Consider the following 60948-nt stretch of genomic DNA (forward strand, 5'->3'; position numbering starts at 1 on the left):
GACGGCGGCGGGTCCGCTCCGCAATGACTCGGATCGCGATGACTGGGATCGCGCCGAAAAGGCCGCACGGAGTTGCTCAGCGCACTTTCCCCCGCGGCTCTCTGAGCGAAGAGCGGCTCCTGGAAAGTAAATCAAGTTAAGGGGGGGGGGGGGGGGGGGGGGGGCGGGAATCCCGAGCTTCCACACTCTTGGGCTGGTTGGACAAGCGCGGTCCCGGAGGTCGGGGCCCTTGGCCGCCTGGTCCGGGGAGAGTGGATCTCCCACACGCGGAGAGGACGGTGACAATCCTTTCGAAGGGAAAGAGATAGGAAAAAAAAAAAAAAAAAAAAAAAAAAAAAAAAATATATATATATATATATATATGGCTCAGCTCCGACAAGGTGATATTTGTCATTAATAAAAAGAACAGCGGAACCAGCAGGAGAAGCAGAGTGGCGCAGCGGGAGCGTGCTGGGCCCATAACCCAGAGGTCGATGGATCGAAACCATCCTCTGCTACGATCCTTTTAGGCGTGCCTTCTCGTGCAGCCGTTTTACTAAATCAGGCAATGAGCCCAAAGAACAATGGGAAATACTCCTTCGGTTAAGGTGGTCTTATATATGCTCCGAGATTTCATGGAGAAGGTGACAAACTCCATATTTACTTCTGTCATATCTTCCAGCAAAGGGATTTCCAAATGTACTAATATCTACCGGTGATGTGTTGATTGCATTGCATAAATGCAAATATAACTCAAGCCAAAAGAATGAATTATGATACAGATGTGTGGTCCTATCAAACAGCAAAGTTGCAGATTGTGATATTTATACTTACATTTAGTGCAGGCTAGTGTAACAGCATGAGCAAAGGAGGGCTTTAAGTAAATATACATTATATACATAAAATCTGCATAATGTATACATTATAGACAAAAATCTTTTATATACATAAAATATACATAAATATACATAAAATCTGCATAAACTCATTCAAGGAGAAAGAGAATCGAATATAAAATTTCCCTTCATAGAAGGGCATGTTTTTCTATTTTTTAAAGGGATTTTGGCCGGTAGTCAATCACTATGGTTTTTAGACTCCATTTAATGTGATAAAGGAGTGTGATGCCAGACTTCAAAAAACAGTGAAAAGTTTATGATATGCCAGTCATTACAGTCTTCACGCATATCTGATGAAAAACGTTAGGTATTTGTTTAAAAAGTACATGAGGGCAAAAAATAGTTTGGAAGGTAAAATCATCCCCAAACTAGTGAAGTTCAGGGCACAAAGCAGGGTCACATTTGCCAGGACATTCCCTTCCCTGGATGCTTCATTTTTTTTTTTTTTTACATCAAGAAATATTTGCCAAAACGTAGTAATAATTCCAACCATTGCTCTCTACTGATTGCTTTCCCCTTCTCCTACTTTGTCATCAGTTTTGTTTTTTCTTGGTCATCCAGAGAAGACCAGTGACCATGATAAGTGTTACTAAATATATTCCAAAGACAATCAATTGGTTCCACTTTTGAGTCTCACCCTTACCAACTCTATGTCAATAAGTAAGGGTTGTTGTGTCGATGCTATCTACTTCCTTCTACGTAAACCGGAATGGTTTCTCAGACACGGTACAAACAACGTAGAACAGCTCACCGGTGACTACGACGTAGCACTCAGGATGCCTGAATACACTTCTGCTCCGTGAATTGGTCCCATGGACTTGAGCCCGTTTCTTCAACAGTCTTCCCTGAGTCCAAGAATGTATTTACAATACTCATCAATAGCAGCGATATTTGCGGAAACCATTTCTGTATATGAATAAAAGCTACTTCCTGGGGGCCTATGGGGCTTGGTTGGTAGAGCCAGAGACTTTTAATTCTAGAGTCAAAGGTCCAAACCCTCCTCCAAGTAAGAGAGTATTTTCTCCTTTGATGCACAAGGTTCCTTTCTTTGTACCTGAAGGAATATGTTCAAGGTACCGTACCCAAGGGACTTCATACCCATGGATTTGATTTAAAGGCTAAATTCTGGGACCTCTGGGGCCTCTCGGGACCTGGTGAGTGTGTTTTGCATAAGGGAGTGTCGTAGATCGCTGGCCAGAGGCCAGACTCTGGAGGCAGCCTCTAAGATGACCCCAATGATCTTTACCTCTTAATGTTCTTGCCCTTGTATAGCTCCTACACCATCGTTTCAGGGTTGGTCTTTTGTGGCCAAACATAGTGGTGGTTGTGGCTCTCGGGGAAGCCAGGTGCCATGTCCTGAGCAGCCCCAGGAAGAGGCCCATGTGGGGAGGAAGCGATTCCCCCAACCAGTACCTTTGGGAGAGCTTGGCACGGGACCCTCCTGCCAGAGTTACGCCGTAAGATGGCTGGAGCTCTAGCTGGCATCTTGCCGGCAACCTTAGGAGGGACCGTGAGCTGCAACCACCCAGAAAGGACACTCCTGAACTTCCGACCTACAGACCTCATGAGATAAGTGCTTGTTGATTGTTTAAACTACTAAATGTGGAATTGTTCCAGTAATAGATCAGTAATACAAACCTCAAACTCTGTTTGTGACTTGCGGCTCCCTGAACTACTCGGGAACTGCATCTAGGAGGCCTGTCCGCTCAGAAGCCGGCTTTGGGGCTTTGACTTCTTAGTAGGGAGGATGTTTTCCATCTCTTCCACTCCACAGCTCCCAGAGCGACAAGACCATTGTTCCTGCAGTTCACTGGGAGTGGGGGCTGAGTTTTGTTTCTAGGTCATCGTTAGATGAATGTGTACCAGGAGGGACATGTGATAACACAGAGTGATCCTCTATTTGCAACAGATCCCAATGACGTCGCCTTGCCTCAATTTAGAAGTGGCCAAAATAGAAGTGCAATTTTGCCTCCAGGAGTAAGAGCTCTAAAAGCAAAAGCAATGTGGCGCCCTGAGTGCTCTCCTGCTCTGTGTTTTTCCTTTTAGATTCCATTTTCACATGTCCCTTAGGTCTCTGCAATGTTTTATTATTTTCATTTTCTAAAATGAACTCTCAAAGAACTGATTTGTAACATATGTATTGATTCATAACAGTCCTTAAGCTTTTAAAGAATTGGCTTATAATATTTTAAATCACACAATTCATATGGATGGCGGTAAATAAATTTTCACACAGAAAACCCGCGAGGAACCGCCATCTAGATCAAGAAACATTTTTTTTTAAGCAGGTTCCATGTCCAACGTGGGGCTCAAACTCACGACCCTGAGGTCAAGCGTCACACACTCCACCAGCGGAGTCAGCCAGGCGCCTCTAGATCAAGAAATACAATATTACCAGCACCTCAGAGACGACCGCGAGGCCACCTGTCAGGCACTTTCCTCCGAAAAGTAATCACCGCTCTACCTTCTAACACCAAAGTTTAGTTTCCACTGTCCTTAAAATATATGTCAGTCCAGTCCTCTTGTCTATGCTCCTTTGTGTCTGGCTTTTTTAATTCAATTACGCCTGTAAAGTAATCTATGCTATTGAATGTAGCAATAGCGTCTTCATTTTCATGGCAGGAAAGTATTCCATTGTACGTATATTACACAACTTATCTATTTGGGACGACTACAAGTAAAAAACCAAAAAAAGGAACATTTTTGTATATGTCGGGGTCTGAGTCTATATACAGAGGCGGAATGTTGGATCAATGAGATTCGTTGACAGGTCCAACACTATAAAATGTTGCCCAACAGACTTCCAAAGTTGTAACAATTTACACTCTTTAATTTTGCCATTCTGCTAGGTGTATGGCTGCAACTCAAACATCTTAATTTGCATTGCCTTGATTAATAATGAAGCCAAGCATATTTTAATACGTTTATGGGCTTTCTGCGTACTTTTATTTTGCTAAAAAGCCTTTTCAAATTTTTGTGCTTTTTCTACCGGGCTGTCTGTACGTTTATTATTGATTTGTGGGTGTTGTTTACGTATTGTGGATAAAAGACTTGTGTCAGTCAGATGTGCTGGAAATATCTTTTCCCACATTACAGTTTGGCTATCAACTCTCTTAACGACGTCTTTTGACGTAGAGAATTTCCTAATTTCAATTTAACCCAGAATATCAATATTTTCCTTTATGGGCATGCCACTCCGTTTTCTGTTTACGGAATCTTTGCCTACTCCATGCTCGTGAAGATATCCCTTCATGTTAGCTTCTAGAAGCTTCGTTTCACCCTTCATATTTAAGTCTAAGATTAATACGGTATTGATTTTTGTTTATGTGATATAAAGACAGGATTTATTTTTTCAGTATTGTTTATTGAAAAAACATTCATTCCCCCACTGCTATATAGTGCAATCTTTTTCATAAATTGTGTCTACAAATGTTTGGTTCTGTTTCTGGACACTGATTGCACTGATCTATTTTTAGCATACTGTCCTATCATGGCATTCGATAAGCCTTGATATCTGTCTGTGTACATCCTCTCATTTTGTTTTTTTTCAACAGAGTATTGGATTTTATATTTCCATTCCAAGTATAGAATGAGCTTGTCAATTCTCACAATACTGTCTTTTAATTTTAATTGCATTGAGTTTATAACCAATCATTTTAAGGAGAACTACAATTTTACAATACTGATTCTTTGATTCAATAAACACGGGATATTGTTAATCAGGTTTTCTTCACAGTCTCTTGACAATGTTTTATTGCTTTCTGAACAGAGGTCTTCCCACTTTGGTAAGATTTATGTCTCCAATGGCTTCAAGTCACATACGCACACATGCACACCCTATGTGTGTGTATGTAACTATATATATATATATGTATGTATATACACATATATATAATATAATACATATGGGGATGCGTGTATATGTAACTATGTACATAATGTATATGGGAGGTGCATGTGTATGTAACTATATATATAATATAATATATATGGGGGCGTGTGTATGTAACTATACATATAATATTATATGGGGGTGCGTGCGTGTGTAACTATATATATAATATACGTACATTCCTCTCACCCTGTTCTAATAATCCTTAGTGGGAGAGTTGATGAAAAGCTAGTCAGTTATGCCCAGAAATGATTTTCTTTCTTGGATGTTAGCTTTTTAGTTCCTACTAGCTTATAAAGTATTTTATAATTTTAGGAAAAATTTTAAATTTAATGTCATTTAGATTAGGAATATTCAGTGAGAGGATATACTACACGTGGAACTAGAAATCTGTTCCATGATTTCTTCTGGAAATCATAAATCTAACCAACTCTATAAATCTAATGCAAAATGTGTGCAAATAAATGATTTACAAGACAGTATGAAAATGAGAACTAATCTGCTTATTTAAAAATGTATTTATAGGACATCTTGGGCACATACAAATGTTAATAATAGATACATAACCCAATCTAGAAACAAAATATTACAAATGAAAATGTGGTTCCCAACTTTTTGCATCTTCTACCAAACCCCTTAAAGATAACACTCTCTTGGGGCACCAGGGTGGCTCAGTCAGTTGGGCATCTGACTTCAGCTCAGGTCATGGTCTCACAGCTCGTGAGTTCGAGCCTCGCCCCGCGTCGGGCTCTGTGCTGACAGCTCAGAGTCTGGAGCCTGCTTTGGATTCTGTGTCTCCCTCTCTCTGCCCCTCCCCTGCTCATGCTCTGTCTCTCTCTGTCTCAAAAATAAATAAAAACATCAAAAAAAATTTTTAAAAAAAGATAACACTCTCTCGATTTTGATTTTTACCATTAATTACATTTCTTTATTTTTACTGCATTGTAATTTTTTATCGATATAATTTTCCACGTTTTTAGAATTTATATGTACGTTATATTGTACGTATTCATCCACAATGTGCTCTTTTATTCTTGAAGAGATTTTCATAGATTGAATCGTATGGATTCATATTTCTCAAATTTTTTACCTAGATGTAATCAAGACTGCTGTCTAATACTCATAATAATTCTAGGGGCGCCTGGGTGGCTTGGTTAAGCGTTGGACTCTTGGTTTCAGCTCAGGTCATGGTCTCACTGTTTGTGGGATCGAGCCCTGTGGGATGGAGTCCTGAGTCGGGCTCCACACTGACAGTACAGAGCCTGCTTGGGACACTCTCTCTCTCCCTTTCTCTGTGCCCCTCCCCTGCTTGCTCTCTCTCTCACACTATAAATAAACTTTTTTATTAAAATAATTTTTAACGTTTACTTATTTTTGAGGCAATGCGAGAGGCACAGTGCAAGTGGCAGAGGGGCAGACAGAGGGTGACACAGAATCCAAAGCAGGCTCCAGGCTCTGTCAGCACAGAGCACGACACAGGGCTCAAACTCACGAACCATGAGATCATGGCCTGAACCGAAGTCAGACGCTTAACCCACTGAGCCACTCAGGCGCTCCTTGACATAGGCAAACTTTTAAAATCATACCAATTCTAACACCGTGTTCTCTTGCAATTAAAACAATTTTTATCAGTATTTTTTAGATGCAGTAGAAATCCCAGTTGTGAGCAAGGGAAAATGATCATATTTGAAAAGGCACAGGCATATCTGGAAACCCTATTACCATATTTAATCAACATCAAAGCACAGACCATTGGGTAACAAAATGAGAGAAAACTAGTGATGCTCTCCCTCTCCGGCATCAGGTTTTTCTCGTAGAAAGAGCCCATATAAATGGAAAGACACATGCTAGCCCCGTAAAAGAAAACAAAGCAGCTTACTAGCAAGAGGGCGACGCGGGTGGCTTTTGTTTCGGGGAAAAGATCGTGGCGAGAGGCTGGTACCGTGAATCCGCAGGGCTGTCTTGTGGTGCCTGAAAAGGACGGTCACCATGTAGAAACTGGTCCAAATCATGAGGAACAAAAAGAAGAAATCTTGCATAAACATGACAGTTCGCAACAACATTGCCTGATGGTACGCGAACCGCCTTGTTTTACAGAACTTCGGGGAATATATGGGTCCGACCCCAGCGGAGTTGCCTGTGACCACAGTGCTTATGATGACCCACGTGTTGATTGGCACCTTGCTGGCCCAGGAGTAAACCAACAGGGGCAGGATTTGTGCGTAGATCTTGGACTTGAGCCATGCCCACCTGGAGCCAGCAGGGCTGATCATAAGGGCCTGAAACGTGCTCAGGAGAGAAGCAGCACGTATACAAACACCCCGCGCCACTCTGTGAATGCACAGCACAGCTTTACAAATGTTTTGGACAGCCTCCAAAACATCCCTGACTCCGAAGGAGGACGTTATATATGGGACGCCCCTGAAGGTGGCTGTTGTCACATCAGCCAAAGTTAGATGCACGAGAATCGCATCTAAGGGCTTTTTCTGATGAGGTCGAATGAATGCGACGTGCAGATACACAACGAAGAGCAGGAAGTCCCCCAGGCGCCCAATGCCAGTTTGAAAGGTAATTAAAACCCCCCACATTACGCCAGTTGAAAAGAAAACTTGCATTATTGCTTGACGGAAGCAGCGTCACTTAAAGGGTCACATAAATCTATTTCCGGTATGACAGCAGTCGCGGGGGCCCTAGAACGAATGTTCAGGGATCCACAGCACATCTGTGCCGTCTCCAGAGGCTCGGTGTCGTGCCCCGTTCACACTCCTGGAGGAGCGTTTCCCTGTATGGACCAGTTCAGCTTCACGTGCACACCTTGATCCTTGTTCTAGGCCATTTTCCAGGAGGGGTCTGTTCTACTTTAAAGACAATTCTGCAAAAAGCAAAAAAGAAAGAAAGAAAGAAAGAAAAAATAAGGACAATGTAGAATATAACAAAAGGCAGTTTTTCTTCAAATTCCAACATTGTTTTTTTTTAATTCTAAGCTTTAATTTTAAATATTGTGTCCCTTTTATGGACAACAGTAGTACAGGTGGGGCATCTGGGTGGCTCAGTCGGTCGGACGTCTGACTCTGGATCTCAGCTCAGGTCGTGATCTCACGGTTGGTGGGTTCGAGCCCCGCGTCTGGCTCTGTGCTGACAGCTCGGGGCCTGGAGCCTGCTTTGGATTCTGTGTCTCCCTCTCTCTCTGCCCCTCCCCCACTCTCTCTCTCTCTCAAAAATAAACATTTTTTTAAAAACTTAAAAAAATGGTAGTACATGTATAGAATTCACTTTTCAGAATAATTACCGCACGCTGCTGCGTTACGAATCATAAAACATATTTAGACCTTACAGTTAAAACTCCTGAGTAGTTTCTGCGGTTAAAATGCTAATTTTGCTTGTTACGACAAATTTCCTTTGCTTAGAGAACACATTTCTCACGTTTACGGATGCCGTGAGGGTCCCACGGAGGTGACCAAAGGGATCAGCTGTATTCATTAAGGTACCAGACAAATTCGCTTTCCAGCCACCCAACAGAAACGACAAAGTCTCTGTCATGTAATTAACAAACAGCCCTTCTCCTGACACTGACCTAGAAATTGTAGACCTCTCCTTTTCTTCACAAGGTATATGTAAAGCTCTTGGCAGAAGACTGAACGGCTGGTCACCACCCACCGCTCCCACATCCTTGCTACTCCTCGTCTTCTGCTGTCCCATTTCTCATTCAGCTTCCTTTTCTGACCTTCCCCCCCCCCCCCCACCGCAGCCCTGTTTTCCGATCCCTGCACCTCCGCGTTTCTCGTGGGTTCTGCCCTCACTCCGTGCTCTTTCCTAGCAATCCCATTCACTCCCACAATTTCAACCTCAACTTAACCATCCTCAATGCCCAGCAGCGCCCCCCCTCCCCCCGCCCACGCGGGCTCAGTCGTGGAGTGTAGGACTCCATCTTGGGGTTGTGGGTTCAAGCCCCACGCAGGATGTAGAGATTCCTCGAAAATGAAATCTTCAAAAATATGTATCTTCAACATCTAAAGCAAAAGAAATTACACGCGGAGAGTCTTAAGGAGTTTGGACAATCCTGTAACATGTAGGAACTTGCAACGACTCATTGTTATCCCAGTGATGGTTTCTGGCCAAGACCTTCCTCCCGAATTCCAGAACTACTGACCGCATACACATTTGCCAAACGCTACTCACGATTTTACACTCCAAATTTGTTTCTCCTCTCTCAGGCAGGAGCATTAATTGAGTGTAGAGCTGAAAGTGGCATCATTTAAATCCTTTTTTACAACTCCCCCTTCATAGGGGGAAGAAATGTCATACTGATTCTATGTCCTACAAATAAGCACTATAGCCCTCCTTTCCTGGCTCGTTCTTCCAAACTTTTTTTTTAAGTTTTTTTTTTTTTTTTTGATGTTTATTTTTGAAAGAGAGAGAGACAGAGCATGAGGGGGTAGGGGCAGAGAGAGAGGGAGACACAGAATCCGAAGCAAGCTCCAGGCTCCGAGCTGTCAGCACGTAGCCCGACTCGGGGCTTGAACCGGTAAATCATGAGATCATGACCCGAGCCGAAGGCTTAACCGACTGAGCCACCCAGGCATCCCCCAAACTTATTTTTTAACTCATGACTTGAAAATCTCTTTTCTGGTGTTCTGTGGTGCATTTACAATTAGTTCGATTTTCTTGCTTGACTTTGCCATTCAACATATTTATTTTAATTTTTTTAACATTTTTATTTATTTTTGAGACAGGGAGAGACACAGCATGAATGGGGGAGGGTCAGAGAGAGAGGGAGACACAGAATCTGAAACAGGCTCCAGGCTCTGAGCTGTCAGCACAGAGCCCGACGCGGGGTTGAACTCACGGACCGCGAGATCATGACCTGAGCCGAAGTCGGACGCTTAACCGACTGAGACACCCAGGCGCCCCTCATCATATTTAGTATGTGGAAAATAATTACATTCTGTCTGATGGCATCACATTCTTGCTTAAAATTAATCAGGCTATTGGGGCGCTTGGGTGGCTCAGTCGGTTAAGCATCCGACGCTTGATCTCCACTCAGGTCATGATCTCATGGTTTAGTGAGTTTGAGCCCCACGCTGGGCACTGGGCTCACAGCGGGGAGCCTGCCTGGAACCTCCTTTCTCTCCGCCCCTCCCCCACTCGTGCTGTCTTTCTCTTTCTCTCTCTCAACATAAACATAACAATTAAAAGCTGCATGTTGTCAGGCAGGATAAAAAAAAAAAAGAAAGCAAGAGCCAACTATAACGTACCTGCAAGAAACGTCCTTGACCGGTGAACACACAGGACGTCAAGAAAGTGCCAGAGTAGGGGCTCCCAGAATCACTCCCTCCACGGGAGCAACCAATAAGCCGGCCACAAGGAACAGAAGCAACTGTTCTGGAACTCTGAGCCGAACGAGAAAACTCACAGGAACGGGCGCCGTGCCCGCCCACCGTCCAGTTCCATGACCGTGGAGACGGCAGACTGTGATCGTGGTGTGGCTTGTCGGAGGGAAGGGGTGGGGGTGTGTGCAATGCAGACAGCGTGCTTCGAGTTCGTCTGTCGTTTTGTGTCGCGACCTGCTTGGTGGCTGTCGGAGGGAATGGCTCAGCCGCCTTGGTTTTGCAAGCGCCCCCTCCGGTTGGGGTGCCATTCTGGGTGGCGTCTGTTGAAAGCGTTTAGAAAGGCACACTATGCAAAGCTGCTCTGGAGAAAGCGAGGGCAGAGGGGACAAGCAGAGGACGGGTCCTGAGTCCCGAGAAGGAGGAGACTGAAGAGGAACGTTCACAGGGAGAGAGCTTGGAAGGGGAGGGGGGGCGGTTAATTTGAGGTGTTGACTTGTCTAAGTGACCTGTGGCCAGGTATTTATTTGGTCAAGCACCAGTCTGGATATTACTTGAAGGTATTTTTTTAGATGAGACTAATATATAAATCAGTAGATTTGGGGCAAATTGGGATACCCTCCCTACAGAATGTGGTGGGTGTCATCCAATCAGTAACAAAATTCTGCCCCAGACTGCCTTTGGGCTGGAACTGTGACAACTCTTCCCTGCGGCTCCAGCCCAGCGCCTCCCCTGCAGAACTGGGACTTGTCAGTCCCCACCGAGGGGGGAGCCAGTTCCTTAAAATTTCTCTCTCTGTCTCACCCTCTCCAGATGCCCTTTGTTCCGTTTCTCTGGTGAACCCTGACCAATCCTACAAAGACAAACTGAGGAAGAAGAAAATACAGTGAACACAACAATGTGAAAGCGGAGGTGTGTAAACCAGCACGAGGTTTGCATCAAGAAGGCCTAAAACATTAAAGAGAAGCCCCAGAAACAAAGAAAAAATTAAGCAAACAGGCAAGGCGCAAAGATAATGGATAAAAAAAAAAAAAAAAGAATGCCTGCGTTTCTAGACAACTATATACATACAGATATTAAAAGCTAAAAGAATAATTAAAGGCATAATTAAAACAATACTGGAAATCTTGATTGACATAGAAGGATTAAAAAATAATGGAAAAAAAACACAAGAGAACACATTTAATAAGAAAATGAGCAAAAATAAAGAAGGGAAAGAAGAAATTAAGGGGATCCGTGGAAAGAGGACTAAGAATGAAGAAAGAGAAAATAAAAATGAAATGTGTAAACCAGCGGCAGCAAAGTGGAAGACAAGAGACAGTTGCTATGGTAACGAGAGTAACGATGCTCCGCGGGGCTACAACATGAGATGAAAGGAGAATGCTAGACTTTGAAGAGCTGTAGGTAAAGAAATTTTGAAAGGCTCCCGGGAGAAACAGGAATAAAAGCTACGCACGTCCACTGGTGAAATCAGAGAAAATCAAGATCCACTTGCAGAACGATAGAGAGTGAGTCCCAGGAAAAAGGAGAAAAGCTTGGTACATAAGTGGTTGCAAAAAGCATAAAGAAAATATGTAGAATGTCTGGAACGTATGCAAAGCCTCTTAAATGCGAAAGAAAGGGACTGTAATAACGATGAATAAAATATAAGGCAGGGAAAAAAAAAAAAAAGCAAGAAAAGTTATAACAGAAGACAAGAGGTTACCCAGCAAAGGGGATTGAGACTCGGATGTTTTGTCTTTTGTTTTTATTTTAAGCAGTCTCCACGCCCAGCGCAGCGCGGGGCCCCAACTCACACAGTGAGGCCAAGGGCCGAGATCCAGAGTCAGATGCTTAACCGCCTCCTGGGAATTGGACCTTTTAAGTAACGTGAACGTGGAAAAAGACGCTGAGATGGCCTTGAACGCAGGAAGTTTACCATAAAGGTAAGAGAAGACGACTTAAGTATTCGATAAACACTTGTTCAGCGCTTACTACGTATAAAGCCGCGTCCTAAGGCTTCACAGAGACTCACTTTAGTTTATTCTCACAAAATCCTCCGAGGGCCGAACGGGGACCGCTCCTACTTTACAGACGAGGACAGGCAGAGAGTCTCGCCCAGGGCCACCCGGCGAAGATGCCGCGGGGACTGAACCGAGGCCAGGCAGTCCGCCTCTTGGATCCGTCCTGCCGAGCGCCGCTCGGGGACAGAAGGAGCAGACGAGGAAAAGAGACATAAGGGAAGGGAGCGGGGGGAGGAAGAGAAAACAAAAAGACAAAGAGTCGGTGTTTGGTGACCAAAGAGACGGCGCTGGGCCTTCCGGTGGGGAAACAGGAGGGGTTTCGAGAAGACGACCGGAAAGGCGCTGAAGCAACGCAGGGCCCTTCTGTCCCCGCGAAGCGGGCGCTAAGTGAGAACAAGAAACGCCTGCAGGAGTCTGCGAACCTCCCTCACGTTCTCAGAGCGGGAGGCTTCGCGGAATCCTCACCGAAGGAAGCTTCCGGGGCCCGCGATCGCAGGCCGAGGCTCCCCACGCGGCGCCGGGAGGCCGGCACCGCGGCGCCGCTTCAAGCGAAGGCCCCGCCCCTCTGCCCCCGCCCCTCTGCCCCCGCCGCCCTCCGCGAGCGCCCTCTGCCGGGCGCGCCCTGCTCGGCTCGCTCTCCCAGAGGCCGCGCCCCCCCCGGCACGTCGCGTAGACTCGTTACTTAACAATCGCACCGCCACCACCTGGGCCCGCGTGCTGTCGTCAACGCCCACGATGCCTGGAACCTTCTGTTGGGTTTCCCGGGGCTGCGGAGCTCCGCCGGGGAGATGAGTCGCTTCCGAGCTTCAGCCGGCTGACAGACGGAACCGCCACGCGGCTTTCACGCGGGCCTTCTTGCAGCTTCCCAGAGAAGTTTTTCCCCCTTTCGGACGCTGCCGTGAGAGCAAAACGTTCAGCGTGGGTTCATATCTCTGAAGTTTTCTTAGAAAGCGATCTGAAACGCCGTGTTCTGTCCAAGGAGCTAAACCCCCAAACTTTAATAGAATCCCTAGTCCCTCTGTTAGTGGGTACATACAAGATGATTTAAGATTAAAAAAAAAAATTTTTTTTTACTGTACCTTAATTGCTTTCAACCGCATAAGATTGACCCGGATACACTATATTCCAGTGTGAAAAGTAGACTGCATAAAATCACATACCCATCCAAAAATGCAATATATAGAAATAAGTCAGCCAGAGAAAGACAATTAGCATACGATTTCACTCATGTGTGGAATTTGAGCAACACAACGGATGAACATGGGGGAAGGGAAGGAAAAATACGATAAAAGCAGAGAGGGAGGCAGACCGTAAGAGACTCATAAATACAGAGAACAAACTGAGGGTTGCTGGGAGGTGGGGGGGGGGGGGGAAGGCGCTAGATGGGTGATGGGCATCGAGGGGGGCACTTGTTGGGGTGGGCACTGGCTGTTGTATGTAAGTGACGAATCACTAAATTCTATTTCTGAAATCATTATTACATGATGTGTTAACTAACCTGGATTTAAACTTACAAAACAAAGCCCCCAGATGCAATATATAGAGTAAAACGAATACACCGATTTGCACAATACAGCTTGAGAAATCAGAGCCTGCCTGGGGCTTTAAAGCCTCAGATCGCTCCTCCTCGATGCCACCTTTCCACCCAGAGGCGTTGCTAGTGTGTGTTCACCATTCTTTTGCGGTTGTTTATAGACGCGCCACAAATCTAGGCGTGGCCAGACACGTGGTGTGCCCGCTTCCGACCTTTACGCAGGTGGTGTCAGCGCGTCCTCGCCTGCTCGTCAGGCGGAGCCGGGGCAGCAAAGCGTCCTCGACTCCTTCGGCGGCGCCAGTGGGACCCCGAGGGGCTGGAAGCCTGGAGGCGGGAACGGGGACTTCTCGGTCCGCGGGTTCCCCGCTGCCGTGCGGCGCACACTCACTCCCGCAGTAGGTTCCGGGAGCACCTGCCTCTTCCAGCCCCTGGGGGTGTTTCCCGCACCCCCAAAACCAGCCCCATCCTAGAGCCTCAGGAAGCACGACCCCGCGGGCCCCCAACGTCTCCTGAGGGACCTGGGCACCCTCCTCCGGCCTGTCCTCCCTCCATCTCCCACACCTGTCGCACGCGCGTCCCCCTCGGCTGCAGCCTGGGTCACGAGGCTTCCTTTTCGGTCCGGCACCCTGGCTTCCCGGCAATACAGTCCCGGGAGACAGGAACTGAAGCCACCACGTTCTCACGGCCTGAGTCCACGAATGGGCACCACCCCGCCCCCCAGAAACACATATAAACGTTTTTTTGAAAATATAAGTAGCATCATTCTCTATACAGAAACTGGCACTCCTTTTAGCAGAATCTTTCCCTCAGAGGTCAGAGCCTGAGCCGCCGCCGCGCCGGCGCCACGGTGCTTTCTGCCCCAACCTGCCTGACTCTCCAGCAACTCTGCCCGCAGGGCCTGCCCCTCCCCCCCCCACACCCATCCCGGCCCCCTGCACCCTCCCTCTCCCCAGGTCTGCCTTGGTCTCTATCACCCTCACTCTGGAAGCTGCCCTGACCCACCACCCCATCTTCCAAGGCCGCACCCCTCCCGTCTCTCTCTCCCGGAACGAATTTCAGTTCACCCCAAGGCCCTGGCCCCAGATCCCGGGGAAGGGGATCCGGCACAAGGGCAGGCAGGTAAAGTGAGCTGCGCTAAACTTTGGCTTGTCAATTTCGCCGACGAGAACTGTCAACAATTGCCTTAATTTCCCGCGTAACTGACAATGTGCTGAATGCCTGCATTACTTGCTTAAACAACAAAATAGCGACGCACCTGTGATTTACCTATTGTGTTAAGTAAATCATAAGGCGGTTTTAAGGGGACCGAGGCATGGAGTCCAAGCGCCAAGACATTGCAAATTTCATTTTTTAAATAAATGATTTATTTATTTTTGACAGAAAGAGAGCACAAGCAGGGAGGGGCAGCGAGAGAGAGAGGGAGAGAGAGAGAGAGAGAGAGAGAGAGAGAGAGAGAGAGAGAGACCCAAGCAGGCTCCACACCGTCAGCCAGCGAAGAGCCCCACACAGGGCTCGAACTCACGAACCCATGAACCGTGAGATCAGACCTGAGCTGAAGTCAAGTGTTGGAGGCTAAACCGACTGAGCCCCCCAGGCGCCCCCATTTTAATTTTTAAAATTAGCAGACTTTATATCTTTAAGAACAGTTTTAGGTTTGCAGAAAAATGGAAGAGAAAGTACAGAAAGTTTTCTTACACTCTCTCCTCCCCTGCTTCCACTCCCGATTCCCCTCCCATCCACATCTTCTTGGTGTGGTACATTGGTTACTACTGGTGAATCAATATTGGCACATTATTATTAACTAAAGCACATAGTTTACATTCGGGTTCACTCTTTTGTCCTACATTCTATGGGTTTTGCCAAATACACAACATCTTGTGACCACCGATGTGGTTTCACGCAGAATTAAGTCCCCTGCGCCCCACCGATTTCCCCACTTCTCGAAACCACCGATCTTTTTACTCTCTATAGGTTTGTGTTTTCCAGAATGTAAAAGAGCAGGAATCAAACAGCACGTGGCCTTCTCAGACTGGTTTTGTTTGCGGAGCAATACAGCCTTAAGGTTCCTCCGTGTCTTTTTCGTGACTTGATAGTTCATTTCTGTCTGGTGCTGAATAATATTCCACTGTAGGAGTGTGCCACGGTTTATTCCTCTAGCGAAGTGCTCCTTGGTTGCTTCCAATTCCTGACAACTATAGATAAAGCTTCTACCAACATTCATGTGCAGGTTTTTGCATGGACAAAACTTTTCAGCTCCTTTAGGTAAATACCTAGCAGTGTGGTTGCTGGATGGCACGGTAAGACCATGTTTTCTCTTGTAAGAAACTTCCCACGTGTCTTGCAAAGTGGCAAGTATTCCCCGGTTTGCATTTCCACCAGCGATAAGTGAGACTTCCCGTCGACCCACATCCCCACCAACTTTTGGTGTTGCCAGTGTCCTGGATTTTAGCCATTCTGATACGTGTGCCTTGGTATCTCACTGATGCTTGAATTCGCGATTCCCTAATGACGACCAATGCCAAGCACTTATTGCTACGTCTGTCGGCCATCTGTACACCTTCCACGGGGAGTTCTCTGTTCAGGTCCTTTGTCCCTTTTGAAACTGGGTTTTGAAACACTCACTGCGAGTTCTGACAGTTCTAGGTATATTTTAGAGACGAGTCTTCCGGCAGATATGTTTGGCAAATATTTTCTCTCAGTCTGTGGCTTGTCTTTTCATTCCCTTAACAGTATTGTGCAGAGCAGAAGGTGTTTGTTTTTTTTTTTTTAATTTTAATGAAATCCAGTTGACCCATTTTTTCTTTCAGCACCAAGAGTTGTGACGCTTTCTGTCTCCTTACCTGGCAGGGACCTCTAACTCAGTTATACTGTCACGCCATCGTGCACACAGGAATGTTCCAAGTACTCTTCTATTCTCCTTCTCCCTGTGCCTCAGCCAGGCTGTTGTCAAGGATCATAGTCCACCTCCCTTTGACTGGATTCCTGACTCTTCCAATGGCCCCCTGCTCATCTCCTGGCCCCAGACACTGAGTTCAAATACATCTTCTTTGCAACTTTTTTTTTTTTTCCTTTTTAGCCTTTCTCTTTGAAAATGGAGATCGTTTGATTTTTTATGAGATGTAATCTTGTTGAAAATTTGAAACAGGGCAGGAAAACCAAAAAGAATTCCTTCCAAAGCCACTCTATTACCACCCCAGAGATAACCATTATGTTACTAGTTTGGTCAATATCCTCCCTTCCTCTCTGAGCACATCTTTATCTAAAAATCTACCGGGTGGCTCAGTCCCTTAGCGTTCGGCTCAGGTCATGATCTCACCAGTTGGTGGGTTTGAGCCCCAGGTCGGGCTCTCTGCTGACAGCTCAGAGCCTGGAGCCTGCTTTGGGTTCCGTGTCTCCCTCTCTCTGTCCCTCCTCCACTCAAGCTCTCTCTCTCTCTCTCTCTCTCAAAATAAATAAACATTAAAAATCTATAGCCACACTTTCACACCCAGAAAGCCTAGTATTTAAAATTATATGAGATTGGGGCGCCTGGGTGGCTCAGTCGGTTGAACGGCCGACTTCAGCTCAGGTCATGATCTCGCGGTCCGTGAGTTCGAGCCCCGCATCGGGCTCTGTGCTGACAGCTCAGAGCCTGGAGCCTATTTCAGATTCTGTGTCTCCCTCTCTCTGACCCTCCCCCGTTCATGCTCTGTCTCTCTGTGTCTCAAAAATAAATAAACGTTAAAAAAAAATTAAAAAAAATAAATAAATAAATAAAATTATATGAGATTAAAAGAACCTTATGTATCATGGACATAGTTACACGTGGATACATAAAGGTCGGACTTAACGTTGTTGTTCTATTTTATAGCTGTACCATAATTTATTTAACTAAGTCCCGTTTTGGGGCATTCAGGTTATTCCTATGTTTACTTTCTCGTAAAGAGTCCTCGCACAGACCCACCCCGTCCTAGGCCCAGGGATCTGCGCTCTGTTGTGGGCCCTCCAGAGTCTCATCGCTTGCCCGGCCTGCCCCCTGAACCCAGACCCAGAGCCCAGTCTCAAGGTCCTCTCAGTCTGGTCCCTCCCCGGCTCCACTCCTCCGAGGCTGACCTCCTGCTGGGGGCTCTCCCCACCGCCCCCTCTGCCTCCTGGGGCCATGAGCTGGGAACTTCAAGAAGTAACCGAGGCTCACTTGAACGCTGGGGTCGGGAGCCTGGGGCTGACTCTGGTCTCTCCGTCTGTGAAAAGGAGCCTCTGGCATCTGGTTCCGGATGGAGCCTAGAGAGGTCGGCAGCGCATAAACCCTTATGAAAGTGCTGATCTGGAACCCTCCAGGACTCTGGGCACCCAGCACAGGGGCCGAGAGCAGCCCGGCCTTGACTCGGTGGCACAGGACCCCTTCCCCTTCCCTTGTCCAGGAGTCTTCTGTTCAGAACCTTGTACTTTTAACTTAAGGCAACGTGGAGAATTCTTTCCCGGGGGCACTGAGGTCGTGGGCAGGGGAGACTTCAGGGGTAGATTCATCCACAGACAGTCACGAAGGGCTCGGGAAGGGAGACTGTTGGGCACCCGGGAGGAGAGCGTTCCCTCCAACCTGTCACTACTGTCCCGCGTCCCGACCCGCTCTTGCGGGGACAGAAGGCTGCGCCCCGGACTCGCGGCCACGCCCTGAGCCCTCCAGGCGCTGGGTCCCTCTCCATCCCCTCCTGCCTTCCCCCCGACGCCTAGAGGGCGACCGGGATTCGGATTCGGCGGCGGGGAGACGTCGGACGGGCCCGGTAGGTGGCTGGTCACTGGCGGCTAGAGGGTGAGGGCGGCGGGAAAGGGGAAGTTGGGAACCGCCTCGCGGATCGCCAGCGCGGCCTCCAGGGCGGTCCCCGCGCACCCCGATCCCGCGCCCCCTGGACTCTGGCTGCTCGAGCCTCGGTGCGCTCGCGCCGCACCGTCCCCGGCGGGGCGCGCGGCCCGGGGTCCCCTCCTCCCTTCCCTCCGGGCGCCGGGCCTGCGGGCGGGGGAGCGCCCGGAGAGCCTCGCCCTTTCCTCGCGCCAGGGTCCCAACCGTCGGGGGAACGCGGCGAACGCCGACTCCGACCTCGGGAACCGAAACCCGCCCGGTGGCCCGGCCGCCGCGTCGCTCCGCATGAGCGGCTACCTGGGCAGGCCGGGGTCCCCGCCGTCGTCCCCGGCCCGGGGGCGCGCGCACGCCACCGAGCAGGTGCAGCGCGTCCACCGCGCCCACCCCGCGCCGCGGCACCGGCCCCCCCGGAGGCCGCCCGGCCGGGACCCCGCGGGCCGCGTCGACGAGGCCTGGAGGCGCTTCCCCATGAAGAGGCCCCGCAACGCCATCGTGGGGCCGCTGCCGTCCGACTGGTGGGACAGCTACTTCAGGCGCAGCGTCTGGTCCCTCCGGCACCCGCGGGCGCGGCGGAGCCCGGTCACCGTGAGGATCGCGCCCCCCCAGCCCTGGCCCGCGCTCGCGATCCGCTCCGCTGGGCCCCCGGCCTCCGAGAAGCCCCCGGACCCCTGCGCAAAGGAGACGGTGCTGCGGGCGCTCCGGGGGTGCACGAAGGGGAGGGCGGGCTGGGAAGACCCGCCGCGTCCCGGGGGCCTGCAGGCCGCCAGGCGGAGCCCGGACCCCAGGCCGTCGGCATTTCGGCCCCTGCTGAGAAACGGGGTCCTCGCGTCTTTCGAGCCCCGGCCGGGGCCGCTGAGGAGAAGCCCGGACTCCCTGGGCCCGGACCGCAGCGCGAGCGGGGGCCCCGGCTGCCCCTCCCGGAGCCCCGAGGCCCGCGCGCACTCGGGGAGCCCCCCGCGCTCCCCGAGAAACGCCATCAGCAGCTCTTACAGCTCGTCCAGACCGCTCGGCGCGCCCGGGAAGCGAAGGGCGCCCGGTGCGGCCCTGCAGCCCCCAGAATGGCCGGTGAGAAAGAAAGGAAAGGGTCGCCGGTCTCCGTCTCCAGGGCCACCGCCACCGGCCAGGTCCCCGGCGGCGTCCGGCGGCTCTGAGCCGCAGGGTCAGGGGCCTCCGCGGCCGCCGCGCAGCCCTGGGACCCCGAGTCCACCTCCCGGGCTCGGCGATGCGGACCCTGACGAGGACCAGGCCTCGGGGCACGAAGTCGGGCTCCGGTGGAGCAGTACAGCCCGAGAGGACGGGACCGAGGTCCCCACACGCTGTGTCCCCGAGCCGTGCTCCGCCGCTCAGCCTGCCGCGTCTCCCGGTCCGCCCGGTGCAGACACAGCTCGAACCCAGGACGCGGATCCGCGGTCGGGAAGCTTCGCAGAGACGCGGGAGCCTCCGGCGGCCTCGCCACCGTCCCCCGGCCGGGCGGTCCCTGCGGCGCTCTCGCCCCTGAAGGAAGTCAGCCCGCTGCCCTCACGCGGCTGCTCGCGGCCAGAGCCCCTTCCGCGCCCCTCTTCTGACTCCGAGTCCGCAGCCACCTGGCTCCGTCTGACCCCTGCTTCCACCCCGCCACCAGCCTCGGACGCCACCAGGCCACCCCCCGCGGCTCAGGCCGGCGGGACCGCCGCGCCCCCGGAGCGGCCGGCCCTCACCCCCGCACCGCCCGCCGCGCAAAGGGTGGCCTTTCTGGGCGGCCGGGCTCCCCTCCCCCCTGCATCTGCGCCCCCTGCGGCAGCTTCTGCCCACCCCACGCCAAACCCCACTTCGGGGCTCCCGCCCAACGGAGACTCCTTACATTCCAGCATTTCGGCCACCGCCTCGGCTCCTTCACCCCCGGGTCTCTTGGCCCCTACCTTCAGGCCCATCTTTGGCCGCGGAGGACCCCGTCAAACCGGGCCGGGGGTAGCTCCTTCCTCTTCCGAGCACACCTCTCCCCCCGCTCCCCCTGCTCCCCCCCATCTCCTCCGCAGCCTGCTCAAGGCTACCGCCGTCGTCGTGTCCGCCACCCCGTCCCGCGCTTGCCAAGACTCTCCTTTCCCGCCCCCCGTGGACATCGGCGCGGTGAGTCTCAGCGGTGCCGTGGACCAGGCTGACCGCGCCCCTGCCTGCCGCGCGTTCCTTCTCGGGGCCTCCTGTGCCTTCAGGGCCTGCTTCTCCCAAGCCACAAGCTTCATCTTCCCCCCACACCCGCGTGCCCCCGTCCCTGCCGTCCACACGGTCACCATCTTCGGCCAGGTTCTTTCCGGCGCTGTGCAGATACCCCCTCGTAAGAGCTCTGCCGATCTGCGGGGCCCGCCTCCGCCAGCCTCCGCGCCCGCGGCCGGGAGCCGGTCGGCATTAACGGCCCGAGCCTCCGGCGTGGGCTCCGCACTCCCCGCGGCCTCGGGGGCGGGCTCGAGGCCCCCCTTCCCACCCTCCCCCGGAGCCCCTCTCCAGCCGGCACTTGGGGCTCCAGGTGGGCAGGAGCAGGGGGCACCCCCGGCCCCGCCGGGCCCGAGGGTCACTAGTCCTTTCGGTCCGGGGACGTGGGCAACGGCAGCCCCCGCCCCGACCCCGGCTGGGCCAGCCTTCGGTAAGACCGCGCGGTCGGCCTCTGGGGGTCTGACGCCCTCCGCCTCCCCCTGTCGCGTCCCCTCCGCCCCCTCCGGCGTCCCGCCAAACTTGGGCAGCGCTCCGGCGGGGTCTCCCTTTGGCCAAACCGGCGCAGCCGGCTTTGGAGCTGCGGCCCAGACCCGCCGGAGCGGGGCCGCCGGCTCCGTGTTCGGCAGCACGGCCCCCCGGCCTTTTGCCTTCGGGGGATTGGTGACCCCTATGGACTGCGGGGAGTCCGGGGTCAGTGTGACCGCCCCGGACAGGAGCTCCGACTCTGGAGCGTTCGGCACCGCAGCACTGCGAGGTGGGACCACGGGCGCCGCCCTCACGCCCTTTGGGAAAGGCCGGAGCCAGAACACCCGGGGCCTGGCCAGCCAGAGCAAGCCTTTGGTCTTGGGGAGGACCAACACCTCGGCAAGAAAGACTATGTTTGGGGGCCCCGGCATGGCCCCCTTTGCTCAGAGCACCCCTGTCCCCGGGCCCCTTACCAGGAGCAGCGGCCTTGGCTTTGGGATGGCCTCTCCACCTGCCCGGAGTTCCGTTGGGAGAGGACCTTTCAGACCATCGGCCTCTTCATTTTCCATTGGAGCAAAATCAAAAACCCCAAAGAGTCGGGAACAGGGGCATTCCCGAAGGCATCACGCCCACAAGAAGTAGCCGGTGCCCCCCCCCCCCCCCAGTCTGGGCCTCCATATTGTGACGAGCTCAGTGCCCTCCAATTCTCTAAAGCAAACATACCCCAGATCTAAGGCTGGAGCTTCCACATACTCACCCTGATCCATCATCTAGAAGAAATCAGAGGACCAAGTACCTTGTGGTAACAGCGGAATGAAACCAGGTGGGACCAAACCTCTGGAGTTGAAGAAACTCCGCTTCTTGCCCACTCCTCTCCGTGTCAGGTGGGAGCGCAGTCAGGACCCTGCCTCGGGCTCTCTCCTTGGGAACAGATGGGCCGGCGGGGAAGGCCGGGAGCACAGCCCACACTCCCAGCATCCTTAGGGGGAGGGGCAGATGCTAAGTCTTAGCCGGCTTCTACTTGGCCCTAAGAAGCAGTGCCCTTTCTCTGGTGCCCTAGGAATGCCTACCCTGACTTGGCGTTGCTTTGTGCTTCGATGAGTCCCTGAGGAGCTTTTGATATAATGTGACCTTGAATCGAACTTGATGAAATCTGCCGTAATTTTCCTTGACTGACCAACCCTCAAGGGCACCGAGATGGGCTTCTCTTGCTGTACTCCTTCCCCCCCACCCCAAGCTGTTCCAGTCTCTTCCCAGGAGCGGTGTTCCAGGCTCTTCCCCGTCCCTTTCTCTGCCCATTTAGCCCCTAAGAGCTTGGCAAGTCAAGACTCAGTCCCTCTGATCCCAGCGGCCACTCCTCACCCCAGAAAAGGAAAGCCCAGGGCCAGTCTCCTTCCAGGCCGGGCGCTCTCTGGCGCATCCGTGCCAAGACGCGCGCTCATCGCTCTGCGCATTTCCTGCTTTGAGCTGGGTTTGGAGGAGGGATGGCCTGTAGGGACGGTGCCACGTGGGTAGAGCCAGAGCACGCGTGAAAAGGTCTCCGGGACCTGGCCGACGGTGGGGGGTGCACCGCCCCACTTAAGGGCTGCGCCTGTTGGTTCCTGAATTCACCGCAGTGTTTTGACGTGAAGGGATGACTTCTCTCTCCCCATTAAAGGTCACGATCCTTGCGGCGTGAGCCAGAACTGCCCAAGTTAGGGAACCGAAGTCTACACTTCATGTTTTTTTTTCTTTTAATTTCTACCTGGTGAAATCACCGCTCCACACGCACATCTCTCCCGGAGGGGACAGGCAGGGGCAGGAAGCCTCTAGCACCTGAGAAGCAAGGGAGAAGAGCAGATACCCGGCAGACCTCTGTTCCCTAACCAAGGGGAGTAAGAAGGAACACAGTCCTCAGCACTAGTGAACCCACGAAAGGAGGCGAGAATGACGCCCGCGCTCCGTCTATCTCCTGCCTTATAGATCCCTTGGAAGAGGCCCAAGGGGAAAAAGAATCTTAAACCGGTTGATGACACACAAATAAAATTTTGAAATAAGCTTCTGACACAGGAATGACTGTTAAACTCCCGGCAGTAGAGATGGGGCCCGAGCGCACCCAGTTAGTAAAGGGCTAGATTTGGGATTTAAAGCCTCACGGCTTCAAAGTCCGTGCTCACTCCTCTCTCTCAGCAGATCATCAGAGCCAGAACTCCGCTGCAGGGATGTCTGATTCTAAATATCCATGCTGTCTCGACTTTTAAAGGCATCCCCTGACCCAAGATTGCCATCATACGTGGGGGGGGGGGGGCGGTGGGCGCAAGAGGAACGTATAGGATTTTGTCTGCTGCCCTTGACACGGTAGCTGAACACTTCGACTCGCATTCTGCCTTCGGGTGTTCCGAGCACCAAGTAGAAAAGGGCGTCGCGGGGCCAAAGACCGAGCACGTGCACAGGCTGGTCTGGGAGACACAGTGGATGTGTGTTGGGATCACCTGCAGGGAGGATCACTTTGGAGGCCTCCGGTGCCGCCGGGGAGAAGCAGGCAGGTAGATGGGCACGCGGCGTGGACCGGGTCCTAAACACGGCGGAGAACAGGGGAGAAATTTTAAGAAAGAGACAAGTTTGGGTTTGACTGCTGTGGCTGTCACGTGAGGGAAGAATCAAACGGGGGACGGACTGGGCCCCCCCCCCAGATGTGGGAGGTGGTGAAGGCACCTGCTACCACCGTTAAGGATGTGAGTTCGAACTCGGTAGCTGGCAGTGAGCGCCAACCAGGAGGTAGGGTGTGTGAGCAGAGGAGGAGGCGACAGGATTAGGTCCCAGCAAGTAAATGGGTGATACTATGTCCTGTAACTTATCCCGTCATCGCATACATGTAACCACATACCTCCTGTCGCCTTTGCCATAGGAGAGATCGCACAAGGGCGTGGGCATCAGGAGGCAGGGATCGTGGGCGTCACGTTAAGAGCTGTTTTGCCACACTGGTCTCGCTGGCCACCTCCTTTCCACCCAGGACACCAGTGCGTCATATCCTACAGGTCAAGGTCATGGAAAATGAAAGACAAGACAAAGCCCCACGAGGCCGGGGGTGGGTGGGCACGGTCCGTTCAATGGAAGGCACTTGAAAAGGATGTGTTGAAGTAAAGATTAGTTTATTTTACATCATATTTATTGTATATACATGTTTTAACATCTTTTTAAATATATTTCTGCATGTTTTATGCTACAGCAAACGCAGGAGGGTAGCCTCTGGCATCTTCAGAGGCTCCGTGTTTTCCTCACACTACGTGCAAGCCTGTGCCCTATTCTTGAGAAACCTACATCGGGTTCTCATTTTAAAGCCTTCTAGACTGTTCCCAAAAAAAAATACAAATACGTTTCCTATTAAGGAGAGAGAAGGGCATTTGACCCACGTTGATGTTGTCGTTACGGGTGTGACCGCTCAGTTTTGCTGAGCATTCTCCTGTGGCAGATGGACGCTTTCTAGTCACATCACACTGGGCTGGGTCACAGAGGAGAGCATGAGGAGGAGGGTGGCCGTGTGAGGGGCCCCTTCCCTCCTCAGTACTTTCTCCCGCCTCCACCATAAAGCACCACACAGATTGTGTTTGTTTGGCCTTCCTCACAGAACCAGTCGGCCAGGTCTTAGAGAGGCCCCCTGCCTTCAGGGGCAGCTTTCCAGAGCCTCTGAGCGCCTGTTTGTGGACACCGTTCTTCCTCACAGGGACACAAGACCACCTCCCCAGCAGAGCAACCACCGTGAAGCTTCTAGATTGCCTAGTGCCGGTGGAACTGTGACCTTGCGGACAACGTGGAGAAAACCGAAGCCTGTTGTGTGTACACAAGTCTTGAAAAATTCTGTAACTGGGTGAAAGGACGTGATTTCTACCTGTCTGAGAATGTGCTTCCAGAAAACTAATATCCATGTTTTAGTTTTGATCTTTCTTGATACACTCTTAGAACTGATATGAAGGAAATGCAGCCCTGGAAGGAACACTTTAGAAGTCAATTTCCTTTCCCTCCTTGAGGAGAATGCGCTCAAATCTATAGGAGCAGCTTTTCCTCAAGCGGGCGGTCTTGCCCGCGCTTGGGGGACAGGGGAGGGTGTGAGGCGACCGCCATCTTGCCCGCGCGCTTGAGGGTGTGAGGCGGCCGCCATCTTGCCCGCGCGCGAGTGTGTGAGGCGACCGCCATCTTGCCCGCGCGCTTGAGGGCGTGAGGCGGCCGCCATCTTGCCCGCGCGCGAGTGTGTGCGGCGGCCGCCATCTTGCCCGCGCTTGAGGGCGTGAGGCGGCCGCCAGGGTTCGCCGAAGCGACCTTCTGCGCTGACCGCGTACTGGCTGCGGGAGGCCTGGCTCAGGCGCTTCCCCAAAGAGTGTTGGGGATTTTCTCCTGCTCCCAGGGAGCTCTTCGTGGCTCCACACCTTATTTTGGGAACCTTTGGGGGCCACTGTTGCCTTAGTTCCCTGAAGTATACATAGAAAGTACTTCTTTTTCTTTGCTCTCTCTCTCCCACTTTCCCTTCCTCCCTGCTTCCTTCTTTCCTTTTCTTTTCCTTTCTCTTCTCTTGCTCTCCCTCCCTCTCTTCCCTTTTGGTTATTACATCTCTGTGGTCCCCTCCGTGTTTTCAGCAGTTTATTGAAGTATATTTTACATGCAGTAAAATGCGTAGATCTTGCGTGCATCCCGTGTGACCACCATTCGCATCAAGGCTGAGAACATTCCCCTTACTCCAGACGGTTGTCTCTTGCCACCTTGCCCGTCGGTGCTGCATCCTACAAGCTAATCCCTCTTCTGAGTTCTGTCACCAGATAGTTTCGTTTGCTCTTGAACTTCACATAAGTAGAATCCTATAGTACATCATGTTGTGTGGCATTTTTTGCCCAGCGTGATGTTTCTGAGATTGAATTGTGTCGTTATATGTATGATAAAATTCACAAAAAAATATTGTTTTTATTCCCGAGTAGGATCGTATTTTAGAAACAAATCGCAATTTACCTATACAAGGAAATGCGATACCTGATTATGTTCATAGGGAGGAAATAGGTGGCCAGTTGTCGCAACTAGCAGAGTGGCGCAGCGGGAGCGTGCTGGGCCCATAACCCAGAGGTCGATGGATCGAAACCATCCTCTGCTAGAGTTCTTCCTTTCTCACATTAAGGGGGGAAAAGTAAAATTAAAGGCATGTCTTTTTTTTTTCTTTACAACTCTTGCAATGTTTTTTCACCCTTTACCTAATTTCTACAAATGGGTATTTTCCTTTCTTTTCTTTCTTTTTTCTTTTGGCAAAAGCTGCCCGTCTCATTTCAAAAGAGATGCAAACCTCACCCTTCTTTCATTGCCCAATGACTTCTTTCATTGCCCAATGACTATATTGCATTTTCCTTGGGCATCAGTGTCCTGCTCCTCACTTCTTTATGCAGCCCTGTGCACGGTTTATCACATTTAGGTCAAGTTAGTGGGAATGTTTTGGGAGTCCTTCGCTAAAGCAATGCATGTTGTAATAATCACAAAGACGCCCTTTGTAGGATTTTATGGGCAAAACAGATGCAAAGAAGTTACATGTGAAATGGTAGAAGAAAATGGAAGGAATGCATTAAAGTAAAAAAGTGAGTGCATCAGGATCCCATGGACAAATTCAGGGGGAAAAATGGAAGTCATTAAGGTATTTGCAAAAATGTGTTTATGAGGAAAATTTTGTAAGTAAAGCACTCTTTAGTGAGTCTCTACATTATAGCAAGAAAATAGAAATTCCTGTAACAACAAGGACCTTAAATAATGAAAATGAAGAGGAAATCCTATGGAAAAATAGAAGTAAGGTGAGGGGGGCCAGAGGGACCAGGGCAGGGGGGAGGAGGAGGCAGAGCTTTGATCCTTTGCATTTAAAGGTATGTGCCCTGACTTGTCACAGAATGCACAGACAGTGTTGGAGCTGAAGTTCCATCATTTTGCAACCGCCTTAGTAAAGATGGGTTCAGGTAAGAATTATCAATGCATGCTAAATCTGAGGGGTAACTTTGGTGGGCCAAGGGCAGGCAGGCTCCTCCAAGATGGGCCACTTTGGCATGAAGATTATTTTGACTTATAAAGCAATCAACTACCCCTGAAATCATTGTTGTACTATATGCTAACTTACTTGGATGTAAATTTAAAAAAAAAAAAAAAGGCAAAACTAAATAAACAATCACAGAAGATCAAAAAAAAAAAAAAAAAGGAATGTTCTAGAACCTGATAGTGGTGCTGGTTACACAACCTTGTGAATGAACTAAAAGTCACTGAATTATAGATTTTGAAATGGTTAAATGGTGAATTGTAATGTGAATTTCATATCAATAAAAATTTATATGTATGTATGCAAAAAAAAGCTATCAAAACCCAGCAGGTTCAGGAAAAGCTCTTTTAAAAAAAATTGTTTTTGAAGCCTATTTATTTGAGAGATAGAGCGAGTGGGGGAGGATCAGAGAGAGAGGGAGATAGAGAATCCTAAGCAGGCTCCGCACTATCACGAACCCTGAGATCACGACCTGACCCGCCACCGAGAATTTATATAAAAAGAAATTTAAGAAACTTTTTAAAAGAAAAAAAATTAATTTAAAAATTAAAAAAATTAAAAATTTTAAAAATGTGAGAAATTTTCTTAAAGAACAACAAAACAACAAAGTGAGCAGCTACTGTATTCTTACAAAAAATGTCAATATCATGACTACAAAGAGAGGCTGCGGTGATGTTTTAGATTAAAGATGGACAACTGAACTAACTGGAATTGAAGTAAAAAACATGTTTTTGGACAAATGATACGATACCTAATCTGTACTGGGGGAGGGGATGCTCTAAGAGGCATTACTGGGCCAGTAGACAAAATTGAAATACAGGTGAGAGATTTTAAAAACAGTATCATTGTTAAATACACTGAACGGATACATATACTGTCGTTATACATAAAGAATATCCTTAGTTTTAGGAAATATCTACTTAAGTATTTAAAAGCAAAAGGCCATGAAACATACAATTTACTCTTCTGTGGTTCTGAAAAAAAAAGAAAGAAAGAAAGAAAGAAATGGAGATAGACCGAAGATGGAGACTGAATCAGAGAGGCAGGGAGGGAGAGAGAGGGAGGAAACGGGACAAAATGTTAATAGGTGAATCCCAATGAAAGGTATAGAGGTGGGTTTTGTTCTATTCTTATTCTTTCCGATTTTCTTTAAGATCGAAGTTATTTCCAAGTGAAAAGTTTAAGACCCTTGTTATGGCCGTTTGAAAAAGTAACAGGAACTGTATAATATACACGCAAATTCCCACCAACCACCTTAAACCATTAGCAGTGTTTTGTCGAGGTCGTTTCTTCTCTGACCCGCCCACCGCCCATCAGCATTTTGAAGCGAATTCGAGACAGGAGGTTCCCAAGCGCTGGGCTGTGACGAGACACAAAGAAAGGTAAGGATTCCTGCGGCTGGAGGAACGAAAGAGGCGGTGAGCAGAGTTGTAACCTGTTCCCAGGAGGGGAAGCCGGCGTCGGACCGAAGCCTCGGCTGCTTTGGTTCTGCGATTTGAGCCCCGACGTGACTGGGGCCAAGGACTGTGCGCCACAGGGATGCTTTGCCTGAGTCGCCAGCTCCGCGACCGCGGAAGGGGGCGGAAGCAGCAGGTGGCGCTCTAAAAGGGAGCACTCGCCCTCCCCCCGCCGTGCAAGAAGGCAAGGAAACCGCCGTCGGAAGGGGGTTGGAGGGTGTGAAGGCGGAACGTCGCACACCAAGGTGAGGAGTGCAAAATTCACGCCCGCGCTCCCGACAGCCAGGACCGACGAGGGTGGGATTCGAACCCACGCGTGCAGAGCACAATGGATTAGCAGTCCATCGCCTTAACCACTCGGCCACCTCGTCCCACGAGCGTTAGGCCTTTTAGGTACCCTCTTTAACGTCTTACTTTCGGCCAAGCTTTGCTCTGTGACCCCGAGCTGTGGCACTGTTTTTCAAATCACAGTCGTGGCAGGGATTTCCTACCTCTAGTCCTTTCCACCTTCCTCCTGGTAGCCTTCCCCGTTTTGTTAATCCCACTTCAGCCCGCCGGGGCCTCCAGCCTCAATTGTCTTCCTTCCTCAATACTCACACTTGCCTTCCAGAATTTTATCCCGATATGTATTTTACGCTCGAAGACCCTATCCTGCCGCTATGCAACAGGGAGCATAAATTGAAGTCTAATTTTTACTTATTTCCAGGGACAATAAATCTATCTTCTGCCGACTTGAGTTAGCTTTGCATTTCATTTCACACAAGATCTACATAGATAATGTTTGACAGGTAGTTTATTACATACGTGAAGCAGCATTGCATTGGAAATGCGTTCTTTAGTGAAAGGGCCAGGAATATTTTTCCCCATCAGGTCATGTGTCCACAGAGGAAAACTTACGACTGGAATAAGAAGACTTTGGTGGAAGTTAACAGCAAAAAGACCCCTAGTTTGTGCTTTTGAATAAGTGTGCTTTTGTGAAAGTGTGCTTTTATGATTACTTAAGGTGCATTATTTAAAGTAGGCTCTTTAACACATTTCCTGTCACTGAATTTAATAAATACATGGTAGCAGTGAATAAAAGCGCTAGCAAAGAAGGGACTTGCAACCATGTACAAATAACTTTTACAAAATGTGGCTATCTCTTTTCTTTGACAAAAGTCAAGGAGGATTTTCTTAGGAGTCTGAATAAGTAAAAAGAATTAAAGCGCCAACTTTCCATGATACATGTCTGTTCCCTTTCGTTGAGTGTGATGTTACTCTGAAGTAGATGTGAAGTTTGTCACCTCCTTCTCCAAGAAATCCTATAAAATATGCAACTGAGACGCCGCCCCCTGTCCTGCTTACCGACAATACTTCCAGAATGTCGGAGACGCCAGTGTTTCCAATTGTCCTTTCTTGTCAGTGGGGATATTTTTACCCCCGAGGTCACAGGTCGCAGAAGTCTTTCGCATAAAAGGAAATAGACCGGCCTGATTTGCAAGGGGACGTGGAAGCAGGGACGGCTCACATCCATCAGGAGCAGGTGCGTGGTCGGGAAGGGACATTTTAGGAAAGTGTTTCTCTGTGTCCCGATCTCCAGCCCTCTGGCCTCGGTGGCATGAATTCTCCAATCTTCACTGACATTGGAGCTGCTTTTTTCTGACCACATCCGGCTTCTCGCCCTGCTCTCCTCTTCCATCAGAGCCTCCTTCCAAACCGAAAGGGCCCCAGCAGTTCCCAGAGCAGCCGCACTTTTCCAACCTGCACAACGATCTGTCCCCTGGGGGAAAAAGCCAACTTCAAAGTAGGTTAGTCAGTGTTTTATACGTCATCTTCCCGAGGACCATAGCCAGGGAGACTGGTTCAGACCGCTCTGAGAGCTGCTGCGAAGCTGGTCAGCTCACAGGGGGTCGTAGGCAGGAAGGGGAGGGAAACTTGATTGATCGCCGCCGAGCTCCAATCCCTTGCACTAGCAAGATATAGTCTGTTCGGTTGTAACAATTAAGATGTGCGGATTTCCACATCACTACTTAAAAAGCCCATAGTTAATCTTAATACATACGTTTCTGTCCTATCTGGTTGTTCAAAAATATTGCTTGCATGCCTGCACTTGACTGGTCTTCTCTTTTTTCTGCGTTGGAGATCTCCTTGAAGTCACTGGGGACGGTCACAGAAGATTGACTTTGGTCACCTGCTCTTGGTGCACAAGGGGCTCCCAGATCTGAGGGCCGGACCGGCAACAGCAGAGAGGGCTGGGGGCGGCTCCAGGCCAAGTCCTCAGGGAACCCGCATCCAGAACAGTCGAGAGTAAACACGCTATCCTGGGGAAGAAGTCTCTGAATCAGCTCATTTCCCCTTCCCCGAACGTGTAAAGCTTGCTCGTGCAAACTCGAAGCCTCACGTCTACCGAGTATTGACTATCGCGGATCAGATCGGATCTACCGACCCAGACCTCTGAATTAGGGCTGCGGTTCTCATGGTCTTGTCTGAGGACAGTTTGCTCGACCACCTGTGCCCATAGCTTGGGGGTACATCCTTTTGTCAATTTCCATCCTGACTTTCTGGGTCCACGACTATCACCAGGTTTTCTCTTGCTCCTCTCACAGGCCATCTTTCCTCATGTCTCCATTTGCAGATCTTCTCTAGAAACTTCCAGTTCCAGCAAGGTTTGGGAGGTTTCCTTGCACATTTCCTGGAGAGATTTCTCCTTCCCCTGCCCTCCTCCCCACAACCAGCTGTGCACCCCAGGCATTAAGCTAGCCTTTGGCAAGTGCAGGGGCCAAGGGCAGGCCACTCCAAAATGTGTCACTTGGGCTTGCAGATTATTTTGAGCTGAAGACAATCAAGGCCCAGAAAGCTCAGGAAGAAACTGACCCCCCCCCCCTCCCAACTGCCTAAAAGATCCTGCAGCAGGAAGAAAGCTATCAGCATAGAATTACGTCATCCTTTGAACCAGGGGCAGTAGACAGAGAGGAGGACCCCGGGAAGGCCCGTTTGACCAAAGTTCTCTCTTTGTCCCCTTGCTTCTGAGTGACCCTACAAACACTGTCCACCAAACATTCTTTTTTATCGCCCTTCCCTTCCAGGGACCCCTCTCTCCTTAGTTCTGAATAACATATACAGACAGCTTGTTTTGCTGTCTTTGGAATCTCATGTCTATTTGGGTTCCCTGAAGTTTGAAATTAAATTTGAGTTTCTCCTTTTAATATGTCTCATGTGACTTTAATCCTTAATTCAGCTAAACAACCTTGAAGGGCAGAGGGCATTCTTTTTGTTCCCAATACTGGTGACTGCAGACAGGGGCTCAGTACAGGAAGGAATGCCAGGAGTAAGTTTGGGCACAGGGGTTCCTTTGCAAAAGGGTTTGGCTTGGGGAAAGGAGGAGCCAGGAGTTGGAAAAAGAGCCACGCAAGGTCCCACCGAGATTTGAACTCGGATCGCTGGATTCAGAGTCCAGAGTGCTGACCATTACACCATGGGACCCACCTCCTGGATCACTTCCCTAAAGACTTGGATGACCTACTTCTCCTTCCTTAAATCCAGCTGATGGGAAGGAGGGAACACCTTGCTTTTCCTCCTCCGGGATGGAGTCTTGGACGGTCACCTGTCGCACACCTCCTACCCCAGGGTCTTACTGGAAAACATCAGCTTCCAAACGTCAGGAACCCTCTCCCCCTTTTACCTGCGTATTCCCCCCAAGCGGTTCCGGAACGGGGTGCCCCGGGCCCCTAAATAGGAGCACAGGTGAGGTCGTGACCCGGGCCGAGCCGTCACCGAGGTTCAGGTTTTGTGACAGGTGTTTGTATTGTTACCTCACGTGAGGCTCACACGCGCCCTGGGAGGTGGGGACACCTGCGGCCGAGGCCTGCGGTCCTTCACTCCGCTTGCTTATCAAGGCTGATTTCCTTCTGCGGGCCCTGCACCTGCGCGGGGGACCGGGGACGGGACGGGAGGAGGGTCCCTGCGGCCCTGGGGCACCTGTGGTGGGGAGGGAGGACCGGCGCATCGCACCCCCCCGGCCCCCGGCCTCCTGCTGGGCGCTCTGCTTGGGACAAGTGAGCAGGAGGGAGCCGCAAACGCCTGGAGGACGACCCCGCCGTGCGGGTCCACACGCGAGGACGGCGCGTCTCGGCACCTGAGCCGCCCCCGGGGGCCTTTCGCCGGCTCCGAGAGCGGGGATTCCCAGCACACGTTCCGTGAAGGACTTTGGGGCAGTTTCCTTAGTGGAGTCAGAGTACAGACAGGGCTGCTATTCCTGGGGTTCTCCTGGCCCCGCTCCCTTCCCAGAGAGCCCACCGGGCGGATTCCGGGTTAGGCCAGGACCGGCCCGACGCGCGCACCTGCCGCGCCCCGCCCCGCGCCCGGGATCTCTGACACTGACCGTCCGCTGCTGGGTTTTCCTCCACATGGAACCTTCGACCCCCGGTCCCATCCGCGTTTCTTCTGTGGGAGGCTGGGAAGGCCTGAGCCCCGGGCGGTGGGAACTGCGTGCGGCCGCGTCCCGAAGTCCGGAGAGGCTGTGGCCCCGCCGGGCGGTGGGACCGGCCGCCGAGGGATGGCAGCGGCTCCCGCCCAACGCCTGAGCGAGCGGAGACGCAGACACGCCGGGAGGTTCTGCCTCGGGCCCAAAGCAATCATGCTCTCTGCCTTCTAAATCAAGTCTGGCCTTTGCCCTGCGGAACGGAAAGAGCGCCTCCGCCCCAGCCCCGGTCCCTCTTGGGCACCGCGCGGGGTCGTGGGCCGTGACAAGAAATTCACTCGCGGACAATCACTGATGAGACGCGTGGAAAGTTAATTCTGTAAACTCGACCTCGGACAGTTTGTGACAGGGGCTCCCTTCCCTCTGTGGCTCTTGACCCCTGACTGGACCCTGCCCAGAGTCTGAAGCCGGTGCTGTCCCCGCTCTGTCCCCTGGCCTGCTTGGCGCAGCGGGGGACTCGCCCCTCGTGGTCCTCCGGCTCCACCTCTCCCGGGGTCCTGCCGCCCCCTTGTCTCCACCGCGGCCCCCACCCCCACCCCCCTGCCTGCCCAGCCCGGTCCTCTGAAGAGTTCTCAGTGGGATGTAATGGCCGGGGTGGGTCAGGAGGAGGCTCCCCCATTGTGTTCCAGGCGGACAAGGGACAGGCGGGTGAAAACTTCAGTTGACAGAGGTAGGAGGTGAGGTGGAGGAGTGAGGGAGAGCCGCCCGGGGGGACGTGCAGTTGACAGGGACCCAGCTGGACTCCAGGCTTCCAACACGCCCCTTCCGGGCTCTGGAAAATGGATGCGAGTCAGATGTTGTCCGGGTGGGTGTGAATTCCTGGCCCGTCAAGGTCCTTGCTGAACTAAGAATCAGATTGACATGTGACACATTAACGGGCGAAAATCAAATTTAATAGGAGGAATCCACACAGACCTAGAAATTCCGAAGACAGTCTGCCCGAGTCGCCTCCGGCATCCGGAACTAACAAGGGGGCAGGGGTCTGGGACTTCAGAGGAAAGAAAAGCAATTTGCAGGGTGGTCAGGGGCAGGGCAGATGTTCCTAAGTAGATGTTTGCCCTGTACAGATGGGTCAAGGAAATTGATTTACAAAATCAGATATGTGAAGTGATTCTCGTTTAGGAGAAGGAAGTTCTCCCAGCAGGTCATAAAAATGGTAAATCAGATTTTCTCTAAATAAATTAGAAAATCAACTACTTGAAACAGTGAACATACGGTTTCTTATCTGGATATTTTAGGACAACCAAGATAATCAATTTTTATAATAAATATAATAAGGTCTAATTTAATTAGTGGCTAAATATTTACACCAAATAGTCACCTAGGACGCCCTTATTCTCTCGAGACTTCCAAAACCAAATAGTGCGCAAATGACCCTTCTAATAACAGTGTCTGTACAAGTTCAAGGTGACTTTACAAGGAAGGTCATTTAAAGATAGTTGGCTAATGGGGCCCCAGGGTGCCTTAGTCGGTTAAGTGTCTGACTTGATTCCGGCTCAGGTCATGATCTCACCGTTCCTGGGATTGGGCCCCGAGTTGGGTTTTGTGCTGACGGTGCGGAGCCTGCTTGGGATTCTCTCTGTCTTCCTCTCTCTCTGCCCGGACAAATATTTTCTCTTTTCTCTTGATAGATGTGGCATTTTATCCAGGTTGTGTGTGCGTGTGTGTATGTGTGTGTTGCTTTATTTTTTATTTAGAAGGTATTTTTGTGATCTTTCCATATCAAAACAGGAAAGTGGTTTTCTTCCTCTTGTAAACTGCCGCAGTCTTCAGTTATATGGGATGTACCACAGTTTAACCGACAATTAGATTTTCCCCACAAACTGCTGTGGCAAACGCTGCTCCTATCTACGAACATACACCATATCTCACGTCATCATGTCCTGCACACATATAGAAAATATGTCAAAGAATGTGTGCTCTGATAATTTTGATAGACGTTGTCCCATTATGCTTCAGAGGGCTGCCCCAGAATGTGTTTGTTTCCTTTAACTAAACTGAGGACACATAAATAGAATCCTGGCCACATTTCTTACTCCTTTTTTTAAAAAAATAAAAATTTATTTATTTTGAGAGAGAGTGAGTGGGGGGGGGGGGAAGGGGCAGGGCTCAAACTCACGAACCCATGAGATCATGACCTGAGTCGGACACTCAACCCACTGAGCCACCCAGGTGCCCCGATGCTGCTCTGTCTTTCTGAGTCCCCGGCTGCATGCTACACAACTGAGGCAAAACCAGACCATCAGTGAAGAGGTGGAAGAATTCACAGTGGGGCCGTGTTTAATTCAGAAATGTCATCTTATCTCAGGTAGACGAGACTTCGGGGGTGCAGTTAGTGGTTTGACAAAGAGAATGTGGGAGAAGCAGACAGGAAGGGGCTGAGTGAGAGGCAGGAGAAGGGGCCAGCGGTGGCTTCCTTTTTTCACACACCAGAAAGAACCTTGTGGGCAAAACCACCTGAGGAGAGAAAGGCTGAGACACGCCAGTGTGTCTGGGGACGAAGACTGGTGGGGAGAGTGGGAGACGAGACAAAAGAGGAGACAGCAGGTGGGCAGAGCCCATGTAGTTTACGTGTCTATATCAGAGTCCTTTTGTTGATGAAGAGCGTGCTGACAATTACATAATGTACAAGGAGCTGTTAAATGCGATGGAGAGATCGGGGCTGGGTGGGGGACTGTGGCGTGGGGAGTAGGGTGCAGCTCTAAACTCGGGGGTCCGTGGGGGCTTACTGAGACTGCAGGGACACCCGACGGGAAGAGGGGGGGTCAGGTGGAGAGCACGATGCGGCCAGAGCACAAGCAAGAAGGAGAAGAACGGCAATGAGATGGAGACAAGTGCAGGGTTAGAATGCGCAGGACCTTGGAGGAGATCTGAGGAACTTGGCTTTGCTTCAAGTACAATGTGAGGCTGTTCAATCATCCTGATTTTAGGAGAGATGTTAGTTGCGACGACTTCTTAAAGGTGTCCTGGATTGAGGAGCGCCTGGCGTCAGACAGGGTGGGTCCGGGGGCTCTGGTCGCCCCTCACGTCCAGTGCACCACCCTGGCCACTCAGAGCCACTGCCTCCACGAAATGAGTTCATGCCGCCAGTAACTTCTCCAGGATCTGGGTGTCCCGTTTTCCTGGCTAAGTTAATAAGAGGCAAGTCACTTTCCTCTAGAGAGGCGCTGTGTCACGACCCCGCATCGATCTTCCGGTTGGCAGGCTCAGGGTGTGGCTGCAGCGGCGACTCGATCAGCCTTGATTAGTGGCACCCCATGTTATGGGCCCATTCCTGCCACTAGGCTACTCCGTTTCTGTGACCAATTAGCCCGCCAGGGTTGCTGATTACTAAGGCTGACAGATAAAACCTGGCAGAACCATTCTGGCTCCTGAGCTGTTCCCTGCTTCTGGGTGTAGGCAAGCTGGTGGAAGTTATCATGTGACAGCGATCTTCTACTCGGTGCCCACCCTGACCTGTCAGCCGAACCGTTAGTCGCTGTACGTGAGTTCATGTCTATGCTGATATCCGGGTGAAATGGATGACCAGGTCCCCCATCCAAAGATCTGCCCGTATGGACGGTTCCCCCCACACTGCTGTCTTTCAGCGATATTCCAGGATGCCTGCCGGAAGTGTGTTAGATCCTTTGGAAAACCTACTTGACACCCCAAACCGAGCCACTTTATTTTTAGGCCTGAAGCCCAAAGGGCCGGTTTTGAGGTCTAAGAGGCAGAACAATAAATAAACAGCCTGAAGATGTCTCCTAATGTTTTAAATCGATTTACATTCTTACTAAGTCCAGCTCGGGCACCAACAAAACAAACTGTCTTGCTGAGGGGAACACCAGCCAAACATGAACTCTGTATATGGGCTTCGAACCCACAGGAGCAAACACCTGACCCGATCAGCCAGTTACAAAGGAAGCCTGTTGGGCACGGCTCATAATCTTGGGGAAAATATGAGACTAACACGACCAAGTCACTATTAAGCCTCCCCCCACGTCGTCACTTCCAAATGCAGCAAATGACCCCACTTGTGAGGTCCCACGTGGGGCGCCTCCCCCCGCAGGAAAGGTCCAGGCCTGAGCCCGGTGACCTCCTCCCAGCTGGACGTTGAGGCCCGGGGAAAGGTCCCGCAGGGCCCCGGTGCACACGCGTGCAGGGCAACACCCTCCAAGTGCCCACCCAAGCCGAGTGCACCAGGTGGCCCTGGAGGGAAGGGTCTGGCCAGGGCCTTGTGCCACACGGACTGCCCCCAAGTCTGGCAGCACCCCCTCCCCGGGGCCAGACGGGCATCGGATCAGCCTGAGGTCCGAGTCCCTGAGATATTCCTGGGGACCTGGCGGGTGGAGCGCAGGCCCGAGTGGGCGGCGCGCCCCTGAGATGTCCCCGCCGATTCCTGTGATTCCTGTCCGCCCCATCTGTACCCCTGACACCTCCGCTCTTCTGTCTCTCCCTCACTCTCCTCCTCAAAATTCACCCAATATCTGGATATATTGATCTGGCAATAAATACGTTAACTGGAGACCTTAGCTCTGAGAAGTCCTGGAGCAGGGGGTGGGGGCGCTTGGGAAGGAGGGGAGACCTATCGCCCCCAAGAAGGAGGCCCCCCAGCGCTGCAGGCTCCAGGGAGGGCCCCTTGGAGGGGGGTCTTGTGACCCCAGCGTAGCTCCAGGAAAACCTCAAAAGTAACACTCCCCGGGGAGAGAGACCTTCCTGTTTCCGCCCGGTTTCGAACCGGGGACCTTTCGCGTGTTAGGCGAACGTGATAACCACTACACTACGGAAACTACGCCGCACCCCACTCGCCTCCTCCCCGATGGAGACTAGCCGGTCTCTGGGTCTCCCGGCTTTGTTCGCACTGGAGGCCTCTTTCCTTCCGGGAAATAGCAACCTTATTCCGCCTCTCTTTGGACTAAAAGTAAGAACCTTCGAGGCAGTGAATCGCCCCAAGGAAACACCGTCTAGGGGAAGAACGCCTTTCCAGATGCAGGACGGAAAGTTTAGGCCGCCTCGGGGTCTGGCGGGTGTGGGAAAATTCCTCCATCTGGGGGGGGGGGGTCCTGCTTACGTTTACCTGACCTCAGAGGGCTCCGTGACCTGCATCTCCTGGGTGCCAGACACGGGTCCTGGCTGGGATACTGACCCGGATCCGGGCCCCGCTGCGGGCCCCGCTTGACCCACAGAAGCTGACGCCCGAGAGGGGGCTGTGCCCACCTGCGTGCCGGGCGGAGTGGGGACGGCCGTGGGGGCCAGACCGTGGGACGTTGCCTGGCGGGGCTCGGTGCCCACGACGCCACCGGCCCGGCGCGGCGGGGAGGTGTCACGCGCTCCTGCTACGCACTGGGCGCGCTCGGTTCCCACACCCGCCGCCGTCGCTAATCCAACAGCGGGAGGGCCGCGCTCACAAACTGCGCCCGCCACGCCTCGGGGGACTGCCAGTGACCTTTGGGAGGGGGACCGGAGCCCCGTCTGGGCTCAGCAGGGCCCGGAGCTGGAAGGGGACGCGCCCCCTCACACCTGTGCGTACGAAACGCCCTCTCATTGTGACGGTCGTGGCGTTTCCCTAGGGACCGCGGATGGTTTCACTGTGGGTCGTGGCTCTCCAGTGTCCCCACCATTTGTTGCGAAGGCTACCCTCCCCCTCGTCGACTTGCCTGGCACCGTTGTTGACAATCAGCTGGCGATGCTGCCCGGTGTTATTCTAGACTCTCGGTTATGTTCTGTGGGTTTGCACACCTATCCTTTCGCCAGGACCTCAGTCTCGCTTTCTGTGTCGTGACAGACAGTCTCCCATCGAGAAGAGAAATCCTCCAAGTCGGGTCCTCGTTTTGCAAAACGACGTTTCCTTCTGGCGTCTTTTGCGTTTCCAGGCGGATTTGAAAGACTGGCTTTTCCATGTCGGGGGGGGGGGGGGCAGGGGGAAGACGCTTCCCCGGGATTCTGAGCGGGATCAGGGTGACGGTGGGGCTGTTGTCATTTCACCCGGATGCTCGTCCCTGAGCGCAGGACGCTTCCGCGTGTGCGCCCATCCGCCCTGATCCCCCCTCTTCCCCGCGGTGTGCTGCCCGCTCCGCGTGTGCGCAGAGCACTTTCGCCGCCGGAGGAGAGCGCAGCCGTCCAGAAGGTCCCTGAGGAGCGAAAAGGCACCTGCCCCCTGCGAGTAGGAGCGGAGTCCTAGGGCGGAGTCCCGAAAAGCGGAGTCCCCGAAAGCCGACCTGGCCGGTTAGCTCAGCTGGTTAGAGCGTGGTGCTAATAACGCCAAGGTCGCGGGTTCGAGCCCCGTACTGGCCACGTCTCTTTTTACCGGGAGTTCAACGCCATCTACAAAGATGTGGTTTTTCCCCCAAGTTTGCACTTGAAGTCATTCTAAAGAATCCCTCCTACCAGGGTTCCTGCTGCCTCACTTGGTAGCACATGTGACTCTTCCTCATGGGATCATGAGTTCCTGCCCCGATTTGGTCAGTGTTCTGTAAAAAAGCAAAACAAAACAAAAAAACCAACTAGTCTTACCATGATCTAAACAAATCCACAATCCACAGCATTTCTTCATTACGTAATTGTGAAACCACTTTTGTCCATGGTATATTCATTCTATTATTTTACAATCAATTCCCTTCCCTAAAACCTTGCCCTTTAACCTTCCTGTCTTCAGCCTTTACAACGATTTTCAGCCTGGAAGGAGCCTTTCCAACTCCTTTTATGGAATTGCCAAGATACTGATTTTATTCACACTTACCTGGCGAAAAGCATTTCATTTCCCCCCTTTTCATGGCAAGTTATTTCTAGAATTTGTAAGACAGCACTGTGTGTTATCAACCGTGTGTTGATAGCCACATACAGGGGTATTTGGGGTTTTTGTTTGTTTGTTTCTTTACCCATTTGTAGGATCTTTTTAATTATGAGGACTATTCGTCATTTGTCTTTGATGTGAAACAAAAACATTCTAATTTGTCATTTGCCTTTTGACTCCCCTTATGATTGATTTCCCTTGCAAAAGAATGGTCATGTTTGTAGTTATAATTATCAACATTTTCAAGTTTTTAGTTTCTGGGGTTTCCACTTTGTGAGGAGTGTTCAGTTCTAGGCTCAAGCAAGGAAAGTATTTTTACTTACAAAAGAGTCTGAAAGGAAGGAAACAAAATCAAAACAGAGAGGGAGGCAAACCATAAGAGACTCTTAAATACAGAGAACAAACTGAGGGTTTCTGGTGGGAGGTGGGGGGATGGGCTAGAAGGGTGATGGGCATTGAGGAGGGCACTTGTTGGGATGAGCACTGGGTCTTACATGTAAGTGATGAATCACTCAATTCTACTCCTGACACCATTATTACAGTTTATGTCAACTACCTTGGATCTAAATTACAAATAAATAAGCAAACAAAGAAACAACAACAACAAAAAATCTAGAAGGACATTTGCAAGTCTAGTGGGGCTTAGGACATCTGTGGGCTCTCCAACAGTTTTCAGGATGGGTAGCACCCCTGGCCTCACTTACTAAACGCCAGAAAAGCCAGCCAGTCGTGATGACAATCAAAATGTGCCCACATTTCTGCAATGTCCCTTCGTGCTGTCTTACGCATTCTAGAAACCACTCACAACGAACAAGAGGGAAATGAAATGCTTTGTAGCAAGTAAGCACGAATAAAATGAGTATCTTGGAAACTTCATAGAAGGAGTTAGGAAGGTTATTCCCAGGCTGAAAATCGTTGTAAAGGCTAAAGATGGAAAGGTTAAAGGGTAAGGTTTTTGGCAAGAGAATTGATTGTAAAACAATAGAATGAATGTACCATGAACAAGACAGGTTCCACAATTACATAAGGAACAAACACCATTGTTTTTTAAAAAGTTACAATAAATCGGGGTGCCTGGGTGGCTCAGTCAGTTAAGCGTCTGACTTCGGCTCAGGTCATGATGTCACAGTTCGTGAGGGCAACTCAGGTCATGATGTCACAGTTTGTGAGTCCAAGCCCCGTGTCGGGCTCTGTGCTGACAGCTCGGAGCCTTGGAGCCTGCTTCAGTTTCTGTGTCTCTCTCTCTGCCCCTCCCCTGCTGTGCTCTCTCTCTCTCTCTCTCTCTCTCAAAAATATTTAAAAATTTAAAAAATAAAAATAAAAAATAAAAAGTTATAATAAATCCATTTGGTTTTTTTTTTTTTCCATAACGAAGCCTCGGCCTAAGGTGGGGCTTGAGCTCATGCATAGTCATAGGCGCTAGGAGCTAACTGAGCCAGCAGGGAACCCTGGCAACAGTGATCCTTTAGAACTCCTTCAAGTGCAAAACTTAGGAGAGCGGAACCAAACCTTTGCAGGTAGCATTGAACTCAGGTGGTCAGGCGACCTTGGTGTTATTAGCACCGCGCTCTAACCAGCTGAACTAATTGGCCAGCTCAGCTCCAAAGGTCTCGCTGCAGGTGACAGTTGCACGAGAATAACACCGGGCACGCATGGCCAGCTGATTGTCAACAACGGTGCCAGGCAAGTCGACGAGGGGAAGGGTAGCCTTCGCAACAAATGGTGGGGACACTGGAGAGCCACGACCCACAGTGAAACCATCCGCGGGCCCTAGGGAAACGCCACGACCGTCACAATGAGAGGGCGTTTCGTACGCACAGGTGTGAGGGGGCGCGTCCCCTTCCAGCTCCGGGCCCTGCTGAGCCGTGGAGATGGGGCTCCGGTCCCCCTCCCAACGGTCACTGGCAGTCCCCTGAGGCGTGGCGGGCGCAGTTTGTGAGCGCGGCCCTCCCGCTGTTGGATTAGCGACGGCGGCGGGTATGGGAACCGAGCGCGCCCAGTGCGTAGCAGGAGCGCGTGACATCTCCCCGCCGCGCCGGGCCGGTGGCGTCGTGGGCACCGAGCCCCGCCAGGCAACGTCCCACGGTCTGGCCCCCACGGCCGTCCCCACTCCGCCCGGCACGCAGGTGGGCACAGCCCCCTCTCGGGCGTCAGCTTCTGTGGGTCAAGCGGGGCCCGCAGCGGGGCCCGGATCCGGGTCAGTATCCCAGCCAGGACCCGTGTCTGGCACCCAGGAGATGCAGGTCACGGAGCCCTCTGAGGTCAGGTAAACGTAAGCAGGACCCCCCCCCCCCCCCAGATGGAGGAATTTTCCCACACCCGCCAGACCCCGAGGCGGCCTAAACTTTCCGTCCTGCATGTGGAAAGGCGTTCTTCCCCTAGACGGTGTTTCCTTGGAGCGATTCACTGCCTCGAAGGTTCTTGCTTTTAGTCCAAAGAGAGGCGGAATAAGGTTGCTATTTCCCGGAAGGAAAGAGGCCTCCAGTGCGAACAAAGCCGGGAGACCCAGAGACCGGCTAGTCTCCCCCGGGGAGGAGGCGAGCGGGGTGCGGCGTAGTTTCCGTAGTGTAGTGGTTATCACGTTCGCCTAACACGCGAAAGGTCCCCGGTTCGAAACCGGGCGGAAACAGCCGTCGACCCGCTTTTTCTCGCTTTACGCAATGCTTCCCAGCGCCACCCAGCACCCAGATCCGCTCCGGTGCCCCGCTCCGCACACAGAGCCCGGACGCCAGGTGCAGGGACAGCGTCCGGCGAGGACACGATGTGGGAAATGCACGGCGTCCGGGAAGCATCGCCCTTGGTTCCCGACGGTTTCCCCGTGGTCACATTTGCTGCAGCGGGTCACTTCTGCCCACCGGCCCCCTGCCTGTCCCCGGGTCAGCCCTGTGCCCGCGGCCCAGGTGAAAGCAGTAGGTGGACGCAAGGTCGTGCGGGGAACTCCTGGTGCCCTCGAGGAAGGCAGGCGATTCCCGGACGGGACGCAGCACTTAGCGTCACAGGAAGGTGATGCTGTTGGAAAAACCAGAGCAGGTTTTCGTGAAAAGGCTGCGTGAAGACAGAGGAGACACGGGCCCCCGCGCGGAGGGTGCCCACTACGGGGTTGGGGTCGGCGTATCCGCGGGGACCTGAGAGCTCTTAGGGTGCAGCCCGTGGGAGAGGGATGTGATGTTGAAGGGAAGCGGGGGTGGGGGGTCCAGGAGGGCGCGTGTTGTCAGAAAGCCTTTGGGGACGCCAGGGTCCGCGCTGGCGGCGTTGGGACAGGTGGCAAAGGTGTGTGTTCGTTGTGTTCGTGTGGGGTCCCGGGCAGGGCGCAGGGTCTCAGGCACTGGGAGCACTGGGTAAAGTGCGAAAAAGCTGGCAGGCAGCTGTTTCCGCCCGGTTTCGAACCGGGGACCTTTCGCGTGTTAGGCGAACGTGATAACCACTACACTACGGAAACCGGCCTGCCGAAGCTCTTTCTAAAATCCTTCTAGAATGTCCTATGGAACGTACACCCATTTTCTGGGTGCCCCCAAACCCGGTAACTTTGAATGATTTTTCTTTGTACGTATCCTCACTCACGATGACTCTCTTTCTCTTACACTTTTTATTGTTAAAATAACAATACAGAAAACTCCGTAACTGGTAACCACACATAACTGAAACCCGGAGTCCAAGTTCCTTCCCAGGCTGCAGGCAGGGGTTCCCGGGGGTGGGGGGAGGGGGTGGGGGGTGCTTGGGGTCCGCTTCTCTTCTGACCTGGAAAAGCTGGGGACCCCCAGACCTGCCGGGCCATGCTGGAAACTCCGCCTAGCGCGGGTGGCGGACCGTCCCAGTTTACTGCCGGGCGGGGTGACAAAGGGAGCCCTTTGGGCGTCCCTGTGACTGGACTTCGTGTCCCCGCTTCCGCTCTGTGTGCCAGTGCTCAGGGACCGTGTCAGTCTGCCGAGCGAGTTTGTTTTCCTCCTCGTGTACCCTGACGTCCGTCACTCTTTCCCCTTCCCAGCATTTGTCTGGGACTAGAAGGTGCTCACTGCAAAATGATCTGTCTTCAAACCCATCGTGAGAAATTCGCGGCAGGACCGCGCTGTGACTGCATCGGTCAGAAACGGCAAAGCTGGAAAACCCCTCCCGTAACCCAAACTCGGACGGGTCTCAATGCTGCCGGAAACAGAAGCGAAGCAGTATTTCCTAGAGGGCAGGATCTTCAGTCTTACTTTTTCTCCTGACATCGAGTGGACAGCATAACTTCTGGTTCATTTTTTTGAAAAATAAGTTGATTAGATATTTATTTTAAAGGAATTAATGAGCAGCCCACAATGTGCCCAATCCTGACCTAGGTACCTGGAGGTACCAGGTGTCCTGAAAAATCGGACAAGCCTGGGGAAGCAAAGGGCATGTGCGCTGATTTTTATAATATGATTGCACAAAATAAGTTATTTTTTTAGTGTTTATTTTTGAGACAGAAAAAGAGAGACAGAGACAGAGAAAGAAGGGGGGAGAGGGGCAGAGAGAGAGGGAGACACAGAATCGGAAGCAGGCTCCAGGCCCCGAGCTGTCAGCACAGAGCTGGATGCAGGCCTCAAGTTCACCAACTCCAAGATCATGGCTTGAGCCAAAGTTGGAAGCTAAACAGACTGAGCCCCCCTGCCCCCCCCCCAATTTATTTTTAAGATTGCCAAATAAAACTACAGAGATAAATGCTCATGCTTTTTCACAGATGCATACAAATGAGACAATTTTGCAACTCCTAATGATTAGGAAAGACTGTCAGAAGAAGTGATCACCGATCTGAGACTTGGTAGATGAAAAGAAATACATTGGTGGAGCAGAGGTGTAATGAGGCCTGGGGGTGGGGAGGGGGGATCGGCATTAGGGGCAGCAGGGTAGGTCCCCAGCCAGGGCACATGCCATGGGACCTAGGAGTCATGAGCACTCATTAAGTTGAGTTGGTAGAGAAATAGGATTTCAGTTAAAGATATGACGAATTGATGAATTTCCAGGTCTTATTTGGGAACGAATTGTAGAGAACAAACATTCTCCTTTATTATATTTAAATACTCACCTCTCCCAGCAGAGTTTCATAGCACTGTTTATGATTTTTATTTCTAACAGAGGTCAGTATTCCACTACAAGAGATCTACAAAATAAGTCTTCTGAGACATAACATTCCTTCCAAATGGCTCACAAAAGGAGACATCAGCCCGTTAGACCTTTATGGGGAGAAGCAAGAAACGAAGGAAATGAAACTGATTGTTTGAGAAATGTTGTGCACATTACCAAGAGTGGGGAGCATGGCACTTATGGAGTATGATAAAAGCTTTAAAAGTGTTTTTTAGAAGGTAGAAGAGGGGCGCCTGGGTGGCGCAGCGTCCGACTTCAGCCAGGTCACGATCTCGCGGTCCGTGAGTTCGAGCCCCGCGTCAGGCTCTGGGCTGACGGCTCGGAGCCTGGACCTGTTTCCGATTCTGTGTCTCCCTCTCTCTCTGCCCCTCCCCCGTTCATGCTCTGTCTCTCTCTGTCCCAAAAAAAAAAAAAAAATAAAATAAAATAAAATAATAAAAAAAAAGAATGTAGAAGAAATAGGGCAGATAAACAAGAAAATCTCAAGTCTTGGGGTTTAAGGTTTTTTTCCAGCTGTATTATTTTTTTAGAGTTATCTAACTAGTAAGTGCACCAAGAGTTTTCGGATTTAAAAGCACTTTTTTATTTTATTTTTTAAATTTACATCCAAATTAGTCAGCATATAGTGCAACACTGATTTCAGGAGTAGATTCCTTAAAAAGCATTTTTAAAAAGCAGTTGCCTCCAGCTTTTTTTTTTAAAAAGGAAGCTTGTGTGTTTTGCCATTCTTTTTTATCCTCTCCTCTTTCAGATACAATCATATTACTCCTCCTTCCAAAATTTCTGGTATATTCCACAGTCCCTTAACACATTAAAAGGAGAAAACAGTTATAATGTTAACTGATTTACACTAATTTATATTAGAGTTTCCCCCTCGTTCCTTTCTTTCATTTCTTTTGAACTGGATTGGATGAAAGGCAAATGAGTAGACAACTCCAGGTTTACTAATGGGTGTGGAAAATAGTTATAAACATATAAAAAAATAGAACTCAAAACCACAACGACTGAGGTGCTGGGAAAACTGGACAGCCTCGTGCAAAAGAATGCAGGTAGATCATTATTTATACCACACAAAAATTAACCCAACATGGGTTAAAGACTTGAATGTAGAAATTCTGGAAGAAAACACAGGCAGTAGGTTCCTTGACATCAGTCTTAGCTGTCTATGTGTTTGTGGGTCCAACTCCACATGCAAGGGAAACAAGCAAAAATAAACAAATGGGACTACATCAAACCAAAAAGCTTTTGCACTGCGAAGGAAACCATCCGTTAAAATGAAGACAACTTCCTGAATGGAAGAAGATATTTGTAAATCATCTACTTGATAAAGCGTTAATACCCCAAACATATAAAGAACTCACACAACTCAACAATAAGAAAACAACCTGATTGAAAAATGGGCAGATGATCTGAATAGATATTTTTCTAACGAAGTTATACGGATGGCCAACAGGTACGTGCAAAGATGTTCAACATGACTACTGGAAATGCAAATTAAAAGCAAATGAGATATCACCTCACACCTGTTAGAAGAATGGTCATCAAAAAGGCAAGAAATAACAAGTGTCGGAGAGAACGTGGAGAAAAGGGGTCTCTCACACACTGTTGGTGAGAAAGGAAATTGGTGCAGCCACTCTGGACATCAGTATGAAGATTCCTAAAGAGATCAGAATAGATCTTCCGTATGATCCGGCTATTCTACTTCTGGGTACTTACCCAAAGACTATGAAGACACTAATTGGAAAAAATGTATACGCTCTTACATCCATTGCAGCATGATTTTTTTCCTAATTTTAAAAACATGTTTTCGTTTATTTTTGAGACAGAGAGAGACAGATCCTGAACAGGGGAGGGGCAGAGAGAGAGAGGGAGACACAGAATCTGGAGCCTGTGGGGCTCGAACTCCCGGACTCACGGACTGTGAGACGCTTAACCGACTGAGCCCCCCAGGCGCCCCTGTTGCAGCATGATTTACAATAAGCAAGACACAGAAACGACCTGAGCGTTCGTCAGTAGATGAGTGGATGGGGAAAATGTGGTATATATAGAGTGGAACACTATTCAACCATAAAGGAGAATGAAATCTTGCCATTTTTGACAACATGGATGGACCTTGAGGATGTTACACTTACGGGAAAGAAGTCGGAGAAAGACGAATACTGTATGATCTCGCTCATATGTGAGAATCTGAGAAGCAACACAAAGGAACAAACAAAACAATATAAAAACCAACTCATAGATGCAGAGAGCAGGCTCGTGGTTAGCAGGGGGGAAAGGGGATTCGAGAGCAGGCAGAATGGAAGAAGAGGGTCAGTTGTATGGTAATGAAAGGTAACTAGAATTTTGGCCGTGATCACTTTGTAGTACATACAGATGTCTAATTATAATGTGCACTTGAAAGTTATCCGGTATTATATACCAATTTTACCTTGGGGGGGGGGGCAAAAGCCACAACCACTGAAGCTAGATCACTAAGTCACTAGCCTTTCTAAGCCAAATAGGGTCCTGGTAACAGTGGCATAGACATCAGTCACCAGAGACTTGTATAAATGCTGGATTTCAAGCCCCATCCAAGATGCGGTGAATTAAATCTTTCATTTTAATGGAACGCAAGGTAATTCGCGTCCTCACCAAGGTTTGAGAACCATGGCTCTGGTCCAACACACGATTCACTATTCGGTGGGCCAAAGAGCTATCTGATGCAAAATTGGGGATGGGGGAGGGGGAAATGGCCATTCAAGGAGCCAGTCAAGAAAAACAGCTGTTTACAACGTCCTAGTTGGGAAAGATTCTAGGGGGCGAAAATAACGAAGACAGTCACAGAGATCATATATAACCTAAGTGGTGAGTGCCTGAGGTTTGGTCTAAAATGGCAAAAGAAGACCAAGGGGCAAACCCCACTTTTCCTAGGCAATCCCAGTGCCCGGATCATAGTCATAGAACAAGATCTGAGTTTCTCAGCTCTCAGCACAGATATTTCGGCATTTCTATCACTGTCCTACTGGGAGAAGTGTGTTTTTGTTTTTAAAGAAGAGTCTTCCCCTAATGCTGTCCCTTCCACCTCTGGTGCTTCAGGGATGTGAATTCAAATTCTCTCCACTTCTCAGCTACTAAATCACAAAAGCTCGTGTGGAAAGGCCCCGCTGGGAGTCGAACCCAGGATCTCCTGTTTACTAGACAGGCGCTTTGACCAGCTAAGCCACGGAGCCCACAGCGGGAGCAGTCTCCTTTGTATGTAATTTGAGGGTGATGTCACTGTTTGGTCTGACCAATGTGGTTCTCAAGAATGTTTACCCAACAAAAGCGCATCCAAACTAATTCTCAGGATCTTTATCACGTTTTCTTACTTTCTCCCGAAAGGTGCACAGCAGTGTAGATACACTGCACCAGGAATAAAAACTTCCTCAGCCACTGGACCGTTGCAGTAGGCAGCCAGACGGTCGCACTTCCCGGAGTCTTTACAACTGCTTGGCATGGAAGGTGGATTCAGCTCGGACTCTGCCACACGGGGGACAATGGTGCCTCTCAGCCGCGCCGACCCAAGCAACGAGGATCGCCGCGAGGCTTTCCTGAAGTGAATCACTTGGCAAAATGCTGGCGCTCAGGCGCTGGCGGTTTTCTTCCTTTTGTCGCTCAGCGGTGGCCGTTTATCCCACGTGAAACTATGTTCCGTATTTGCGGAGAGTGGCAGTCTGCTGTGGCACATGGGAGGCATTAAAAATACACCACGCTTCTTAAATTCCACACCTGGCATGCTAACAGGAATTTAAGTAGAAACTTGGAAAAAATTAAAAAAGAAATTATATATGAATATCAAAACACATTAGAACTTTACTGGCTTATTATTTTCTTACACTTTCCCTCCAAGCAATATTGGATAGACGTTTTCTTACTCTCACCCTCCTTTTTCCTCTTTAAAGTTGACAGCGATCCCCTTCTTTCCGAAAAACAGATACTAAACATTACCCGGGAAAAGGCATATGTTCTCATTCCAAGAAACTGGAGTTGGACAAATCCTTGAGATCGTTTCTATCCTTGGGAAAACGCTGGGGGAGTGCGCTGTGACACGCGCCAGTTAAACACACGGATCTATAATACAATCCCACAAACTTCTAGAAATAATTCCTCAGCCCTTGGTTGGGAGCAGAGTCACTGGGCCCTGGCTGCTGGCCCCGCCCGCGACATCCAGGCAGGGGTGGGGGTGGGGAGGGCAGGTGGCGGTGGTGCAGAAAGCCCTTAGCTGGAAGAGGACAGGCGGTAGGGAAAAGCCCCAAAGGATCAGTGAAGGCGACCTCCAGGCCTGGTCCTGCAAAGAGGAAGTTCAGGTGACAATTTTGCAGCACTTCCTGGGGGCGGGAAGTGCAAATAAAACGGAAAAGAGTGACACGAGGGAACTGGGAAACTGAGGGTTGAGGCTTAAAACCAGCAGAGTCCAGAGTCTGGTGTTGCCGGAGAGGGAGAAGACAAATCTGATATGCCAGACCTACAGGGAGTCCCAGCCCTGCTCCCTGGTAGCTCCCGCCTGTACAATCCATAGGGAGGGTGTAATCAACCATTCGTAAATGTAAATAACAGCCCATACTTGACGTAGAATAGTCAGGAAATTCCACCTCCTCTCTCTTCGTATTGAGATAAACGTAACCGCTTTCTCGACACAGGTGGAATTAGGTGCTGGTTGTCTTCCTGTACGACCAGAAAGTGGGGGATGATTGGATTAGGGAGGCTTTGTCTTGTGTGTGAACCTTACTTCCACTGTGTACTGTGGTCAACATCAGGAGAGACGAGGGAACAGCGGAGCCAATTTCTCTCCGAGTCATTCTCTGCTCGCCTAAATCGTGGAGGAAGAAAGACACTTGCTAAAAGGACAAGAGCAAGCCAGCCCGTGGTTGAATCTTGAAAGTCTGGGTTGATTTTTAGACGAGATACTCACTGCGTCCCTCAACCTTCTCCAGGAAACACCTTCAAAACGCCTTTCTCATTAGCAAGCATCTGTGGTCCAGGAAGATGTGATTGGTTTAGAGACACAGACAGACACGAGGTGCTCAAATGTGTGATTCGGGGACTCAGACCGATTCATCTTGTGCTCAGTTTCCAAGACGTACATTCCTTTATTTTTTCATAATAAAGAGCAAGTGATGTTATTCTTTAGAACATTTTTATGTATGATAGGATGGATGTCATTCCCCTAAGGTCTTTTTGCTTTTGCATGTATCTTCGTGTCTATCTCCTTTCGAGCTTGTGAAATACCATGTTGCAGTTGGTTGATCTCTGCACTTTCACCTAAATTTGATTTGTCATATCCCTGAGGATGTGAATGAATCCTAAGACTTATAGTTTTTAACTCCTGATGGTGACTGCCAAGTTGATTCATTTACTTTTTGGTATCCTATCAATTTAAACAGACAAAATACTGCGAAGATATCGTATGTTATTCTATCATTCGAGAAAGTAACCAAGCAATAAATCCAGCATGCAAGAAACTGTAGCAGAGGTTAGAAATAGCACACCCTCAGAGGACGATTACATGTGTGGGAGAAAACATGTTTTTTAATATGGTAGACTAAATAACAATCCACTATCACGATATTCTATCCTACATGTTTCTCTTTTTTTTTTATCCTCTGTGTTTCTCTCTCTCTCAAACTATACTGCAAACAGAGGGACCAAGCCAATTGCATTAGTAAACCTCCCTCACTGCATTTTTGCATATAATAGACACCAAAGGCACTAATATATTTACAACTCGTGTAAGGGTTAAATTGTAGAGTGGGGCTAAGCTAGAGCTTGAGAGATAACAGCTTTGTGCTGACACCGTAGCTTGAGAAATAGCTTTGTTTTGACACTGAAGGTTAAGAGATAACAGCCTTGCTTTACTCTTGTAAATTACACTTCATACTCTTGTAAATTAGGCTTCACCAATTAAGGGAACAAAAGTTCAAAGAAAAGTGGGCCAGAGGCAGGGTCAAGGACATCAACTGGTTGCGACTTAATCGCAGAAAGTCTAAAATAATCACCCCATCTGGGAACTGTTTCCACCTCATCTGGGGACTATTTCTTTGTTCTGTTCCCAGGTGATGATAAGACGATGTGGTCGGCTATAAAAACTCTGTACCCCGGCTGTTCGAGGCCGCACTCTGATCAAAAGTGTCGGTCCCGATCGGTCGGCCTTGCCTCTCGTAGCAACAAACTTTGCTGTGACTGTCACTGGTGCCCTTAGCATTCTGTTTCAGGAGTCGTGTGCATGCAACACTGGTAAATAACATTGAAAATGTTTAGATGCACATAAAAAATAAGTAAGAACCCTCAATAGAAACTCTCAACATTCCAGGCTACACAGAAACTAGTTATATTTAATGTTTTTTTTCAGAAATTTCTTGAGCTATAGGTCTCACTTGAACAGAACTGCTTTAACTGATTTATATTAAATACTGAAATTTTATAATAAACGATAAGAGCAGTAAAGAAACTGTTTCTAACATGAACACACAAAGGAACCCCTGGGACATAAAGGGAAAATGCCATCATTTAAGAAGTCCTGATATTATTGTATACAAAAAGCAAACAATTTGAAAAGGGACATCAAGCGCTTTGTAAGTTATCTTAACTCTTAAGTATGTTTGCAGTAGCCCAATGTAAAAGGATTGGTAGGAGATGTGGGTATAAAGTGTATCTTAACTATTTGAAATTCAGTATTTTACACACATTTCATCCTCCTTTTCCATCCGTTCTTAGTTTCTACATAAATTGGAGTACTGAAATAAGGCACTGTATTTTCTTCTTCGTACATTTTACAAACTGTTACACTTTCAGGGATGTGGGGATTGTCGCTAGGATATTACGGGTGCTCTTGGTCCCGGCCTGGGTGGAGGCTGTCTGGTCTTCCAAAATTCATCTTTCTCACTGCAGCATCTGAAGTTCAAGTTGCCTCCATTTTGGAAGTTGCTTCCACCGAATTCATTAAAACCTCCATGGTCTTTCTCTCCTAGACTTTCATCTAAAAAGAGCCACTCTCTCCTTTCCATGAAAAGTGTCTGGCTGGCTCACACACCTCTGCAATTTACTCTTACTTTTGTAACATGGGTGCCTTGACACCTAGCATGTACTGGAACGTGATATGTATTTGGAACAGCTTCAAGGACTTCATCACACCTTTTGCTACTGGCTCAGGCTCGTCCTGCTGCCCGCGGGAGTGTGGCGGTATTTCTAGAGCGTGTATTGTAAGTCCTGGAGGGGGATCGGGGTACCGGCCGAAATGTCAGCACTGTTCTGGTCTCCAGGCTGTCGAACGCGTGAGATACAGAGCCCCACAGTCCCGCAGAGGACAGTTTAGATACAACACCTGCTGTAACTCACTGACATTCCTGGAAACCACACGCTCTCCTTCGTGCCTTCACGTTGCCACCAGACGTACGTCTGGCTCATGTCTAAAGATCCTTTGTGCTCTTTCTTTGCTCTGATATTCTTTGATGCTCACGTCTAATGAAAGATGAAATAAAGGCTATGTGCGGGCCACGGCTGCTGCTGCTGCTCTCTCTCTCTCTCTCACAGAGGCAGCCCCGCACGTCCACTCAGTCTCCGTGTCTGAGAACTTTTCCTTCCGTGCACGGACATGTGGGGGCACAAAGAAATAAGCCAGCAGCACACATACTTCAGCCATGTCAAGACCGCGAACTTGCCATTCGCGGAGACAAGGAACATAAACAGCCTCACGACCCTTTTCCAAGGTCTTCCAGTTCTAAGCTGATTTCACAGTAACACTAGATATTTATGGTGGGGTTGATGCTGATCTTAATGGATGTGGTTTTTGATCTTGTCTATTGAAACATGCAGGAGTTTCAGGACAAGGGGCAGAGAAGGAGTTCGTGCGGCTGCTGCTGAATTCAAGGATAGTTTCCATGAAATATAAATGCACTTTTTTAGTGTCATCTCAAGGAGGATAAATATATATATATTTTTTTACCTTTGTATTTACTGCTGTATCCCAGAGCCTTGAAAAGTGTCTGGAGCATAGTAAGCTCTCAATAAATATGGGCAGAAAAACAATAAATGTTGACCAGACTAAGAGTGTCCCAGGAGGATAGAAAAATGGAGGGTGTCTCCGAACATTTGAAGTCATTTTCATACTATATTTTCAGGTGACAGTATTCATGAAGACTTTCAAACTTGTGTATGTAAAGTTCATCTGTCCCACACATGCTCCCTGGGCCAAGTTCACAGGACTTCGTTCTCAGTCATAATAACAATCCATACCGAGTTTTGGTCTTCTTTTCTTACCTTGATTCTAGTAAGAGCACCTGGGTAGATAGGTTGCCCTCAGGTTCCATGGTGTAGTGGTTAGCACATCTGCCTTACACGCAGAAGACCCTGGGTTCGATTCCCAGTGGAACCACAAACTTACCTTGGCTTCCATTCAGGAGAGGCTTGGAAGGTTCCTCTTTTCCTTCCAGACACTTAGATAGCCAAGAACCCAGCGGGTTGTGTGCTCAGTTTCCCCTCTGGACACTCGCCTAACTGGGCTGTGCAGTGTGGGACCATGCTGCCTTGCACAGAGGATCTCCCTGGCTTTCGTGATGGTTGGGGGAAAGCCATCAGCAGCAAATGTGGAATATTTTAAATGAGTGCACAGCCAGGGCCTGACTGGAAAGATTATTATTTTAATTCCATCGTAGTTACAATGTTAAGGATTTAAAATTGCAGAAACAACATCTACTTTAGCAGGTTTGAGCATTGTATTAAAGGAAACCCCAAGTGTTGGATACCAGAAACGGGAAGGCTCCAGTTTTCATGCAATTAGACATGTGCAGTTTCCCACAGAAGCAGATTTTAAGGAGAGCAGATCAGACGTTGTTTTGTGGTTTTGTAAGAAAACATGAACTTTCGCGCTCTAGAGGGCAGAGAGTTGCTACAGTACCCACGTGGGAAAATTTGGCACTATTAAATACAATGGAAAACACACTTATTTTTTTTTTTAAAGCACTGTGTAATTTTTAAATGTTTCCTCATTTTGGTGGTAATTTAAAACCTGAGGATAATAACAATCGCCCAGATCTGAATTTCTCCACGTATTACAACACACACACACAACATTAAAGCCATACCTTCTCCCCAACTAGAAGACAGACTTCAAGTTCCCTGTAAAGGAGAACTAAAAACACCGACGTCAAGCAGATGTGCCTTTCAAGAGCTCCCAAAGGCGACTCTCTGTGGAGAATGGAAGGAGCTCCAGAAAAGCCATCTAGAAGTAAGAAAATGGGAACTGAGATCCCAACATTCAGCTAAAATTCCCCTCCTCTCAAATAGAAATTTCAGCTTAAAACACTGGGAAGGAACCCGGGCATGCACGCCAGTCCTCAGGTAGCAGCAGCAGAAACTTCTGGGGGAGAAGAAAGTGAAGAGAAGCCCTCGGCGGAGAGTAGCTGGTAAAGGAAAAAAGGAAGGAGGGGATTCAGAATCCCCCAAGACCAAAGGAAACATAAAAATCGGAAGACACAGAACTCTTTCCCAGTGGATCCCCAGCCCTCTCCCCAAAGACATCTATTAAAGATACTGTATTTTTATGTAGGGATAGAAGAGGATGGCCTTGAACTAGGAATCCTGTAAACGATCCCAAGTCTCTTCCCACAATATCTGAATGAGCTTTATTTATGCAAAGCTACTATAAGAAAACCCCAAGGCAAAATATTTTAGCTGATGAAAATTCCTCCAAAAGTGAAAAAGCAGAAGAAAACTGTAACACAGCTCTCAAAATTGAATCAGGCATCCTCAAATAAGCATTTTTTGGATTTGAAAAAAATCACACGAAGTCAGAAACACAAAAAATTAAAACAAAAAGAAAAAGCGTCAATAAAATGTCATAATAATTAAATTTATAATCCAGGAAGTTTCTGTGATAGAAGTCCAGGACCAGATTGGGGGAAAAACAAGTTATATAAGGGTAAATAGATGGGGGTAACTGTTACAACAAAAATTCAAACCATCCTACGTGTCACAAGAAACTTCTTAAATGAGAAAAGAAATATCAGGGGTGTCTGGGCGGCTCAGTCAGTTGAACTCATTATTAGTTACGGAGAATGCCAATTAGTGCCACAAGGAGATAATACTTTAAGTCTATTTCAATGCTTCAAATAGGCTGTCTAAAATTTAAAAGTCTGGCAATACCAAACGTTGGAGAAGTCTGGAGCAAATGGAGCTCTCACAAAGTATTAATTGGAAAGTAAAATGGCCTTACCATTTTGGAGAATACTTGGTAGCTTCTTATAAAGCCAAACAGACATTGACCGAATGATCCAGCAATTCTACTCCTAGGTGTTTACCCCAAAAGAAATGAAAGCATTGCTGGGTGATTTTATGTGTCAACAAGGCTAGGCCACAGTATTCGGATATTTGGTCAAACACTAGTTTAGATGTCGCTGCGAAGATGTTTTTTGGATGAGATTAGCATTTAACCAGTAGGTTTTGAGTAAAGCAAATTACCCTTCATAACGTGAGTGGCCTCATCCAATCAGTTGAAGGCCTTGAAAAAAGAAAGACCGTTCTCTCCCGAGGAAGGGGGAATTCTGCCAGTACACTGTAAAAAAATTTTTTAAATTTATTTATTTTGAGAGAGAGAGAGACAGAGAGAGTGTGCGCTTGCACGAGAGGGGGAGGGGCAGAGACAGAGGGAGAGAGAGAGAGAGAGAGAGAGAGAGAGAGAGAGAGAGTCCCAAGCAGGCCCTACGCTGCCAGTACAGAGCCCGACGTGGGTCTTGAACCCGTGAATTGTAAGATCCTGACCTGAGCCAAAAGCAAGAGTCAGGCACTTAACCACCTGAGCACCTTGCCTTTAGGCTGGAGCTTTAACCTCAGGTCTTTCCTGCGTCTCCACTCTGCTGATCTACCCCGCAGATGTGGGCTTGCCCGACCCTCACAACTGCCTGCGCCAGTTAAGATCTCTCTCTCTCTCTCTCTCTCTCTCTCTCTCTCTCTCTCTCTCTTTTTCTGGAGAACCCTGACTAATGCAACATACGTCCACACAAAGACTTGTGACATTAATCTTCATATGAAAAAGTCTATTCACATGTGAATGGAAAACAGACGGTGATATGTCTGTACAGGGAGTACAATTCAGCAAGAAAACGGAACAAGCGACTGATACATGCAGCAACATGAATGAATCTCAAAAATATCGGGCTGAGCAAAGGAAGCCGGGAACGTGAGACTACGTACTACATGGTTTAGAAGAAATTCTGGACAAGGGAAAGCCATCATGATAGAAAGAACATCTATAGTCGCCTGGGGCTGGGATGGGGGTATAACAGAGTAGAACAAGCGACTGATACATGCAGCAACATGAATGAATCTCAAAAATATCGGGCTGAGCAAAGGAAGCCGGGAACGTGAGACTACGTACTACATGGTTTAGAAGAAATTCTGGACAAGGGAAAGCCATCATGATAGAAAGAACATCTATAGTCGCCTGGGGCTGGGATGGGGGTATAACAGAGTAGAAGGGGTATGTAAGTTTCCTATTGTGATTGTAACAAATTACCACAAATTCAGTGCTGGAAAACAACATACACTTACTTTCCTCCTGTCCTGGAGGTCAGTCCAATATGGGTCAGCGGTACTGCATTGCTTGGTAAGCTCTAGAGGGAATTTTGTTTCCTTGCTTTGTCCAACTTCTAGATGCTGCTGGCATTCCTTGGCTAACAGCACTGCACCTCTTCACCCTCTATTTCTATGTCACATCTCCTTCTGTGACCCTGACCCCTCTTAGAAGGGCCCTTGTGATGACATTGGACCCCATCTAGATAATTCAGGAAAATCACCTCATTTTAAGATCCTTAGTGACATGTGCAAAGTCCCTTTTGCGACACAAAATAATATATTCATAGACCTCAGGGATTACGAGGTGGACATCTTTGGGGGGACATTCTTCTAACTACCACAAAGCACAGAGGAGGTTTGGGGGATTGTAACGGTTAAATTGTAGTGTAGGGCTAATGTGTAGCTTGAGAGATAACAGCTTTGTTCTGACACTGATAATAAACTTATCAAATTCTACACTTAAAATGGGTGCATTTTATTGTACGTAAATTATCCCATAATAAAGCTTGTTTTAAAATGGAAGAATAAGAATCTTACACACACCGTTTTGAATTCTGCTTTTTTCACATAATCATACATCTCCAGCATTTACCAGACACAGAATACCGGCTAATTATTGCATTCTGAAGAGTGGAGCGATTTAAACAAATTTGTTAATAATGCACAATTTTCTTTAGGGGTCGGGCAGAAAGTGCTTTGCTTTGAACATTTCCACCTGTTCTCAAGTTTCCCCAAGCTGCCTCCCTGTGTGCATTCCCTCCAACAGTGATACAAAAGGTTAGAACGTTTCAGGTTCAACTTTGCTGAATATGCCAACTTTTTTGAAACTACGCTTTCATTTTTCCAAAGGCACAGTATCGAAAGTGTTGCTTGAAAGCTCTCAAAACACTGATAAGATGCCACCTTATATAGCTAAGTGAAGAAGGCAAATTGAGCGCATATGCTGACTCTTAGGGGAAGAAGAGAGAACAAGAGTTTATGTAAATATTTGCTTGTGCAAAGAGAAGTGGAAAGAATACCTAAGGGATCTCCTATAGAAGTTGGAAATCACTACTGGGTGCATGACAGGGGCGGGAGGAGACTTTTCACTGTACCTTTTAATATTTTCTAACTTTGGAACACATGAATATATTTTTACCCTCAAAGTAAACGTTTTAACGGTGAGCCTGCTGTCAGAATGTTTACAACGAAGCTGCCTTTCTTTCCTCCTGTGTCGATATTAATAGGAGCCTGCTTCCCATATAGCTTCAAACATCTCGTTTCATCTCTCATTCAACTAGTGAAGGCCCAAGTGTGGCCGTGCACAAAGTGCGGGTGGTCTTACAATTTCTTCCCAGTTGGAAATGATCCAAACAGGCCAGTTTCCGTTGCAAGAATCAGTTTCCCAATGGAAAAAAAAAATCGCACAAAGGTAATTTTTTTCTTTTTCCAGGTCCCTGCTGACCTTTGTGGACAGAAATCAAACAAGGACCTACTAAAGCAGGGAAGTCAGAGAACCGTGTTCAAATTCTCTAAATTCCGCATTGGTTGAGGCCTGGGGATGAGTCCTAGACTGACGGACTCCGGTGTTTAAACGTAACAAAAGCCGCCCCCATGTGGCCAGTACGGGGTTCGAACCCGCGACCTTGGCGTTATTAGCATCACGCTCTAACCAGCTGAGCTAACCGGCCACCGGGGAAGGTCCTCTCGGTCTGCGGGACGTGTTACATAAGCCAAAACCAATTAAGTTTTTTTTTCCAACACAAACCAAGGAATTCTCTCTCATCCTGGCCCCGCCTCGCCTAAATGTACCCGCTCTACTTTGTTCAATGTCTTTTAAAAGCACTTTCTATTCTAGCTTTCGTTACTTCTTAAAATCATAATAATAACAAGACATGAAGGTCCCACAGCTCTCACGCAAGTGTTTGTTTGACTTCAGCAGTCTGGTCCACCCGGGTCGGGTCGGGGAACTGCGCGCGCAGCGACGGTAAAACGGTATCTGCATGGCCCGTACGGGGATCGAACCCGCGCCCTTGGCGTTATTAGCACCACGCTCTAACCAACTGAGCTAACCGGCCAGCGGGCGAGGAGGGGGCCTCTAGTGTGAAGATGTAGACAAAAATCATGGACACCGGTTCTTCAAGTTGGAGATGGAGAGGGAGGAGAAGGCGAGGGAGGAAGGAGGAGGGGAGGGAGGAGAGGACAAAACAAAAAACCGAAATGCCAAAGACGGACAGTTTTTTAAAAAAAGTCCCGCCTTCTTCCCATTTCGCTCTCCCCCACCGCGGGGATGGGAAAAGCAGCGAAGGTTAACTCGTGGCTTGAATGGACGAACCCTCCTGTCGCGAGTCTCTCAGATCCCGGTTCTGACCCGAGAGGATTCGGACCAAAGCCGCCCGGCGGGGCTTCCTTTCTCCCACCCACGTGTCACAGCCTTGTCTTCCTGAAATTGATTTCCAGTTCTTCAATCTGGACGCAGATCCTTCGTCGGACGTACGTAGTGTGCGTGTTTCTCTTCCGTCTTTTCCTTCCCTTTCCATTTCTTAATGATGTTTTATAATGAGTTTTTTTATGAGAAGTTTTAAATTTTGATAATGCCAATGTATCCTTTTGATAATGTCAGTTTGCTCCTTTTAATGTATTTTATGCTATGCTTTCCTCCCTAAGAAATATTTGCCTACTACAAGGTCATAAGTGATTTTTCTATTTTATAGCTTTAGCCTTACCTCCACTTGTATTAATTTTTGAGTATGGTATGAGATAGGGGTGAGGTTAATCTTTTCCCCCACGCTCTGCAGCTCAGAGAATGCTTGGGAAGAGAAAGTAGTCCGGCACCAAACCCAGACCCATTCAGATACCAAGTTGCAAAGAAGGTTGCAAAAGAGATTGAGAGAAGGTCTGTAGTTTATCCAGTTGTTCCAGGATTATTTGTTTTAAAGACTTCCTCAACTGATTGGCCTAGGCATCATTGTAGAAAATTAATTGATCGTGTGTGTGTGTGTGTGTGTGTGTGTGTGTGTGTGTGTGTCTGCTTCTGGACTCCCGTCCTGCCCCGTTGATCTGTTTATCTACATGCAATGCCCAAACCACGTCGTCTTCATTATTGCAGCTTAGTAGGAAATCTTTTGATCAGGTGGTAGTAGTCCTTCACCTTTGGTCTTCTCTAGACTCAGCGTGAGAGGTTTGTGTGAAGTTGAGAGTCTCTTCTTGTGAGGGCGCCATAGAACAGGCATTTTCACGTGCCCCCGGAGTTCGCGCCCTGGGATAAGGTCATGCTGCACCCGCGCCAGCCCACAAACCTCCAGAGAAGGTGAGAAGCCCCACTGGGTCCCGCTTCCAGGGGGAGTGTGTGTGGCACAAACCAGGGACCCTCAGAATGCAATGTTTCTACATTCCTCGGAACTGTTTATCCTCATTCGAATTCAAGCGTTTTCTAGGATATAGCGCATAACCGGTAAATGAAAGTCACAGGTGGGTGGACCACAAATTTACCAGCCCTCCTGGTCCTGAGAAGTGCTTTGCCATCTTTGATCTGGTAGACCGCTGAGCTTCTGGAGAACCAAGTTCAGGTGAAAACGGCACAGGTTGTGAAACGCAGAACTCACAGGGGTGTGTTTACCAGGAGAGCACCGTCCCCTGGCTCAGGGACAGCACATTCTAGTATAGAGGGGGCCGAATTAGAAAGAAGATAAAACAAGGTAATTTCAGGTGGTGCTTGTGGCTGGGAAGCACGTAAAACAGGTAATGTGACAGGGAGTGACTGGGACACAGAGGCAGTCGGGAAAGGCCTCCTGGAGGTGACATTGGAGTGGAGCCTGAGTGTTAAGAAGGAGTCAGTCATTTAAAGGTCATTGAAGGGAACCACCTCCTGGCAGAGGGAACAGCAAATGCGAGGACTTGAAGTAGGAATCAGCTTTGGACCTGGAGTAAACGAGGAGGCCAAGTGCTTGGCCCCCAGTGTGGGGAGTAGGGGGAGTTGAGTGCAGAGAAGAGTCAAAAGCCAAAGGCCGAAGGGCCTCGTAGCCCCGGGGGAAGAATTCCAACCTTATTCTAGTTCTAATGGGAAGCGGAGGCTTTTAAGCAGAGGTGACCTCATCTACCTTTTGCAAGAACCATCGTGGTTTGCAGGTAAGAGAAGGGATAGTAGGGGCCAAGTGTGGGCCAAGGACGCCAGGAAGGGAGAGTACCTCAGAATTCTCCATCCTTCCCTAATACGGACCCACACAGGCAGTACTGCCGTTCGCCCGGCAGTCTCAGAGTCTCAGCCCAGCGAACTGAGGTGGCCCAGCCTGGTGCGCGGGGCCGCAGACCCGTGCCCAGAGGGCACGAGGCTCTCAGCACACGGGCAGCTCAGCCTGGTGCCGCACTCACCGCTGGGGGAGCTCTGAGAATGCTCGAGGAGGGAGCCGGGCACCAAAGCCAGGTCCATTCAGACGGCAGG

The 60948-nt window shown here is 49.6% G+C and overlaps 1 protein-coding gene, 1 long non-coding RNA gene and 12 other non-coding genes across 16 annotated transcripts; 6 read left to right on the top strand and 8 right to left on the bottom strand.

Moving 5' to 3' along the window:
• The first annotated feature begins 425 nt into the window (after positions 1 to 425).
• Positions 426 to 497, top strand: TRNAM-CAU (transfer RNA methionine (anticodon CAU)). Its single transcript has one exon. It is a non-coding gene; the product is annotated as a tRNA-Met (tRNA).
• An 18216-nt stretch (positions 498 to 18713) lies between these two features.
• On the top strand, positions 18714 to 23156 carry POM121L2 (POM121 transmembrane nucleoporin like 2). The gene is made up of 2 exons (XM_078446467.2): positions 18714 to 22004; positions 22181 to 23156. Exon 1 carries the CDS (start codon positions 18754 to 18756, stop codon positions 21760 to 21762), a length of 3009 nt encoding a protein of 1002 aa, XP_078302593.2. The 5' UTR covers positions 18714 to 18753; the 3' UTR covers positions 21763 to 22004; positions 22181 to 23156.
• Positions 23157 to 26164: 3008 nt separating this feature from the next.
• TRNAM-CAU (transfer RNA methionine (anticodon CAU)) lies at positions 26165 to 26236 on the top strand. Its single transcript has one exon. It is a non-coding gene; the product is annotated as a tRNA-Met (tRNA).
• A 2661-nt stretch (positions 26237 to 28897) lies between these two features.
• TRNAS-GCU (transfer RNA serine (anticodon GCU)) lies at positions 28898 to 28979 on the bottom strand. Its single transcript has one exon. It is a non-coding gene; the product is annotated as a tRNA-Ser (tRNA).
• Positions 28980 to 31998: 3019 nt separating this feature from the next.
• TRNAQ-CUG (transfer RNA glutamine (anticodon CUG)) lies at positions 31999 to 32070 on the bottom strand. Its single transcript has one exon. It is a non-coding gene; the product is annotated as a tRNA-Gln (tRNA).
• Positions 32071 to 35628: 3558 nt separating this feature from the next.
• Positions 35629 to 41541, bottom strand: LOC132674926 (uncharacterized). Of its 3 annotated transcripts, none has more exons than XR_014137684.1 (3): positions 41349 to 41541; positions 38264 to 39516; positions 35629 to 36193 (listed from the first exon to the last, which is right to left on the bottom strand). It is a non-coding gene; the product is annotated as an uncharacterized LOC132674926 (long non-coding RNA). The 3 variants fall into 3 exon arrangements; XR_009608643.3 differs by having other exon boundaries at positions 35629 to 36670; XR_014137683.1 differs by having other exon boundaries at positions 38124 to 39516.
• Positions 37764 to 37836, bottom strand: TRNAV-AAC (transfer RNA valine (anticodon AAC)). The gene has a single exon. It is a non-coding gene; the product is annotated as a tRNA-Val (tRNA).
• TRNAI-AAU (transfer RNA isoleucine (anticodon AAU)) lies at positions 39267 to 39340 on the top strand. The gene has a single exon. It is a non-coding gene; the product is annotated as a tRNA-Ile (tRNA).
• Positions 41542 to 42395: 854 nt separating the features above from the next.
• TRNAV-AAC (transfer RNA valine (anticodon AAC)) lies at positions 42396 to 42468 on the top strand. The gene has a single exon. It is a non-coding gene; the product is annotated as a tRNA-Val (tRNA).
• A 737-nt stretch (positions 42469 to 43205) lies between these two features.
• On the bottom strand, positions 43206 to 43278 carry TRNAV-AAC (transfer RNA valine (anticodon AAC)). Its single transcript has one exon. It is a non-coding gene; the product is annotated as a tRNA-Val (tRNA).
• A 4799-nt stretch (positions 43279 to 48077) lies between these two features.
• Positions 48078 to 48151, bottom strand: TRNAT-AGU (transfer RNA threonine (anticodon AGU)). The gene has a single exon. It is a non-coding gene; the product is annotated as a tRNA-Thr (tRNA).
• Positions 48152 to 53258: 5107 nt separating this feature from the next.
• TRNAV-UAC (transfer RNA valine (anticodon UAC)) lies at positions 53259 to 53331 on the top strand. The gene has a single exon. It is a non-coding gene; the product is annotated as a tRNA-Val (tRNA).
• Positions 53332 to 58124: 4793 nt separating this feature from the next.
• On the bottom strand, positions 58125 to 58198 carry TRNAI-AAU (transfer RNA isoleucine (anticodon AAU)). Its single transcript has one exon. It is a non-coding gene; the product is annotated as a tRNA-Ile (tRNA).
• Positions 58199 to 58511: 313 nt separating this feature from the next.
• Positions 58512 to 58585, bottom strand: TRNAI-AAU (transfer RNA isoleucine (anticodon AAU)). The gene has a single exon. It is a non-coding gene; the product is annotated as a tRNA-Ile (tRNA).
• Between the last annotated feature and the right edge of the window lie 2363 nt (positions 58586 to 60948).

Source organism: Panthera onca, chromosome B2, assembly GCF_046562875.1.
Source record: "Panthera onca isolate mPanOnc1 chromosome B2, mPanOnc1 haplotype 2, whole genome shotgun sequence".
In the NCBI taxonomy this organism is placed as follows: Eukaryota; Metazoa; Chordata; class Mammalia; order Carnivora; family Felidae; genus Panthera; species Panthera onca.

Excerpts from the sequence above, each read along its gene's own strand:
- POM121L2 (XM_078446467.2), top strand. The coding sequence starts at position 18,754 with ATGAGCGGCTACCTGGGCAGGCCGGGGTCCCCGCCGTCGTCCCCGGCC.